Source organism: Bombus vancouverensis, chromosome 3 (assembly GCF_051014615.1).
Source record: "Bombus vancouverensis nearcticus chromosome 3, iyBomVanc1_principal, whole genome shotgun sequence".
In the NCBI taxonomy this organism is placed as follows: Eukaryota; Metazoa; Arthropoda; class Insecta; order Hymenoptera; family Apidae; genus Bombus; species Bombus vancouverensis.
The window spans coordinates 467,555-539,643 of record NC_134913.1 but is presented as its reverse complement, the minus strand read 5'-3'; the positions used below and the strand labels follow the sequence as shown (position 1 = coordinate 539,643).

General features: G+C 37.6%; 1 protein-coding gene, 2 long non-coding RNA genes and 1 pseudogene across 4 annotated transcripts in view; 3 read left to right on the top strand and 1 right to left on the bottom strand.

The window, feature by feature from the left end:
* The first annotated feature begins 3,573 nt into the window (after positions 1-3,573).
* LOC143302491 (uncharacterized) lies at positions 3,574-4,241 on the top strand. The gene is made up of 3 exons (XR_013058058.1): positions 3,574-3,632; positions 3,708-3,828; positions 3,959-4,241. It is a non-coding gene; the product is annotated as an uncharacterized LOC143302491 (long non-coding RNA).
* Positions 4,242-21,070: 16,829 nt separating this feature from the next.
* On the top strand, positions 21,071-65,864 carry LOC143305176 (glutathione S-transferase-like; annotated as a pseudogene).
* On the top strand, positions 21,558-36,051 carry LOC143305175 (uncharacterized). The gene is made up of 2 exons (XM_076628034.1): positions 21,558-21,680; positions 34,174-36,051. Exon 2 carries the CDS (start codon positions 34,759-34,761, stop codon positions 35,707-35,709), a length of 951 nt encoding a protein of 316 aa, XP_076484149.1. The 5' UTR covers positions 21,558-21,680; positions 34,174-34,758; the 3' UTR covers positions 35,710-36,051.
* Positions 65,865-70,704: 4,840 nt separating the features above from the next.
* The window catches only part of LOC143305177 (uncharacterized), a 3,583-nt gene continuing 2,198 nt past the window's right edge, over positions 70,705-72,089 (bottom strand). Inside the window, exons 1-2 of one of the 2 annotated variants that reach the window (XR_013061918.1) lie at positions 71,814-72,089; positions 70,705-71,519 (exon numbers count right to left, since the gene is read on the bottom strand). The exon at positions 71,814-72,089 is cut by the window's right edge and continues 2,198 nt beyond it. This is a non-coding gene — a long non-coding RNA (uncharacterized LOC143305177). The remainder of the gene's footprint in view (positions 71,520-71,813) is intronic. The other variant, XR_013061919.1, reaches the window with a different exon arrangement.

The following is a 72,089-nucleotide window of genomic DNA, read 5'->3' as shown; positions in this document are numbered from 1 at the left end:
GCGGTCGGCGGGATGATAGATGAACGTACTCACAAAATCTAAGTCGGATGCGTGATATTCACTGGTCGTAAAGGGTTACTCCTTTCATCAGTGAGATCGCGAACGAGAATGCCTTTCCCGTCCCGATGATGCCACGGAGGAAAACTATAATGGGGTGTATCTAAGGACACGAGATCATCGGATTCGTCGAGAAAAGCCTTCGTTCAGAAAGTAAGGGAAATTGGCGTTGCTGCTAATTGGTCAATCTCCATATCGGTGGTTAGAACAGGATGCTAGCCGCCCTCAAGGGAAAGTTGCTAGTGGGAGACGCCGCTCGTTGAAAAATATGTCTCCCCTATCTTCCCGTAGTTGGGACAAAGACTGTTTGTCTGTTTGAAAGACTTTAGTTAACTAAACCTTAAGATTTATAACGGGCCCTCGGGCTAGCCAAACATGTACTGCGGAGACGCATCGACATCTGGCAATCATCTTACTCGAAGAATAGGGTCTGCACGTGGCGAGCCACGGGACAGAAACCGTTGGAATGTTTACTGTCGCGTGTCGCCGCGAATATTTCTTTTAAGGAGAGCTATAGAATTACTCCATACCTTTGTTAGGCAAAGCGTTCATCCCGTGACCGCGGCTACGTTCGGCGACTGACTGTCGCCTCGAGCCCAAGCTCATTATCACAATTCTCGAACAATTACAATCGGGTTGAATAACTACAATTGTTCAATTACAGCTATAGTAGACTCTAGGTTACAATGTTGCGGGATTATCCAAAATTCCAAAGGCTCCGGTGTTCTTTCATCTCCGACATATATATATATTTTTACATTTGTAGTTGCGCACATATTTTATTAAAGAAAAGTGTTAACAATATGTTTTCATGATTTATTTCTCGCGCCTGACTTCCATTAATCCTTAATATTCTTGTTGCCGTGACGCGTGTAAATCTAACATGGCTGCTCATAAATGTCATCAGCAAAGTTATAGTAACGGGTCTTTAAATTTTGTTTAATATCGAAGTAATTGTCTGCCGCTCGTTTTCCTTATTCTACCGCAATTAAACATTTACTTATTAATATTGCTTTAAAGTATTGTTCGTGTGAATATACGCATATATATATTTTATGTTGTGTGTTTGTAATTCTTCGATTGCGTTATTTATTGTTTTGAGTAGTTTATTTTATAGAGTATTCGATAATATAAAACATACGCGCACACATGCATATATATATATATACGTATTCATATGCATATTTTCTTGGCGGTGTAGTATTCATACGAAATGAAATGTCGATTATTTATTTATCCTTTACCGGAATGTAGGCTAGTTTTAAGTATGTATCTTAGATTATCGGTTTGATAGAATTCGCACACATATATGTAGTATCGTGGACGAAAGGCCTGGGCAATATCGGACGAACTATGAACAGTGTCGCGAGAGCCGAGGCGCCGTCGGGCCCATCAATGTGTCATCGGTCTTTTCAAGTGCATAGTTTCGTGGAAAAGACCTACGTGACCCTGGCCACGAGCGTCTGCAGAACACGTGTGCGGTGGGCCTAGGAAAAGGGCAATAGAATGCGACAACAGTTAGTCGAGAAACAGAGTGTGCGAGTCGAGAAGCCGAGTGCGAGTTGAGCGGAGACAGAGTTTGCGAGTGGCGTTGCCGAGAGAGTGTGGATTGCGCTGTGTTCTGTACGTTTGGTATGAATAGCTCAAGTTAAGCCACAATCGTCTTATCTGTCTGATTAACATCTCTATTGTCCACGTTTTGTAAACATATTACATCACGATATTACATATATATATTTCTGACAACGTAACCTTCATTTCTCTAATAATACGATATTGTATGTTTTATGTATTCGTTAAACTATTAGTTTTCGACATCATGTATACTTATATTTTATAATTTGATAATTTTGTTGTTGGAATACAACGATATCAGTCGCATGCGGATAGAGTGTTTGATCGTACAGATTCTTCCATTCGTTGCCCAGCGCCATCCCCACTAGCGTACGTTCGTTAGATGTACCGCGGCGGCTGGCGCGTGCATGCTCTTCCGAGAACTCGGCGGAAGAAACGTAAGGATATGGATGGAACATTGGGCACGTCGGTGTAGCGCCTTGACAGCGTAGTGCTTTGTATCGAGAAGCTGCTAGAAGGTTCCGTGGCACGTGACGTTACACAGACATCTACTCAGGTCACACTCATTACAGAGAGTGGGGGTTCAAAATCTTTACAAGCGCCACAGGTCACTAAGGCAGTTAGTCTGTGAATAACTAGCCAACTGTCTGCATTCCAGAACGCACATTTATAACTCTCGAAATAATTGTTTAATAAATATCACATTATATTATTTCAACATAAACATTGTGTCTTTCACAGAATATTAATCCTAATTCCAAGATTAAATTCTAACACTTTTACAAACAAACCATCCATTTTAAAATCGTATTTAGCGTTGATGAAATTTTAATTACTCGCCGTGAAAACGTCGCGATTGTTCTCGACACCCCTCTTTGCCGGGACAAGAAACGATACAATCAAGAATTCCTTCGTATACGGAAAAGAGGGTCATACGCGCACGCCATAGCTGTACATTTCTACGTCTTCCCTTTTTTACCGACGACTCACGTAATTGTTGCGTTCTAACGTTCTAAAATTGGACCAATCAACGATCCTTTAATTACTCGTCACGGAGACTTGGCAATTGTCTTCGACACGTGCCTTTGCCAGGACAAAAATTATTCCATCAGAAATTCCAGATTCTAAGGATAAGAAGGACACGCGTAAGAACGTCGTTTCCGTCATCCTGGTAACTAATTACTGATTCTACCTTGTTCGTTAATTGCACGATTTCTCGAGATTCTCGAGAAAAAAAGAAGAAGAAAAAAAGGAACAAGAAGTAAAGGAAAACGATTCATACGCATACTACATAAAACTGATCGAATCATTTGAAAAATCCAAGCTGGCTCGAGGGGATTTTTTATCGAGAACGCCGGTGTAGTATCAACGTAGCGTCGCAGTAACGCAACGTTCAGCCATGCGACAGAAAAATGTATCACCATGAACACGAGCTTCTTTGCGTTTATCGACGAGATTCGTCTGACTGGCATTGAAGATGATCGATGCAACTCAATTACGGACCGAAGATACCTTCGCTTATTATTACTACTCTTGCTTGTTATTACTTCTTACTTCGTAGCAAACGTTTCCTGATTTTGTTTCGCAATTATCAAGTTACCATCGCAGTACGGTGTGCGATGGATAAAAATAGAAATAGTCGCTGTTCGATTTTGATCTCATTACGCCGATATGATATCGTCAGCGCGTAAGTAAGTAATATTATAATTGTAAACAATAATCGTCCGCGGAAGCAATAGAGGATTGGTAAAATGGGAGGATTAGTAAAATCGTTAGCACATCAAAGTCTAATCACTTGAAAATTAGCTCGTTCACTGTACGTTCTTGTTTGTTAGCTCTTGTTAAATAGCGTTTGTTACGACTTAAATATGAAGAATTTGAGCAAAGATACGTGCAATTTTAATTTCTAATTAGAAAATTTCTTCCCCCCTTCAAAGAGCAATTTGAAAAATATCGTTCAAACCACCTTACATTAATTTTGATCGTTCTGTGTCAAGAAGGTATCGTATCACAAAGTTACATGCTATGTAACTTTCGTTACAAACTGCTACATTCGATGTTCATTATTTTTTTAGTTGGATCTTTAGTTAAAATTAAAGTTACACGAAAAGTCTGTTCTTCGCCGAATGTCAGCGCAATATCTGAAGACACGGAAGGGGAGATAAATGATTTCTGCATGACGCTCACGATAAAGTGGTAGGATTTATTTACTTAAGCAACACTTCTCACACTGATGTGTGGTGATAAACAAAAAAGCAAATATTCAAAATGTTTCGAGTCAGGGAGATACCAACAAAAATTTTATAAACAGGCTTTTACTCGACAGATCTCCTGATGTCAAGCTGCAGAGAGACTGCACGTTATATGCGTCTTTTATCTTCGTCGCGAGTGCTCGCCCAAATGCCGTACTGCGATGACATGGCGAATTTTTTTCTCGTTTAACATGTTCAAGTCGGGAGGATTTCTACGATTCCTGCTTTCCGCTCAGGAGAAAAAAGAAAAAGGTGGAAACAATTTTCTCGCTTGATTTTTATTTCACAAATATTAATTCGTTATTGTTGAGAAGTATTGAAAAAAAAGTAAATAAATGATGTTGATACGTGCATCGATTTCGCACTGAAACGTGTTAATTTGTCAGTACATATATATTTACTGCTGACGTTTATTTGTTTGTATATCTTCATAAATATAATTGAAATACAATATCACAAATTATTTACAAATGTCAATGATCGCGTGGGAAAAACAGAACGTTCGTGATAAAATTGTCACCTGGTAGACCAAATGTATATTCTAGAATTATGGACATTTTTATGAATATGGAATATTTAGCAAAGCGCGAAGATAAATGTTTATCAATGGCAGATAACGCGAGAATAATCCGGTAATAATATGTTAAGAGAGAACACAATACAATTATTGTTCGAGTGGAGTATTTCATTTTATAGTTTCCAGAAGATTGATTTTCTCGGACAGGTGTTCGCGTTCGAATAAAAAATCCAGCAAATGGAGGTCGAAAATAGTATTTCTTACGCCATGGTGGTTGCTAACGATGTTCTGGTGTTCTATCGTTCATATCTTTAATTCATGTTTATAACGCTATAAACACTGATCGTTTATATGATAATATCCTAGAAACTGAAACGGAATTATCTTTCTAAGAGACGTAGTTCCTTCCGTCGATTTTATTTATAAATTAGTAATACTGACTAATCAATATTATGGGAAATATTGCGATTGATTTAAGAACAATATAAGAGAATTGTAGTTTGTATAACATAGGCCATGAAAAACAACAGGATATTATGAAACTTGTCTTTAAGGGAGGAAAGTTTCACTTTGTTAAAATGCCATTCTTCAAAGTATGATTTTACTCGACGAATGAAAGAATAATGGTAAATTAGATAATATAGATTTAGAATAATTGAATAAAAGCTGTGTGGCATTTTATATTCTCCAAATAAACGAGAACAGAATTATAAAATAGAAAGGAATAAAAAGAATAGAGAGTCGGATCCAGGAAAAGTACTACAAATAAAATTAGGGTAGAGAAGTATCAAAATTAATGCAAGAGTGTATTAAAATTTTATCAAAGTAGGATATATTTTCCCCAAAGGGAAGCAACATACCTCCGAGCGATTTGATTAAGAAGCTACTAACCAAAGTTCCCTCAACGAAAAGGTGGTGAACATCAAAGGAAAAGTTGGCAAAAACATGATGGCAGTTTCCGGTAAAGCACAATCTCGCAAGATCATTTTTTCGTCACGCACTAGCCCTTTCGTCGAACCCATTAGACTCCCTGTGGCCATGGAGCTAAATGGAAGGTCGAATTATAGAAAAAAAGGTCTCGGTTCCTTGTCGGAAATCGAAGAAAAATATACTGTAACTCGATCGAAAAAAAAAGGAATGTACTTGCTAGAAAATACAAGAGACATGTTTAAAAGAAAATTGCAATTTTCAAATATTTTCCTTTATAAACTGTTGGTACTTTTTTACAGGATTGAAACGATCGATAGGGAAACTGTGTCAATTTGGTGCATAATTTATAAACGATAAAACGGAAGTATCAAGGATATATCGATTCAAGAACTCTGTCTCTCCCTATTATTTCTCTGACGTAGAGAGATGTCCTTAATTAAAATATTCCAAGTCGAACGATTCTGCGCATATTTATCATTTTTAACGTGCACGCTGCAATGACTTGAAAGGGGAGTTCTGAGCTCTGTTTGCTCTTAACGGTGTATTAATATTCGATTGAAATGAGAATCTAGAAACAAAGGGAGAGAATATTTTTATCGCAATAAATGTAACGATAAACGAAAGGACACGCGTGCATATGAGAGGAAAGAAAATGGATGAAAGCGTGCTTCAAAGAAACGATAAATCCCCTTGAAAACAAAGCCGATACGGATAAACTAAAAAGTTTTTTGAAAAATTCTATTAATGAAAAGGTCATAATGAATATATAAATATACATAAGTGGCAAGTGTATCCTCCAGTCAAATGATTATTAAAATTGTTAAAATTGTTAGAAATTGAAACAAAGTTCTTTAAAGCCATTATAATTACCAACTTACACGTAATTTATATTTAAAAAATTAAAACTTCCAATATAATTAACTTGTTTCGACCTTTTGCCTTACATGATATTTTTCTTTTTTCTAAAAACATTCCACGGTCGGCGCATCAAACATAAAAAGAAGATTAAAAAGGAAACACCAAACAGATTTCAGAAAGGACGTAACCTAACATACAAACACTCACCACACTAAAGAAATAAATCAATCAAATTCGAAGATGGTATCCCACTGGTGGTAACCATCCACATGCTATATTGCTATATCACTAAACTATAATATTTTACCAAATGTCCTACTGGACAAATTGTAAGATATAAATAAATAAATAATAGAAAAAAAACATTCCGATTGTTCCATATTTAGATGATTGAACTATTTAACCATAAGCTATACACGCAATACTATATAGTTACTAAACAGTATAACTAAAGTGTAATTAAAGGAAGCATAGCTAGCAAAATGGCGTTAAATGAAAGTGGCCGTTAAAAAGCAAAAGATACAGAGCGCGAGATAAGTAAAACAACCTAAGGTTTATTACACATCTCGAAATGGAAAAAGTCTGTTGAAAAAATTGTTTAATCAGCTAGTTAAGTAAGAGTTAAGTAAGGAAGTTACTTAAGAAAATGATATACCTGCCAAGTAGGACCGAAGCGAAATTGAAGGACGATTAGATAACATTTAACCGTGTCTTTTCGTCGAACTCGTTCAAGATCGTTTACGCCGGTGAACTTGAACTTAAATGTGTATTCGTAAAAAGCGAATGGAACCAGGCAGCCAGGATGGCCTTGCTTGCGGTCGTTTCATCCATTCATGGGAGTCACTTCTCTCGTCTTTATATAAAGAAACGATCGTACAAATTGCTTTTCGGCTCTTACCTTGATATACAGTTAACCATCTCGCATCTAAACCTTCGAAATTGCACGTTTCTTCGCTCCATCCTGGAGAACACGACGTTGAAATAATTCTATGAAAATTTGTCAATATTTTTCGAGTCAAGGAAATCGCTAATATCTTGAAATTTAACAATTCAGAAAGACGAACAAAAAGAAGAAAATTATAAAGTTACTTCGAAAGAGGGAAAGTTACCATTTTTCTATTAATTTACAATTTCTCTCAAGTCACAGTATTTAGCGTGAGCTCGCGAACCAAAGAGAAATTGTAAATTATCGATTTACGAAAGTCAAGATATTTTATATTTCCCAAATAAGCAAACTCGATATCGTAAAATACTACGAACAAGGAAGATTGAAAAGAATGGAAAGATGTCGTAGAACCGATCGAATAATACTACGTGTAAATGAAGAACGAATGACCAAAAAACAGGAGAAAATATAGAAGCGGCGGGAGAAATCAGATGGATACGAAACTCGAAGGAAGAAGGACACGCTGAGAGGCAAATATTACGCACAGCTGTAAAAGCTGACACATATTATGCAAGCCAATCGGAATATCTGTTTCGTAGTGACGGTCATGTCTGTTTCAAAAGCGGACAATTCGATAACGACCAGCATAAACATTATCTCTAACATTAACGACAGATTACGAAACCGCAACATAGGAACTGAACGGTGTCCCTCGTATATTTCCTTCTTTTTGGCCATTCTAAAGGCTGCTACAGCTTCCAGTTTACTAATATGGTATTCTTCTGCATACGTCTATGCGTTTCTTTAAATATAGAAATCGAGCCTATCATCGTGTAGAGAAGGACATCAGGAAGTAGAACGAATGATTTATCGCGCTGATAATCACCGTCATCGTTACATTTTTGCTTGCTGTCTTTCTTTCTGATTTTTATTTTATTAGCAATCATGCGTAATACCACGATTTGCGTCACAAGAGAAGGGCGAATGACGAGATACAGAAATTTCTCAACCGATAAGCAAAGTAATTGCATTGTGCTTGATTTCCTGCAGATAATCCGAGATCTTGTTTGAAATTGGAACTCCAGACAATTTTAATACCGTTCTTTTATTCGTGCTTCAGGATAATGTTAACGCTGTATCGTTTGATCTTCTCCGATGCATTCTACTTCTCATTGTTCTTTTAATTCTTCTGATTTTACACGTCGTTCGTTTTTAATTTCTCCAACATTGTTCTCTCGTTAATCTTCAAGCATGAAATTACCCTTTTTTTAATAGATGTCTTTATAGTCTCATCCTCTTCGTTGATGCTGCATCTATTAATTCTTCGTTAGTTGGTCATATTATTCGTATAACTATATAGTTAGTTATTCGCGTTTAACTTTCTCAACATTGTTCTTTCAGCCATGTTCATAGCCACTAATTTTTCTATTTTTAGGCGTTAACCGGTTGAAATTTTGTTTTTTTCAAATTACAGTCAATTCTATTTACGCGCTGTTTCAAATTACTCCAGAAATAACATTTCAGTTCTTATAGCTGACTTATCTAAAATTCCTTAATTGCCGAGAAATGTAACGGAAAAGGTCTTACGTATTTTCGTTGCGTTATTCCAAGGCGTAACAAAAAATTGGAATTTTAAGTAGAAAACATTATCCATACCATTTATCCGTTTATACAAGAGTGTAAATGGCAGGTAATAACATTATTTTCCTCTAAAGTCAACTGGGAAAGAATGGTTGCTACTTAGGCTATAATTTATTAATAACATACTTTACGCTTACATACGTAAAGCAAATATCTTATTTTTCCTAGAAAGTTCAATTTTCCTTGTCATTAGCCAGAACTCTCTTGTAGTTTACACATGTGTGTTTATTTCTTTGCATGATGTCTGCATTAAGATTCTGATCTATGGAAACATCTATCCACGGAAGATTACCGAATGATGTCCATGTTTCGAAAATTTGTCGCAGATTTTTACACGTGAGTAATGTTTTATGAAATTAAATAATTTTAAATAATTTTTTTTTTAGTAAGCTTTATCTAGAATGTATTATTATCTACAAAAAAAAACAAATCAAGGAATTTGTCAGGATATCGTTTATATTAGGACTTTCTTGAATATTAAAAAAATTGTAAAATTTCTAATTGCATCGCGCTTTCTCGTAACAGAAAATAGCAGATACTTTACGATATGCTACTATTAATCTGTAACAAAAATTGGTCGGCGATATTATCGTGCGATATTATAGCGTGTCGCGTAACACGACGACGAAAAGAAGGATTTATGTTCAGAAATAACGGAAATGCGATAAAAAAAGAGATGAAGTATTTCGAAAATTTTTGTAGACATAAAAGATAGATAAATAACAGTGTTGCCTGAAAACATAAAGAAAATGGATAGATAATGGTGTTGCCAGAAAAATCGCTGAAAACTGAACATACCTAAAACTGACAATGAGTAAGTTCTGTGTGTTCAAGTTGAAACATCGAATTATTGAGAACACCTTTAATTTATACACGAACGAATGTTAATTTAATGTTGCTTTTTAAACCTAAAGTCAAGTCGATTCTGCTTTTCCAATAAAATTATGTCTCATATCACGCAATGAGAAAGCATAGCTTCATAGCTATCGGTAATTCGTGGTAATTGTAAAAAATTAATCTGAGAGTTCTAAATATTTAAATAATTTTATAATTGATATGTAAAATGATAGCTATTTCCTTTTAAAATTCTGATTCAACTAATAGTCAAAATTTCATTTTTCGTATTTACCGTGTTGATTATCGAACCCTCGACGCTATATGGTTGCTCTCATAAAACGTTAACACCTAAATTCGCTAACTCAGATGTCAAATAAAACGATTCGCTTTTATTAAACGCAAGTGCCTTAAAAATCTCAAGGTCCTCCGAATTGAACTCCACAATAGATCCAACCTTTCTACTCATTTCGACATTAATGGGCCTTGGTAAATAAAAATTCTGCCACAACTTGGGACGAAAGTTGGACTTTGAAACATTGGTTTGATAGTGGTGCAAGGTTTAGGAAGTTCCGCGTAACATCGATCATTGTAATTGACACTTATTGGACAAGAGAAAAATAGATATTTTCGTAAATAAACTAAACTCATAAAATGAGACACGCAAAGTAAAATCGAGTTCTCAAACACAAGGAATTCGTAAAAATATAAAACATTTTACAAAGTTATTATCTTTCTAATTGCTCATGAAAATGGACAATTAACAACTTCTAATCTATAGATAAAATATAACGATGCTAATAGAGCAACAATTTTCAAAATGCAACGATATCAATAAAATACAAATTTCCAAAATACGACTATGCAAGGATAAACGATGTTTACTAGAGTCTAGAAATAGTAAAGAATATAAATTTGAAGAATTTGATTTAAGAATTACAAATAAAATAAAATAAAATGAAATGACATAACAGGAAGAACGTAAAAATGACAAATAAATCGATAATTCGGCAAGGGAAAGTTCGTATCAAGGATAGTTGCGGTTTGCCAATGAAATTTTACCTGAATTTCTTTCATCGGTCGTACACACGGCTTATCTAGTCTCATGTTTTCGCCACTCTTCCATCTTCATTCGTTCTTCCATGAACCGGTTTCAAACTCGTCTTCGTGGCTTCTGGTAATCACTTGGCCGACCTTCTTCGGTCGCTGCTTGCCTGCGAGTTGCTCTTCGATTCGCTGGGAACCACGGACTTTCCCTGGGCGTCCATTGCTTTCAAGGTCATCAGCTTTCCGATGAATAAAACCGAATGTGACAGCACGCAAAAATCGTTTCGGCTCGTTGTGTCTAACCACGATCGATGGTTCGCCTGTAACGAAATTCCGGTTACAGGGATGGGAAAACCGAATCTTTCACGTCGTATCGAGTTTCAAGACAAAAGAATAGGAGTTTACTATGGGCGAGCTTCTATTACAAAATTCACAGCTTCTTGAATTTCGATCAAGCTCACTACTAGATCCAGAACTAGGACACCAGCTCTCGAATTTTGTTACGGAGCTTAGAACGTGAATTCATTGATTATTCGTCTCAGTTTGTTCGTAAATTCATGTTAGGTGTTTTCCATTGAAAATAGAAAAATTTAAAGGTACATGGAGAGAATGATTTATATTTAGCTTTAAAATTTCCTCGATTCCTTGGATTTCTTTGTTTACTTCTTCAATTCTTATTTACTTCTTCAATTCTTATTTTACTTCTTCAATTCTTATTTACTTCTTTAATTTCTTTCTTGTTTAAAACAGATCTACTAAACTGGATTTTTTGTTCTTGCTTAGCTAAATATTTAGAGCTAAACTTCTCAAAGAAAAAAAAAAAGAAGAAACGCGTATTTATCGTAAAAAGAAGAAGCTGCAAGTTCCAAGATAGATTACAGAAAATGTTACAATATCGTCACTCGCGTTTCTCTGCCTTTCGATGTACGGAGTTGATCAACGTATATCCAGAAATTCGTGTAATTTTTCGATCTTTTTCTTTTATATTCGTGACTTGTCGATCTTTTGAATTTTTGACTTTTATTTAATTCCTCGACTTTTCATTAACTTTTATGTAACGTCGACACATTTGCATACTTCCAACAGACATTTTTATTATCCAAAATGAAAGAACAATATGCAAAGGTACGTCACGACTTTACAATCGAAGAAATAAATTCGAATGAGCTTCGCTTATGGTATCGCCTTTTCCATTATACGATTGTTTGATTTTCTACTCTTTAAAAACGAACGCCGAATGGTATTTAAACATACGGAATACAAACACGTGTTACAAGCATGTTGCATTCATCCGTGGGAATGTAGTAACGCTTTACGCACTTCCAGATATCTTGCTTCCTTTATTCATAAATTAATTCACGCGGCCGAAGGCCGCCGCGTTTCAGAAGAAATCGATTCAAAATTGCAAAACTTATGTGCACGCGCTATCTTTCGCTCTTTTTCCACAGACGCATGCTGCTGTAGCTTCATCGTAGTCCTTTATTGTGTAGCGCTTAAGCTGTTACCACACATTATTCTCTCATTAATCTCAATGATATTGCTATCCCAAATTTGTCTTGCAATTCAATCTCGTCTTCGTATTCGTCTTTGCTTTGATCGATATTGACATTTGAGAAATGATCTCCAACACGTTAAAGACGAAACTACAATAAAATATATCACACATAGAGAATTATAATTAATTTGAAATTTTAATCTAAATTATAAACGAATAGGCCTACGCACAAAAACAGACTTACAAAAAAGTATTCGAATTTCTTTTACGAATACATTATCTGTACTATTGAAGATATTTTGAAATTTACAAGAACAATATTAAATACTGAATATTGAATTATGAAAATTATTCATATTAGATTATACTGTTGATAACGTTGATATAAGCTGTTTTTTTTTCTTAAAAATCATCGAGTTTCGCTCTTGCATTTATAAAAATCTTCGAAGAAAGAGATCCCGAAATAGAAATTAATACACATGATGAAATAATTTGCAGGAATGGCAAATTGTGCAATCGTCTACACGAAATAGTAATTTCGTGTTTTGCAGGCATAATTGCTTTCCAAACAGCTATTAGACAATAAAACTTTATCTTCCGCAATCAACATCAAACATACATTTTAACGTCGGAAAATTCGCCTGAACTATATTTTATTTACTCGAAGATCATTAAACATTAATTGAATTTAATCTAATTTTAAATATTATCGCTTTTCCTCGAGGTGCTCCTCCTAGCTGGCAAGCAACATGTTCTTTTAATAACTTCTCTATCTAAAATCAATCTTTCATATCATGGATCGTTATTATTCATATCATCGCGATGTCTAACGAGTTTCTGATTTCCACGAATATTACCTATGAAAATTATAGGGAAAAAGCAGGATAAATTACGTTTTATATTTTTTACGGAGCAGTTTTAAAATTGAATACTGTACAGCAAGACTGTAATAAGCCACAATTTTTGTTTTTTTTCTTTTTTTTTCATTATACACGATAGAAATTATTTGATTTTGGAATTGAATATGTGTTCTTGCCATACTTTTGGATATTTTGAAAATATTAATACGCTTATATTATATAAAATCCATAAAACTAATCTTATCTTTCTACCCGCGGTGTTCGATTTAATAACATCACACCAAAGTTGTTGTTTTATTTGATTTTAGGAATCTTTTCGTATATTATTGTAACTTCAAAAATATCAAAGTATTATTCATTTTAACAGATATGCACATTTTACTTCGACAAAATTTCCTCAGTTACACGTATCTTCGTATTTAACAGAATTCTTTCCACTTTTAACTGAAGCGTTTATTTTAAAAGTGATGTAAGTATATTTTTCGACAAAAATTGATAAAACGAGAGACTTACGTGTACTTTAACGTAAAACTTTTATTTATAAACGAATTATAATTTCACTCTTAGAATATTCGTTCGTTTGGATCAATCGAAACATCGTTAATAAATGGAATAGCATAATCGCGTAATCATAACTATTTTGGAAGCGGTATAAGTCTATTTCTTAATGATCTGTAGCTTGTCCAAATAGTCGAGGCAGCAATAATTAAAAAGAAATGATATCGAAATTAAACAGCAGTATTTTACGTGTTTCAATTCTTCAACGACAAGCTTCCGACTTAAACTTTATATTTATCGTGAATCATCAAATCTTCTCTTCGATTTTATTCAGAGGAGCTGATAAGGAAGTTTGCGATATGTGTGAAGCACCGTTTATAGCTGCGATTACGAATACAAATGTTGTCGTCCTATGTGTGGACGTACGACATGTAGACGAATCCCCGGGCATGTTGCGTTGTCATGTCGCAACGTTATCGGAGCTATCATGCACGCAAATTTTATAAGAACGATCAACGACGATGTATCTTGCCATGATCTTGGCGTGTGCACCTTTTGGATTTTGTTAAATAACAAAACGCACTAGAGTTGCTGAAATAATTTATTCATCGTGCAGCATCAGAACAGAATATTTTTCTTCCGAGTTGGATTAAAATATTTACAAAATAATTATTTATTTACAAAATAATAAATATTTACAAAATTAAATAAAGAATGACTGTACTTCGATAAAAATTTGAAATCAATATCAAGCAATTACAGACGATAATCTGTAGATATGCATAGTAATTATAAACAAACTGTACATAACGAGGAAATAATGAAACGAAAATTGGATACAAATCATAACGAGTATAACGAGTAATTGATATCAGAAATACCTATATATTCGCAACGTAGAATTGACGACCCTGAATAACAACATGCTAATAATCACCTTGTCGATCGAGTAATTAAAGGAACGTTATTGTCTTCTGTGAGAATCACAGTGCGTACTTTCATAACGTCTTTATAAAGTCAGGCAAAAGCTATTGTATGCATAAAAATGGATTTATTAAAAGTATTAATTACGCACTATCCTGCAACAGAAAAGAGAAATCACCTTCCTAAAAAAAAAAAAAAAAAGAAAAAGAAAAAAAAGGCGAAAGAAAAAAGATACTATATGCCTTCTAACGTTAATTTATGATACAGACGAACAAAAATGACAAGATCAATCAGCGTGATATACCGATTGTTCCAATCTTCTATGCTCTACAAGATGACGTAATTTTGAAAAAATTTCAGCGTAAAATCGTTATCTGTTTATGGTAATAATAACATCTCGCGACACACGTTGAACAGACCTATCAAACGGAATGATACAGGTATATTACTTATAAGTAATCCCGATGATTTAGCGCGTTTATCGACAAATCTTAGAAACAACATATACTGCAGCAACCGAGACAATCTTCGAATTTGCAGAAGATCGTTGTAACCAACGAAAAAGAACGTTTTATGAACGTTGTTCAAACCGCTCGCAGGAAGATACCTCTGTTTTAGATTTCCTCTTAGATCAACGCAAGACGATGACTTATAATTCTTATAAATGTAGTATCGTGGACGAAAGGCCTAAGAAATATCGGGCGAACTATGAACAATGTCGCGAGAGCCGAGGCGCCGTCGGGCCCATCAATGTGTCATCGGTATTTTCAAGTGCATAGTTTCGTGGAAAAGACCTACGTGACCCTCGCTACGAGCGTCTGCAGAACACGTGTGCGGTGGGCTTAGGAAAAAGGCAATAGAATGGGACAACGGCCAGAGAGTGTTAGTCGAGAAACAGAGTGCGAGTCGAGAAACAGAGTGCGAGTCGAGGAGCCGAGTGCGAGTCGAGCGGAGACGGAGGTTGCGAGTGGCGTTGCCTAGAGAGTGTGGATTGCGCTGTTTTCTGTACGTTTGGTGTGAATAGTACAAGTTAAGCAACAATCGTCTTTTTCTGTCTGATTAACATCTCTATTGTCCACTCTTTGTAAACATATTACATCACGATATTACATATTTTGGGGGCTCGTCCGGGATTGGACAAGACAGAAAACGAAACGGTTTAACAGAGCTATTCGAGCTAGTTGTGAATTTACCGGTACGCGGTGCGGTAAAAGACGATATCGTTGACTGTTGAAGTTTGTGTAGTGTGAAAAATGGCAAACGTCGGGGACGAACGATTGTCGGGTGAAGAGGGTTCGACGCTGGAGGAGCTGAGGAGTAAGCTCGCGCGAATGAACCTCCCTATATCGGGTGCGAGGTCAGTGCTGATTGCAAGGCTGAATCGGGCGTGTAGGGCTGGACAATCGTATCCTAAGGGATCGACGGGCGGTGAAGAGCTTACCGGTCAACGAGATTTAGAAAGTGTAGAGAGAGCTGAGCGTGATTGCAACGAAGATGAGGATGTTGAGAAAATGAATACGAAGGAGTTGAAGGAGCGCCTCGCTAGTTTGGGTTTAAAAACGACGGGAAGAAAAGTAGAATTACGCGCACGGCTACAAGCGGCTATGGATGGTAACGACATATCGTCGGAAGAAGAAAGCGACGACGAAAGTGAGGATGAAGATGACAGAAAAAACGCCAGAGGATACAAGAGAGGTACGCGAAGGGTGTATCAGGGCCGTGGCGAATGTTGTCGAAGGGCATGTGTTGGTTCGACACTGAGTTTTAGAGACGTCGAAGATGCATTAGAGTCGTTTAGTGGCAACAGAGGTGAAAATGTCGAACGATGGTTCGAGTCGTTCGAGGAAGTCGCTGATACGTGCATGTGGTCGGATGGGCAGAAGGCAGTCTACGCGAGGAAGCTGCTGAAGGGATCAGCGAAAATATTTGCGAGCTTCGAGTGTCACGCCAGGACTTGGCATGAGTTGAAGAGGGGGCTAGTGAAAGAATTTTCGAGGAAAGTCAACAGTAGGCAAGTTCATCAGAAACTTGAAGAAACAAAAAAGGAGAGTGATGAAGCATGTTTGGCTTACATGTACCGCATGCTCGAAATAGCCAGCCATGTGGACATGGAGGAGGAAGCAAAGGTGGAATACATAGTGGATGGAATAATAGACGACGAGAACAATAAGGCTCTATTGTACGGCGCTACGTCAATCAAAGAGTTGAGGAAGAGGTTAGTGATGTACGAAGAGCAGAAGAGTCGCAGAGCAAAGTCGATTGCGAAGTCGGCTAAAACCCAGAAGAACGGGAAGCCCAGTCAATCTGTAGATGCAATGAAGAAAAGAAGATGCTTCATCTGCGGTAGTGAGGATCACCTAAGTGTTAAGTGTCCGGAGAGGGGAGACGGTGTTAGGTGTTTCAAGTGCAGCGGATTTGGACATATTGCAGCGAGGTGTACGGCACAACCGAAAGAGACTTGCGTAGTGTCAAGATCCGAAAAGGGGAAGTATGTGAAGGAAATGGCGATAGATGATTGTAGGTTTGTGGCACTAGTGGATACGGGTAGTGATCTCACGTTCATTCGATCAGACGAGTATGCGAGGTTAGGGTCACCACCGCTAGGTAAATGCAAGTTTAAGTTCGACGGTTTTGGTTCCGCTGGCAATGAGACCTGGGGTGAATTCACTAAGGTAATGACGGTTGATGGGTGTAAACTGCCAATCACTTTGCACATTGTCTCAAACAAAATATTGACGAAGCACGGCCTGTTGTTAGTCACTGATTTTCTGGATCAGGTAGAGTTACGGGTTAAACGGGGCGAAGTGACTTTCTTGCGGCTTGACGAACAGACTAACAAAGACGTGTCGGATGTGTTTAGAATTAACGTAGTAGAACAGACTGACGAAACAGACCTAACACACGTACAGGAACCGCATTATCGTGAAGCGATTCGAGATATCGTTAGGGGGTATAGGCCGGAGAAGAAGCGAGACGTCGGTATAACCGCAAAAGTAGTTTTGGAAAGCGACAAGCCGGTAGCGCGAAGACCGCGAAGACTGGCGCCGTCGGAAAGAAAGGAAGCGTGGACAAACGAGGGTGTCATCAAATCGTCAGACTCGGAGTATGCGAGTCCGATAGGTGTAGTTAGAAAGAAAGATTTGTGTGTGCGTGTGGCTAGATGGGCCTTGTTACTAGGCGAGTTTAAGTATCAGGTGTGTCATCGGCCGGGGAAAAGTATGCAGCATGTAGATGCTCCGAGTAGGAACCCCCTGCCGAGCACTATGTATGTAACGGAGAGTGAAGACGGGCTGATTGCACGGTTGAGAAGGGCACAGAACAAGGACATTGAAGTCCGTAGGATTTTGGACGCCGCAACGTGCAGTCAAGCCGATGGGCAGGTAGTAAGAAACAATATTTTGTATAAGGAGTGTGAGGACGATGTGCTAATAGTAGTATCGAAGGCGATGCGGGCTCAGGTAGTTAGGCAAGCGCACGAGCGTGGGCATTTCGAGGTTACCAAAACAGAAGCTATGGTCAAGAAGGACTTCTGGTTCAAGGGGTTACGCGAAAAGGTCGAACACGTGGTATCCAACTGCCTTGACTGTAGCCTAACCGAGCGAAACATAGGTAAGCTAGAAGGGAACCTGCGAAATTACAAGAAAAGAAGAAAGCGTGTGAAGCAGTACCGAAGGAAGGACCCGCACACACCTCGATTTTATGAAGCCTTGGGTCCTAAACGCCGAAAGTGACGCATCTGATGACAGCGAGATAAAAGGCAACATCTGAGGGCAACATCTGAGGGCAGATGTTATTGCAGGATGGCCGAATGTAGTATCGTGGACGAAAGGCCTAAGAAATATCGGGCGAACTATGAACAATGTCGCGAGAGCCGAGGCGCCGTCGGGCCCATCAATGTGTCATCGGTCTTTTCAAGTGCATAGTTTCGTGGAAAAGACCTACGTGACCCTGGCTACGAGCGTCTGCAGAACACGTGTGCGGTGGGCCTAGGAAAAAGGCAATAGAATGGGACAACGGCCAGAGAGTGTTAGTCGAGAAACAGAGTGCGAGTCGAGGAGCAGTGTGCGAGTCGAGAAACAGAGTGCGAGTCGAGCGGAGACGGAGGTTGCGAGTGGCGTTGCCTAGAGAGTGTGGATTGCGCTGTTTTCTGTACGTTTGGTGTGAATAGTTCAAGTTAAGCAACAATCGTCTTTTTCTGTCTGATTAACATCACGCTATTACATGAATATTGATAAAACGTCTTTCTTCACGCGTCTATTACGAAATCTATCCTCCACTGCGATAAAATATAATTAATATTTATCAACGAATTTCAAGAATTAAATCGACGAATAATTCGAATAGCTTTTCGCGTTCACGAAATCTTTCACGTTCGATTTCTATTGGCGAATTTTCAAGGAGGAACCCTTTACTGGAATACGCGCGAAATTCAAACTTCGTTTTCAAACTGTTCCGTTGCGTAAGAAAGATCGTAAGAGCGATCTTGCATCTCGCGTATATAACATGTAATTCTCTTCTTTTTTTTCTTTTTCAAGGGTATCGGGTTTCTGAAACCAATATCTTTGACGGTTAAGTCCCTGCGTCTCCGTGTTTCGCGAGTAGATTTCATTACTCAGCGAATTTTCCTGAAGCTATCAATGGGGCTATTTTGTTTCGGGAATCAGAAAAACTACCGTGTTCTTTCGTGACAATTGATTTAATTAACTGCGGCTCGAGGAAGATAAAAACGGAAAATATCGCGCTCATTTATTTTCGGTGTCGAAGGTCGCACGAATAGAAAATTTGTAATCCTCGATTGGCATAATCGACACTATCCGATCATAATTTTTTTATCTCTCGGGTAAACATAGAAGGTCAAAAAATTAGAACTCCGGCGATATCGAAGTTTGGAAATTTGGAACTTGGACGATTTGAAAATATTTCAAAATTAGGATATTTGGAACTTCGAGCGCATCGAAACTGGAATATTTGGAAATTCGGAAATTTAGAAGTTCGACAATTTGAAAATTTGAAAGTTATTATTAGAAAGTTAAAATTGAGTGTTAAAAAATTTGAAAATGTCGATGCGATTAACCTCGATATTTTTCTATATATCTGTTGATTTTTTCGTTCACAATGTAACAAACCGAAGAACCGTAGAATTTTAATTTGAAAAAGATATCAAAAAACATTTACCATGTGAAGAAACATAGTGAAACAAAGTATGGTTCACTGAACGGTTGATTCGCTTTTACTCGAGTGCTATGCGAGAAAATGATGGATAAAAAACAGAATTGCGTAAAACACAGAGAATTGTACAAGTCGAAGATAAGTAAATGATGTGATGTTGGAACAATAAAATTGCCGATTGAATGATCATTGCGAGTACCGTGTGAATTACGATGAAACCAACTTTATCATGATTCACATACGGTATACGATATACTTTTCAATTAATCCTATTAAATTTAATCACGCAAGACAAGCTGTTAATCAATTCACGTGTCAAGTATCATCGAGAACTAAAGTTTGTCTCTGTTTCTTTGTTTCTAAAGTCCTTTAAATTTAAATTCGTTAAGTCGTTAGTATATTTCCATATAGCTTTTACCCCATCAAATTCATTTTTTCTTAAATAGTAACATTTATTTTGTAAAATCTGTAAAACTAAAGCTACATATTACTCATTTTCCAACGTTTCTTTTCTACCATCGATTAATTAATGGTAAATCAATTTATATCAAATTTGTTAAATGAATTTCTATAACAATTAGTAATTAATATTAAAAGTCGAATAAATTAACGAGCCCCATTAGATAAATTCGTTCATTTCGTCGATAATGGAACGATTATTTCAAATTGTTTCATCGTTAGACTTTGAAACCACTCAAGGAACTATCAGTTACACGATATCTGACTAACGCTTCGACGGATGGATAATCAACGTTTGATTCACATGATCATTGTTTTTCCAGTTCACATATCATTAGCCGAATTCAATACCACGGTAAACATGCGATACTAAAAATTACGTAATAATTTCTATTTTATAATCATTCTTTCCTACCTGAAAGAAATCGATCTTTCGTATATCATAAATCCCAATGTACGCAGCAAAGCAACTTAGAATTATACCTTTTTCTCTTTCTTGCTAAACAATTCATACTCAATTAATATTCCTGATCAATTAACCAGCCTAGCTGTCTGCTTATTATTGTATCTCTTCCAATCTATACTATACAAACAACACTGTAAATTACCATACGTAACATGGTGAAACACAGGAAATTCACAAATTCTCACTCCAAATACTCCGCAACTTCACCTCGTAATATCACTCAAATTTCCATGAGTCACCAACAGGCGAATTAAGTTAGTTAACCAAACACAGTTTGAGGAAACATATCAAACCATGCAACAACGTCGCAACGTTCTCGGAAGGTACACTCACCTGCGCGTTACCAGTTTATGTTTCTCGCTTTCCGGTCGCGTATACGTGTCGCGACAAAGCGACGAGAGAGAAAGAAGATTGCGATGGTAGTGAGAAGAGCGAGAAGGGCAAAAAGCGTGCAAACGAGTCACGAGAAAACCCAACGGTCGCGGTGCAACAGGAGAAGCGGCTCTTTGGAATCGTAAAATCCCCGCAGTTCTCCAGTGACGTCTTCGACTTCGGCGTTGCTGTCGACGGGACGATCCACGGGGACGAAAGTCATCGTCCAATAGCCGCACATACGACGCTGGTGGGGCTCCGCTTTCGTTTGCACACGCTATAAAGCCCCGCTAATTGTCCACGCGGCGAACAGTCGGTGCGTGCCCCCTTTTAAACGACGATGTAGCGCGGCGTCCGAAAAATCGAGGATCCGTGCACCCAAGATCATTGTGACGATCGAGATCGAGCACGTGTCCTGGACTTGGATCACAGGATCACGAGAGTCGTTGCGATCCGCGATTTTTTTTGTTATTTTTCCAATTTCCGTTTTATCCTGTTGAAACAGTGAAAAGACATCCGGAAGAAGAAGAAGAAGAAGAAGAAGAAAAGAGTAAAGTTTGTTCGAAATCGACTTATCGAGTCGGACAAAAGTGAAGAAGCTAGATTTCATTTTATTTCTGTGACTTCTGCAGAGAGTTTCTCGTTTTAGAAACAAAACCACGACGAGATTTGTGATACGCCTAGTGAAGTTTCGCGTTGCTCTCGGACGATCGTGGAAAAGGTAAACGTTTGTTTGCACCGATCATTCGTATCGATGTGTCGCGTGAGACTTGAATTTTGGTACAGTGGTTCGTCGTGAAAGTATTTGAACGCTGGTCGTAAAAGGCTTTGGTGTATAATGTATGTTATCTGTTACACGGAACATTATGAAGTATATCGGGAAAAACTTGTTCGATATAACCGTACCTGTGTTACCTTAGCCGTGTCTCATTACGGTGATAATTAAACTTCAAAATGTTTCGCCTAACACACATATTATAATATCTACTATATCCATAAAGGACTTCTATAAGTATTTCAGCATTTAGCATAGATAACTTACGTATCTTTATTGTATGCGTTACATAAAATATTTAAAAATTTCTTTAGTATCGGAATGAGACATGACTATTGTAGGTCAGTCAAATTTTTAGTCAATCTGAAAACTCATATAGGAGCTACTGCGATATTCATTGATCGCGAACATAATACACATGATATATTTACAAAATGTTTGCACAAATATTCAGATATTTTCATGTGAGCCACTGTATATTTGCTATTTTGCGAAGAAGGAAAAAGAATGAAGTTCTTTCATTGCTCCAATCGTGTTTTATCTCTCATTAACACTTGCGTCGATAACCTACTTAGATGACCAAATTTCCCTCGTTGAAGATAACAACTAAAAGTTTGGTATTTGCTTCGATCAAGTTACATACATACCTTTTCTTCGTGATTACTCGGTCTCTTTACTTCTTCTCACTTTCACGACCAATTTAATTAAAATCCGAGCCAATGACTGCTATAACACTGCTATAATATAATAATATATGGCTCTTAAGATTGGAAGTTTCGTTAAATATCACGATATAATGGTGGTCCGTTAATTGATCGAGATTTTGACTTGTTAAATAAACAATTTTGTCCTTATTAGTTCTTTAAAATGTCTTCGTGATGTGACAGCCAGTGTATTTGTGTTGACCCTTAATATACTTGTGTGCAGTGACTTTCACGTCTACATTTATTTAGTTCAGATATTTTACTAATTATTAGAAACATACTGCAGACAATGTAGTAGAGCCTCTCTTTTCTGAAATAATAGGAAGACGAAATTTCATTTATCCAAATACAGTTTAAGAGTAATCGACAGATTCTTTAAATATTTATGAATCCATAATCAGATAATTTTTTCAACGTAAATAACTACACAGAGTTACGTTCTTTATCGTACTTCGAATTATCGGAGTTCTTCTACGAGTGCCACGAGTGCTTCGGCATGAGAAGATATCTTTTTATTAGAGTTTTCGCCTGCTGTTTTCATTTATATAAAATCGCCATTATTATCGTCTACGTGAAACATTTCATTACATCAGAATACTTGCGGCTTTCTACCGTTGCCAACATTCGAGGAATCTACGTGCTTTGAAGAATTTTCAATTATGTTTTTCTTCCTTTAATGTCTGTGACTCTGGCTTCTCCAATATCGTGTATTTTTCTAATTTTGTTGCGCTTACATCACTTTCCAGTTTTCTCGTTTACATCGTATTTTCCTGCGATAGTTAGACCGCTTCCTAGTTTCATACCAAATTCGTATAATCACAATTCAATGAATCAAATCAAGGAAAGAGTACATTGTGTATGAACACTGACGACATACGTATGTACATATTTGAAACGGAAAAGGGCATTCGTTACGAAGAAATATTGTGTTTGGATAATAGAACGTTCGGATATTAGGCTATTTGGATAATACCGTGATATACATTTGCTACATCCATTTCGGTGTACCAATTAGGAATAAAAACATTAAAAAACAAGTTGAAATGATTTACACAAGAAATAGAAAAATTACCACGGTATCTTACAATGTTTTAGTATATTACGTACATCATTTTGCTTCTTTTGTTTATTTTTTCAGTAAGTGAAACACAGCGTCTGTGCCAGAATAACTAAGAGTAAGTTAGACGTTTCTGAGAAACTGTGACTAACTCCGAGTACAACATACGATAGAATGGTAATAATAGTGAAACTCATATACTAGGTAAACATTTCTAGTAGGCACTATTATGACAAAAATATAACAGTACAAAGTAACTTAGGAGTAACAGAATCATAAAGTTCTTTAAGGACCCTTTGTGAAGAAACGTCGATGATGGCATAAACATTGGTATGCTGAGAGTTGAAGGATAGACGTCTATAGAATTTTGATAGTATCTGTCAGATATCTGTATCTCGTTGAAGATCAACAGCATCAGAGATTTCCTAGAACTCTGGCTCATTTAACAGCTAATTATTTTAAAGAAGGTTAGACAGAAGAAATATGATAAATCCATTTATGTTGATTTTCTAATTATAGCGTTACTTTATGATTAAGTATAAGGTTGAAGAGGAATAAACTTACTAGATCAAAGTCCTTTAAAGCTTGCTTATTCTTTCGAAGATAACTAACAAATCCGCAAAATTTTGTAGAAAGCTGTTTAATCACAAAGTTAAATAGATCTTTGAAATAGAAAATTTGCCAGCTGTGTATTCAATCTTAACGCTAGAAACTAGCAAATCAGACAAAATCACTGACATCGGATTTGTTGTTTTTGGAATTTCTAAAAATATACAAGTGTTTTCGATAGCATCAGTGTTCACTTTTATTATAATAGAAACGCGACTATATATACTTATCCATTATCGTGATATTTATCGAGACTATGTATAACATATTTAGATGGGTATCAAAAGGTCGGACGTTTTCATGACAAAATTATGTTTTTCTAAAGAACGTAAACTTAGAAAACTGCCTTCTTCTCTGTGAACTTGGTATATTTAAATGCCACGATCGACTAACAAAGCACTGTACTACAAAATACCAATCGATGCCGATCAGTGAGAGGTAAACTCACTATTCTAGAACAGGTGGTCAAACACTGCAATTAAGCAACAAGAATAGGACAACCGTGACTCATATAGTCTTTCAGAAGCCAAAATGATCAACTCTTTGTACACTAGTTCTTGCACATTATCCTGGCACACGGCGTTAGCGTTCAATTTTTCTAGAAGAGAAATTACTTCCATGAGCTCAATTTGTCGCAAAAAAGAACGCCGTAAACAATCATAAATTCCAAGATGAATAAGAAAAAAATAATTCCAATGTTGTCGCTGGACCATGGACTTTTATCATATAAAGCGATAATTAATCTAACTTACTCATTGTGTATTACAACAAATTTTTATTTCGCTTAAAAGCTTATTCGCGTTAAATATGGTAGAACTCGATTAATTAATCGAACTTTTACCGATTTGAAGCACTTACTTGAACGTGAGCTCGTATCACGCGAACGAAAAATGATGAGTAGCGAAGAAAATTGGTGAACTCTTGTTATATGAATTCCAATCGATCCATATAAATTGTCCGTCAGGAAAATCAGATAATTGGGATTGCAATCTTAAATAAAATTTCTGTTTCTATCGACTACAATAAGTGTTTTAATGTATCATATTAAGAAACAATTAACTCGATAACGCCATTATAAATAAATAAATAGAACGATAATTCCTCGAAAACGATGGTATTCCAATATTAATAACAGATTTCTTTCCTTTCTTTTCTTCGTTTTCCCTTCCGACCAAGAAGAATACCAATCAATAGGAAGACTTACGGTTGGAAGTGAAACCAAACGATCGTTCCACTTTGTACTGTTACGAGTCTATAAGTTTGACTTTGTAGTTTGTGCGAGTTCCGCGAGATCAAAACGCTATGCTGTATCTCGTGTGCATCGAATGAATTTCAATGGCTCGATCGCGATCACGATCGCTTTCCCTGATCGATTCGAAGGCGAGAAAACTGGCCCCGCAGGGAAAAATCACGTATGCAAACTATATGTATCCATGCTAGCCATGATCGCTCTTATTAATTAGTTCTGGGATGTACTAGTTGTTCAAGGTGCGCACTTTTGTGTAACCGGTTACCGAGAACGTTTGACACACGCTTGTCATCGTTGTTAAACGTCCAGGCCGGAACGGAAGCGATCGGTCGATAACGATCATCCTGAGATCGTTAAGTCACTCGAGTTATGACGATCGTTACGAGCCTCCATTTTCATTGGTGCGTCGGTGGACGAGTTATTGCTACTCTGCTATGCGTTTTCAATCGGAAAAGGTCGGTTTTGAAGCTGTGTTCAATATTCACGCGTAGCTTTTGCTGGAGCATACGTTTCTCATTAATTTCACGGATCGATTACTTTGGGGAGGTTTCTTACATTTTTTAATCGTAAAATTATTGGTTGTAAGATTTTTTTGATATACCATATTCTAAGGGATCTCGCTTTTTTAATGTTGTAACAATTTTCTAGAAATTGCAATGTAATTCTTAATCGAATTTTTGAGCCAGAATTATTTAAAATCATTATATCTAGCAATGTACGAGAAATATCGCAATACTTTTTTCATATAAGTTATTATATATACACACAGACAAATTATTTACATGCACAAATATCGCTTGCATTTTTTTGTCAGAATAAGGACGGTACCTGATGGGAAAATTCGTATTAATTTAGGTGGTCCTGGCTTAACGTTAGTGATAAACACGTGTTCGTTTTATTGCACGCTTTACGCACAATCCGGAAATCAATGCTAACTTAGTCGATCGTTGTTCAAAGCGAACAATTTATCACAGCTGACTAGTTGCTACGTAGGAATGTGTTTATTCAGTATTTTTGTTAAGGAAAATGTATTTTCAGTGTTGTATACTTCATGTATATACAGATGCAGCTACGACTCGGATAATTACTGAATAATGATAGCAATCTGCTATAATTGACTAATACTTACTATAATACGTTTACCTATTTTGCATACAATTTCTTTTATCTTTTTTTTTTTTTTTTTACTATGAGCAAATGGTGTTGGATCGAACGCATTATGTATCTTTTTCAAATTTTCTTATTTTATATTTTATATTTTTATTTTATAGCTTCCTTGAAAATTCTATGAAAATTAGGATTTTTAATGATTCGAAGATTAGAAAATTCAAAGATCGTGAGACTAGAAGATTCGAAAATTCAGACTGAACAATTTGGAGATTTGCAACCTTGTGAATTAAAAGATCCAGAATTTGTTAGACTTATTAAAAAATGGTGTATTCAAAAATAGCATATTCTCTTTCGAAGACATTTTTCTCAATGTATCCTATTGGAAAGTACAAACTTCATATATCACTTGAATCTCGATTAGAATCTCAATTAAAGTAATCATCATTCCACACAATCATTATCGCCAAAAATGCCATTCAATTTGTGGCAGAAAAATTCTTTTCTCGTGTCCATCGGCATACCGTTGTAACGTAAAGTGCGTTACAGTATACGCGAAATAATTTATGCAAATGTTACCAAGCCCCTAGAAAATAACAGTTATGTCACGGACTGGTCACTTCCGGTTCTCTCGTCATTAATACTCTTTTTTTTATCTAAGTTCGTGGTAATCGCAACGAACATTAATTACACAGAACCGTAATAAATAACCATCTACACTTATGAAACATCTATGTATGGACTGTTTTAAATGTTTTACATATGCGCTATATCGGTGATTAATCGAACGCGATCATCTCGTAGATTTCGTGAAAGATCAAATCTAACCGCAATTATCTTACAAAAAATGTCATTAAATTAATAATATTTTAAACGAACTTAATTCTACGAGAAATTTCATTGAACGCCAGTAAATTAACGATATTTAAATAATAAATAATATTTCATCAAATAAAGAAATAATTAATCAATTAAAACTTGCAGGGACGATTTTATAATCGATTTAATCATCGATCTATTTTCGAAATGATTTGCAAGATTGAGATCTGAATCGTGTAAATTGCACGGTGTAAATATCATATCGTGTTGTACGATGGTTGAAAAAAAGCGAGTTTGTGCAAAAGGGGATTTCTCTTTGGGGTATGAAAGGTTTCTTAGAAGACGAAGGTGGTTGGGAAAGAGTTTAATTGGCGGCAAATTAAGGATTCAATTATCAAAGGGAGCAAAAGCTTTCGCGCGTATATTTTATATTGAAAATGATTGCTCTTGATTCAACGTTTATAACGTTGGCCTTCGTGAAGTAAAAGTAAAATGGCGTTCGCTAACGGTGTCGAATTTTTTCTTAACGATTCTAGTTGAATAATATCACGAATTTGTCGGGATTATTGTAACAATAATTTTACTTACTTGTTTTAATTATCCAGTAATTAACTGTAGTAATCGTTCACTGATAGAATCAAATTTTTATCGAAAATTTTATTTAAACAAGATTCAAAGATTCATACAAATTACTATGGAGCTACAATAATTTCGTTTACTTCTTTCATAAGCACACAATCTTTACGATAAATATCTTCCTTGATAATTTTATTTATGTAATACCTACTTGGATTTTTTAATAATTAACTATAATTGCTTTTTTATTGGTGCTTGTTTCTTAACTGAATAATCTTTAAAAAAAAAAGGCAACAATCGTGTGACATTCTGCACAGTGTCAAAATAAGCAGGAACCGGAAGTATGGTGCTCTATTATTTAAAATTTTCATTAATTGTCTTTGAAATTAATTATTATTTACACATTACGCACGATACATTTTGTGTATTTCATGATCATTTCTTCTAAACAAACTCTTCTATTCCAATGACAATTTACATCTGATTACATTACATTTTTATTTAACAATCCTCACGTCCCAAAAATATTATCTTCCTATTTGCAAAAAGGATCTAATAAGAAGCAAATTATTTAAAGGACACTCCAGTTAGAACGTACAAGTGACAGCAATAAGCCTTCGATAGTATCCTCCATTTTGCAATAACCTTGCAAAAATATTCAACGCCCTTTGATATATGCGGAAATACGAAGCGATCTTATGATCAAAGCAGTAGAAGGGGAAATAAAATATCTATACAACGGATACATGATAGGGCTTGGAAACTATTCTAGCAATGTAGCAAATAATCTACAAGCATTTGCATGTTATAAATATTCCAAAATATACATTTTCTTCCTTTCAAAAAGCACAATGTTATACGAATGAAAAATATTCGTCTGATTAAGTCAAAATTATCGACTTAGGTTATTTAGAAGATTGATCAGTAATATAGAAGGGTGAATATATAAAAACGAAATGTACGAACTATTGGAAACGGCAGAAGCCCAGATGCTGAAGATACCAGAAATGACGAGGGAACCACACGCCAGCCATCTTCTGCCCCATCGATCAAGAACGAGCGTGAGGAACGTGTCAGCAGGCAGCTCGGTTGCTGCAGCAATCGTGAACGTAACAAACACGTCCAGGCCTAAATTATCGACGTTTCGTACGTGACCATCGAACACCAAAGAAATCGCCATCCTATATTTCGTAAAACAATTTCATATGATAAAGAAAAGCACGCTATCATATTTCATGTGAGAAGCAAATTCCTTGCTTCAGAAATGAAGTATTTTTAGACAAAAGATATAAAACTGTTCGTGAGATTTTTACAAGATACAATTCCGATTTTACGTCAATCTATTTGATATCTGTTTAATAGCGATACGAACCAAATAACAATAAATAGAATCGTGATATTCCGTAGTCGTGGCGTTCTAAATAGATCCAACACGGAGTACGTTTTGTCTGCTTCCTCCTCTTTGCAGATTCTGGCACAGGTTTCCTGTTATTAGCAAATTTTTAACTAGTTAATGTCGTTTGTCTGTTTTTCTTACAAATTTATGTGAACCTGTTATGTGTACAAAGATTACGATAAAATCCGGAAGAAAGTTTATGTTATATTTGTATGAGACGATCCTTTCGAAATAGTTTACTTGGACGGTCGCAAATTTTTTCATTTTACTTTATAAAACATCAAACCTCTGAAAGTCGATTATCTCCTTATATCGTTAATATTGCCATGATCTATTCATAGACTGAGCAGTTTCTAAATGTTTAATCTATTTGTATAAAAATTTTCAAAGATAAAAACAATATACAAATTCAATAAATAACATTACAGAAATAGACAATAACAGACAATAACAGAAATTGACAGCAATTTATCGCTGGCAATTTAGGTGATGAATAAGATATAAAATTACTAGGTTGTAAACAAATTTTCATTACGTAAAAGACCCAATTAGACTTCTATTCAAAGAAAATGATTATATGATATGCTTAAAGGCATATAAATTGGTATTTATAGAACGCACATAAAGCAGGAAAGATCATAAAAGTAGAAAATACGGAAAAGATTGCGGTAATCGGTTTATTTACCCGGAATCGTCTATAGATGTCATCGGGCACCTTGGTGCCGTTGATTCGCTCGAATTTACCAAGGATTTTAATGGCCCTGTCTATCTGACCTTGGCTGACCAGCCATCGAGCGCTTTCCGGTATCAACCATGGCGTACCTACGGCTAGAACAAGAGGAACTGAGGTGACAATACAGGTCATCCTCCAGTCGGCCAAATAATAGGCGATCCAGGGTAGAATGCAAGTTGCAAATGTGAAGAATATTGCGATCGACATATTCGCCACGAATGTCCTCCACTTTGGTCCAACGTATTCTAATATTGGAATAAAAAACATAATATTTAGAAGAATCATCTGTGAAAGAAATATTCTGTGAATAAAGAATGGAACAATATATTAGGTTGTCGCAGAAATTTCTTTCGTCTCGTAAGGAGATAATAGACGCATACTATTTTTTGTTTTATATTATTTTATTGAATTATATTCATTGGGACAAAATAGATCATACGTAATTCAATAAAATAATATAAAACGAAAGAAACTTTTGGGGCAACTTAACGCAATATGAAGAAGAAAAATTTGAGTTACAAATATATAAAAAGTAGATATACAATATATAGATTAATTTAACAAACGTGTTTAGTTCTACGATTAAATCGTGTTTAGATTTAATAATAAGGACTTTAATAATTTCCCGATGATTGTTCAAGCCCATTTAAATTTCCGTAAGTGTTTCGATACTTATCGACAAGAATACGTTTCTATTTACGAATTATACAGGGTGGTTGGTAACTGGTGGTACACGCGGAAAGGGGATGATTCTACGTGAAAAAAGAAGTCGAAAATATAGAATAAAAATTTTTCGTTTGAGGCTTTGTTTTCGAGAAAATCGACTTTGAATTTTCGCTCGGTACGCGTGCACTTTATCACGTCTCGTTATAACGGATCTCACTGTAGATCGTTGTCTCAATTGACGTTATTTTTAAAATTTTTAAAATTTTTAAATTTTTAAATTTTTAAATTTTTAAATTTTTAAATTTTTAAATTTTTAAATTTTTAAATTTTTATTCTATATTTTCGACTTCTTTTTTCGCGTAGAATCACCCCCTTTCCGCTTGTACCACCAATTACCAATCACCCTGTATTTCTTAAAGATACAAAAGGTAGAATCACGCGTAACTAGCAATATCATAAATTAACTGTGAATAAACGGATCGTTAGAGTCAAAGGATCATTTACATAATTCAAGCACGAGCGTGTGTTACCTTGTTAAGCTATTTATGGTAGATATTGAAAGATCGATAAGCCTGAGATACATATTTATGTCGAAACGAACATTCTCTACGGAAAGTCGAGTCTAATTCGATGAAAACAATTGACTTCCTGAACGAACATATCGATATATATCCACAGTGCAATGACAAGTAAATATTACTCTATTTTCGTACAAGAAAACAGATTACAACGATGAGAAGTTATCTTGAACAATTGAACTGACCTTCGCGATGAATGAATCTCGCAATTTCACGAATACGTAGACGAAATTAATGTCTGGTGCGTATACGTCCAATAAATTAGAAACGCAAGGTTGTAACTCTTTAATCGCATAACAGGACAAGATGCGATAAACACGTGGAAATATATCATAGTGAACAACGTCTATTTGTAGTTGCCGTAAAATAGGGAGTAATTGCTCTTAATGAAGCAACCGTGTTAGCCACTTAATAGTGGCTTGCTTCTAATCCGAAATCACCTTCAATTAGTTGTAACTAGTGGCTTCCTGATAATTACCGCTCAGTGGTTGTTTCTTTTTTTTTTTTTTTTTTGCTTTATTATAATTGCGATGCTCGAACCATGTTTACCATGGAACTCGCTTCCTTATTTAAGATCACTTTGTACCATTGATTTTTACTTTTCATGCTTCATAATAACCAATTTATAATTCATAATAAACCAAAATGACGAACGTTCGTTTAAATCACGAGTTTCAGATATTTCTATTCTCTAAAATTACCTGAATTAATTTTTATTAAATAAAATAGCTATAGGATAATTCCACAAATCAGATATTTTGAGCAGATATCTCGGAATTTCCTGTTTAATTCGCCGTAAATTTTCCCAATACGCTCTGGACCTCCTACATATATATAACGTGTCTATACATAACTGTTAATTCATCATTTTCTCGTAATCCTAACAAACAATGCTTAAAAACTTTAACTACATTTTGGATTATTATCTCGCACGAATAAATTTTAAGCTATTAATCGCTTTCCTGAAAATCTGGGTTGGTTATCAGCTTCGGTACGAGACCATCGAGTAACTCGGTACGCATGAACGGAAATAATCTCCCAGTTATATCCAAATGTTTAATAATTTTCTACATAGAAATTTAATGAAAAATAAGAATAGAAGAACCTCGCATTACAAAAATCAACTTCCATGAAATCTAAATATTATTTATGCTGTCTGTAATTTTCAACATCTTCTTTCGCAAATCATCATCACCATTATCATCATCACCATTGCGACAGCCATTCTAAAATATATGTATCATTAATTTAATAGAAAATAAGAGTAGAAGAACCTCACGTTATAAAAATCAATATTCATAAAACCAACAAAATATCGTTTTTTAAATATATGTATCATTCAGTTTGTATTGCCTTTACAACGCGTAGATAGGGCGAGGAGATCTCTTCTGAAGACGAGATATTATTCTCATAGAAAGGATACAGAAAGGAGAAGAAGACGTAAAGGAGCTTCTCTGAGACCACTCGTTTCATCACTTCGCCTCTCAAGGTTTACTGCCTTTAACATTACATTATTCGCGCAGAAAAAGTATTCGCTTTTCTCCCAGCTGTTTCCGTCACCCTGTAATTTCATATCGTGTTACCGTTCGATCAAAAGCGACAACTCATTTATTGTAAACGAAGATTCCGTGCGGCACAGTTAGCAAAGATAAATTACAGACGATCGTATTAATAATAATAATCTGACCGATATCTCGCAATGCGATCAATCGATAAACGCGAGCACCGTCCAACGCAAGGACGTTGTTAACGTTTCGAAACTGATTAACGTTCGTTCTCTTCTTTCTTTTCTTTTGTTTCTTCCTTCTCGCCTGTTGGCTCGTAAAAGTATCTTAGCATTTATAGACACTTTTTATTTATTTATATTTATTATATATGATGGTATCATAATTAGTACAACAAAGTATTATTACGTTTCTGTTATATATTCATGAATATATTGGAATTTCATTAGGATCGTAATAAAGTCATATAATAATTATATCGAATATGACGTCAGAATTATAAATACGGTTATTATAATGCAGAGTTTCAATTAAGTAAATTTAAAAATCTATATACAAGATACAAAGTTATTTAGCGTAATTATATATTTCACAGTAATTACAAAAATATTTAATTATAAAAATAGTCAAACATTTATTATATTAATAAATCCCGATATTTGATAACCATTTATTACATGTTTAAGATAACTATTTATGCTGTATATTTGTACTAAATAAATGTTTGCATTAAATATCTCGTAACTTCTATGTGCATCTTCAGAAATGTTTCAAACTTTACCAATATAATCATTACAATGCTAATGAAATTTCAGAATGTTTTATATAACACATATTCTATATACATATAATTTTTCTGTGGTAAATATGTAAATGCTTTTATAAACTACTAGGTTTATACGCTTTGCAGTCTCATATTTTCCTCCCACTGTTAGCATTATCTGCAGTTTGTATGTGAGTTGTATGAAGTTGATCGAATTCTACGCTTTCAACGAGCTGGTCGAGTGAGGTTCTGCTTGAATAAGTTATAAATCCTGGCAGGAAGAAAGGCACGTGTTATTGATATCGACTGGTTAGCTGGAATGTTGAATAGGAATTTAAAGAACCAACTCAAACTTTATCGATAATAAAATATGGAAAATATGACTGCAAATAATACGTGAAAAATAATGGAAATATTCTATAGGATATTTGAATGTTTATTAGAGAATTTTAATAATAATATGGAACATAAAGAAGAAAGAAATTCGACGATACTAAATAATGATGATACTAACAATTTCAGTGATTTTTATTAATATAAAATTAACATTAATATAAATAAAAACAAAATCTATTATAAATGATATAGACGAACTTTTTAACTAAATATCGTTAGAAAGAAAAGTGACACAAGTATACATACGAAACAATACAAAAAATCCGCATCTATCTAGAGAAATTTGTTATGAATTTCAAAGTCTGTATAAATACGTATACTAATACATAAAGCTTCTAAAGCTCTAAAGTTTTAATGTTTAAAAAAAAGTACAAAAATATTTCCATTAAAATATATGTAGTATCGTGGACGAAAGGCCTGGGAAATATCGGACGAACTATGAACAGTGTCGCGAGAGCCGAGGCGCCGTCGGGCCCATCAATGTGTCATCGGTCTTTTCAAGTGCATAGTTTCGTGGAAAAGACCTACGTGACCCTGGCCACGAGCGTCTGCGGAATACGTGTGCTGTGGGCCTAGGAAAAGGACAACAGAGTGCGAGTCGAGAAACAGTGTGCGAGTCGAGAAACAGTGTGCGAGTCGAGAAACAGTGTGCGAGTCGAAAAGCAGAGTGTGCGAGTCGAGCGGAGAAGGAGGTTGCGAGTGGCGTTGCCGAGAGAGTGCGGATTGCGCTGTTTTCTGTACGTTTGGTGTGAATAGTTCAAGTTAATCAACAATCGTCTTTTCTGTCTGATTAACATCTCTATTGTCCACTCTTTGTAAACATATTATATCACGATATTACATATTTTTGGGGGCTCGTCCGGGATTGGACAAGACAGAAAACGAAACGGTTTAACAGAGCTTTTCGAGCTAGTTGTGAATTTACCGGTACGCGGTGCGGTAAAAGACGATATCGTTGACTGTTTAAGTTTGTGTAGTGTGAAAAATGGCAAACGTCGGGGACGAACGATTGTCGGGCGAAGAGGGTTCGACGCTGGAGGAGCTGAGGAGTAAGCTCGCGCGAATGAACCTCCCTATATCGGGTGCGAGGTCAGTGCTGATTGCAAGGCTGAATCGGGCGTGTAGGGCTGGACAATCGTATCGTAAGGGATCGACGGGCGGTGAAGAGCTAACCGGTCAACGAGGTTTAGAAAATGTACAGAGAGCTGAGCGTGATTGCAACGAAGGTGAGGATGTTGAGAAAATGAATACGAAGGAGTTGAAGGAGCGCCTCGCTAGTTTAGGTTTAAAAACGACGGGAAGAAAAGTAGAATTACGCGCACGGCTACAAGCGGCCATGGATGGTAACGACATATCGTCGGAAGAAGAAAGCGACGACGAAAGTGAGGACGAAGATGACAAGAAAAACGCAAGAGGATACAAGAGAGATACGCGAAGGGTGTATCAGGACCGTGACGAATGTTGTCGAAGGGCATGTGTTGGTTCGACACTGAGTTTTAGATACGTCGAAGATGCATTAGAGTCGTTTAGTGGCGACAAAGGTGAAAATGTCCAACGATGGTTCGAGTCGTTCGAGGAAGTCGCTGATACGTGCATGTGGTCGGATGGGCAGAAGGCAGTCTACGCAAGGAAGCTGCTGAAGGGATCAGCGAAAATATTTGCGAGCTTCGAGTGTCATGCCAGGACTTGGCATGAGTTGAAGAGGGGGCTAGTGAAAGAATTTTCGAGGAAAGTCAACAGTAGGCAAGTTCATCAGAAACTTGAAGAAACAAAAAAGGAGAGTGATGAAGCATGTTTGGCTTACATGTACCGCATGCTCGAAATAACCAGCCATGTGGACATAGAGGAGGAAGCAAAAGTGGAATACATAGTGGATGGAATAATAGGCGACGAGAACAATAAGGCTATATTGTACGGTGCTACGTCAAAGAGTTGAGGAAGAGGTTAGTGATGTACGAAGAGCAGAAGAGTCGCAGAGCAAAGTCGATTGTGAAGCCGGCTAAAACCCAGAAGAATGGGAAGCCCAGTCAATCTGTAGATGCAATGAAGAAAAGAAGATGCTTCATATGCGGTAGTGAGGATCATCTAAGGGTTAAGTGCCCGGAGAAAGGAAAAGGTATGAAGTGTTTCAAATGCAACGAGTTTGGACATGTGGCGGCGAATTGTACAGCGCGACAAATTGTACATAAAGCTTCTAAAGCTCTAAAGTTTTAATGTTTAAAAAAAAGTACAAAAATATTTCTATTAAAATATATATGATATTTTCCACGGTATTTTCTACGCAGTTTCTACAATTAAGGATTTCCTCGTTCCCATCGATTTTCCTCTACTTGTGAGACCGTCGGATAATCACGTCCCTTTCATTTCATCTTCGCTACGCTCGATTATAAATACGGAACTGAAAATAGAATTATTTGCAAATCAATGAATCCGATGATGTAATTTGTTACGCGCTCGAAACGAATTAGTATCACTTATCTTAGTTTCAATCAATACCTCACTTTCTCAAGTCATTGATTAAAATACGATTTACACTCGTACAGATCGAGCCTTCTTTCTCAATATTTCCGTCGAATATTCGTGATCAATCGTTTAATCGATCTTGATAATTAGAATAGAAATAAGAAAATTTGAACGCCAAATCATTAACGAACCAGCCACTTGCTCACGAATCTCGTCAACTTGGCCTTGTTTTGTCGAACAAATTGTAAATTTTTCCAACCTCGGCTTGAGTCATCGATTCAGGGTTAATGCACGTCACCTGAGTTTCTTTGGTCTCGATTTTCACAATTGGAATGCTGTCTGCAGGACAAACTTGCTATTCGATCAAGAAAACTCGTTTCAATGACTCGTCTGATGAACTTTCAATCAGCGTTCTTACGTTTCAACAGAGTCTCTTCAAAAGTTTCAATCAGGGTCTTAACGCTGTACTTTCAGGGTATAAAATATCTTTCAAGACAGAGACTAGTCTAGATTTTCTCTTCAGAATATTGATATTAGAACAATAACTGGAAAATATATTTCTACAGTATTATAATTGAAATTTTTTCATGTAGAGTTATAATAAAATTTTGTATTATAAATTGCCTGTATTATGGATATCAGACAATGAATTCAGCATGAATTATATCGATCTTATATTAAACAATTTATTAGAATTTTCAATGGAATATTTAAAATGTTACTTGATTGTTTTATATTATTATGTGATATTTTTACGAATTTTAAATAAGTTTGCTAGAAGAAGATGTTCATTTTAATTAAAACCATATACATGTATGTATGTATATATATACATAGATTTATAGTTGTGGAAGCGTTCGTTGAAGAACCATTCATTCGTTACCTTCGCTTTCCGTTGGGAAGTGAAAATTTATGAAAACCCTGGTATGCTATAGTTGTCCAGAAATGAAAAGCAATTTTGAACAACTAATCCTTTGTAATCAGAATATTGTCTCGTTAAAAGAGAAAACAAAATTATAATTGATCGCGAGTATAGAGGGAAAATATTAGTATAGAAAATGATTGCGAACTAACTATCTTTAAATATTATAAATATTCAATGGTATATATAAATCCAACTATCTTAAAGTTTCATATTTTTATCTTGCATGAAATTCTTATAAAACAGAAAAATTAATTTTTCTCTGTCTCTCTCCCTCTCTTTGATATAAACGCCGCAGTTAAAAAATAAATATGTATGACCTCATGTATATTCATATGTATTTAAGCATCTTTCTTCGTAACTTTAAATGGTTTTCAATTTCATTTAAATTGTTGCATGGCAACGTGAGTTCTGTTGCAAAATTCATATACTTGTAGAAACGTCAGTCGTAAATCAAGCATAACAACAGTTTTACAGTATGTTGTTGAGATTACTTTGTTATTTAAACTTAGAGATCTTCCTGCTTACAGTAATTACTAAAAGTAACTGTACAGCATCGTATTTAGAACAGCATTTATAATATATACCAATTAATTAAGACTAAGTCTTAAGATAAGACTGATTAAAATATTAGCTTTCGTATCATTTGTAATACTTTCATACATGCTTATAAATAATTAATGCTATCAAAATGAAACGTAAAAACTGATTTAAAAAAAAGGAAGAGAGACGCTTCATTGGGAAATAAGGATACATACGTACAAGTACTTTTTGTAGCCACTGTGTGGCTTTCAAACTCAATTCCAGGGCAAAAAAGAAATTATTGAAAAACGGTTACCTAATATGTACATCATAGTGAAGCAATTATCAAAGGCGAATCCAACGAAAAAACGACACAAAGTGAACTGCCAGAAGCTACCCGTGAACGCAGTAGCCACCCCAGCGAGAAATTCCATTAAATTAGCTCCGAGCAAAGCTGGTATTCTTCCATATTGATCAGCAACCCATCCAAAAATTAATCCTCCGAAGATAGCGCCGATGAAGAAGATACTTTGAGCTATGGTTGGCAGTGCATCATACTGACAAACCCATCCCAGCTGCAACAGAAAACTACAGTCGAATGATTTACTTCTGATCACTATCAGCATCACGGGAATCTTATAGCAATTTCAACGCCTCGATTAAACGAATTTTCGATCAAAGTTTCGAAATTCCTAATGAAGCGCGCCTCTGTCCTTTTTCCTTTCCCTTTGAGGAAAAAAGAAGGAGAAGCTTAAGACCCTGCGCGTTCTCGCGTCCTTCTTCTGGATGCTTCCTACCCCTCGATGAATAATTCTCCTCCTGACGAGCGACGCAAAGTTCATGGAAATCCACTGGAGCAAAAAGTCTTGCAATTTATGTCGAACAAATCTGTGTGTTCGCGCTGTTGCTCGTTATAACGTTTTATTAAAGTTTCTTTTCAATCCGGTATTTTCATTTTCAGTTTCATTTTCAGATTGTATTTTATTTGGCAATGTAACGCTTGAATTTAGAATGTACTCTGTAATTTCACTACATGCACTCATTATTACTGCAATATGTACTAGTAATTCTGTTACGTACTATAATTTTCCTCTGTGGAAATCGACATTGTTAATTTTCCCACTTCTGAACTATCGATCTTTCCACAAACGTTTATTCGACCCTTTCCATCGTTCTTCTTTCTTTCCAAAAATTGTACACTACGCTTATTTTTTATCGAAATAGATCATGCAAATAATCGAATACGACATACACAGTATAAAGGGATTGATTGATAGGAGCAGATAAAATATTCAAAAAGCAGGAAATTACAAGTCGAACATTTTCTGTCACCTCGGATGCCACAGACGCATAAGGGACGGTGGTATAATTAAATTCCCATCCTTGTTGGCAATCTTTCGTTGGCCACGATGGGTCCGGTACGTGGCTTCCATTTAGCAAAATTTCCGTGTAATTTACATCGTACATGCTGCATCTCGAGTAACCTTCGCGGTTGACTGGTATCGCCAGCGACAGCCTGAAACGAAGGAGAAGATAACGTAGATTGGTTCACGGTCTTCGATGCCGATGGACGTTCCGACAAGCGAGTAATTAACGTTCTATTTGAAACTCGACAAAAAACATTGGGAATCTCGAGTATTTGTTGAGCTAATAATATTGATTGTTAGTCGAGTCTGATAAAACGTATTTGATTGGAATTTCATTTAAAGCGAAGAAAGTTATTTTCAATTGTAGCTGGATGTACGTTAATTGCTGTTTTCCTGTCTTTACAAATTACTTATTCCTTTGTTTCATCAGCCTTTTCGATTATTATTGTCTCGTATTATTATTGTCGAGTATTGTCTCGTGGTTATTATCTCAACGCTTTTATCGTGTCAATTTATTGCGTTGTGTTCATACGGGTTTGTAGAATATATAATAAACAATGCAATGAGAAATGAAAATGAGAAAATTTTGAAGAATTATTAAATTAGGTAAATTGAAGGGAAAGAAGTTCTGTGAAGGAACTGGATTGGATCTAAACAGATAATAAAGAAAGATGATCCAAGATTTGCGACCACCGACGTATGTCGAAAACACTTACTCATTAATAACGAATGTCATTAAGATAATTCAGTGACGGTAATTGCGTCTGTTATTCTGATGAATGTTACATAACGAGATAGGAAGTCGATGTCATGGTGACTGGCGCTGTCTGAATCAAATCAACCCTATTCACAACCAGATAATACCGTCAAACGATGTTTACATTATTATAATATGAAATCCAATTTGAAGGCTTCGTGAATTTCTATTATCCTTCAATGAAATTATGAAATAATGGCGCAATTTAATGATAAAGATTATTATTATTTCATTAGGCTTGCTGTATAATTTGCTAGATTGTCTTCAACCAGATAAATATATCAATAATTTTGGCAATGGCTATCATCACATACTTTATCGAAAGAGAGAACATTGGTTCTCTTTGATTTTCGATCGTTGAATCGTCGAAAGAAAACTTCGCGGCTCAAAAAAGTTCTCCTACAAACACGTACATAGCATAAAAATCGGTAACACGCGGAAGTTCTACAGGAAAAAAATCAAAAAGACTTGCTGAGCAAGGCAAGAACTTTCCAATAGAAGGTGAGCATAATAATAAATGACACTTGCACGGATGTTTGCGGAGGAGTCGTTGACTATATTAAACTAATACTAATTATGAAACAATGTAACAGTAACGGTACCAGTCGTAATTAACATACTATCGTTAACATTATCGTGATATCGAAATTTCTTCCCACAAGATCACCGATTAATTGCATCGATTTGCGAAATTCTTAGTGTTCGACGATTATCATAGTCGAGGAAAGGTATTTACAAGATATTAACATCCGCATCTAATCACATCTCGTAGCATCGCGACTTATCACGCGTATCACCTAACCTTTACATGAATATTGAACGAACGAACACTTCGAACGCATTATGCAAGTGTACGTTACGTTTTTCATTCGCCGGTAAAAGCTTTCAAAAACGAGTTAATGAGCGAATGATACGTGGCATGCGCGAAAGAAACGAATGCTTGCCCATAGAACAGCTGAAAATGATTCGAAAAGTATACTAGCAAAATAACAATAGATTCAGATAACTGACCAGTCGACCAGGATTAGTCACAGCCTTTTAACAATTCTATCGATTTTTTGCTACTATTATACTTATTTACTCCAAAGCTAAGATCCTACCTAGGCTAAACTAAACGTTAACTATGACTCACAGTTGGAAAATGCACTTATCTTATACGTAATCATTTATCAATTACTGAGTTCGTTAAGTTCTATTTTTGTTTACTGAAAGGAAAAAATCTTCCATTAATTAATCATCGCTATATCGTTGTTTGCTATTGTCTTTCGTCTGATCGACAATCATTTACCCATTCCATCGTTGTAGAACTCTTCATTTCTGGTTCCTATAATCTGGTATTTAATATCATCGAATTTATTTTGAAGCACGTGCACGTGCCAAAAAATTAGGTCACGGAAGTTTTATGCATTTCTGTGAAATCTGAAAGGGCAAAATTGCAAAGTACACGTGTGACACGTAGAAATATATAAAACATCGGAAAGTAGCACGCTTTGTAACGTTTAATCGAGGTAAAACAATTTTTTATCCAGCTTCTAGTTTTTTCTTTCGCTTCCTTTATATTCTGAAAAATATGCGTAAAAATCCGCAGGCTACGTATTATGACGTAAACGGAATGGAACGAATCAATAATAGAATAAATTAAATAATATTAATATTAAAATATTAAATAATATTAATATTAAAATATTAAATAATATTAATATTAATATAAAAATTATAATAATAATAATCGATAAAAGAAATTAAGGACAATGGAACACATATTCGATTTATACTAAATATCCGCGGCTGTCCTGATATTTATTGCCAGTCGCGTACATACGTTCAAGTTATAATTTCTAATACCATTAGAAAGTTAGGAGAATTTTAATCGAGAACGAGCTCTATACCCTTTGAACGTAATTTGTTCGTCACTTAATCGCTGCACGCGGTAAACACTAACGAGCAGCTCTTATACAAAAGTATTTGTACGTTATGGTCAACAACGGGGTGACTAGTTATTAGCGCGTTCTCCTGTTTCATTGAAATTTTAATTGCATCAACGTAGTACGTTCTATGGTCGACGTCTTAACATAATTGTACGGATCGAATGTCTTTACGTAAAACTGTCCCGTGCATGTTGACGATTCGCGGCCAATCAACGATATCAGGCCGAATGTTACGTGCTCAACGCTATTTTTTCGCGTTCACGCTCTCATTGTTTGCGCGAAGGTTCAACGCGTTCGCGCGGCGTACGCGATAATACGCGCTCCGGGAATTTTATCCAAGGATAAACGTGTGCGAGCGCAACACGTTGCGACACCACATCCTTTGCCTCTCTCGAAACGTCTTAATAACGAATTATGGTGCAATCGAACCATGCGCGTGTGACATCAATCACATCTCAACCTACATCAGTGATAATACATCGACGGTCGACTTTCGAACACTTTTGGACACATCACCACCTTATCATCATAGCATACACCAAGACTGTGACGCACCTTAGTCCACATCAGAGATAGGATATGGACCCCCGACTTTTGGACACTTCTGGATACATCACCACCTTATCATCATAACATACACCAAGGCTGTGATGCACCTCAGTCCACATCAGAGATAGGATATGGCCCCCTGACCTTCGGACACTTTCTACATCATAACCTACACCTAGCCCCTCAACATCCTAAAACCAAAACGTATATAAACCGAGACTTCACCCAGCTCGGGCAGTTCTTGTTCTTCTTCTAGTTGCTGTACTCATACAACCCCTTTTCTCCAGGTCGGTATTATTTTGTAAGTGTGAACATTTATAATAAAGTTTTATAAAGGAAAATAAGTAGTTGGGTTACGACTCAGCTTTCTTACTACCACACAAATACCGACTTTACGTGACATTTTGGCGATCCTGCCAGGATCTATTCACTTCAGTGCAAACGAAATTACGATTTCGGCGTACGCGCATCATTGAAGATCGAAGGATCAACGGACCCAGTGCGAATTTTTGCTACTACGAAGCCCTGCAGCAACTTTCAACGTTCCATTACGGTGAAACTAGACGAGAGGACTACGGTCAGCGCAGAGCAAGCCTACAAATAAGATTCGGAATCTAGAACCAACCAGAGAGGAAACATCCCTGAGACTCCTCAACGGTCATAGCTACTACGGTAAGCTGAAAAATCTGGATTCATTTTCACGATACCGTGTGAGAAAACCCAGTTTCTCAAGCGCTTCGAGTCCAAATAGCAACAGTAGCTCAGACTCAATAAGCATCATGCCCACATCACGAAAAGACAAAGTCGAAACTATTGAAACCGTTTCTACAAACGGAGGTACGGACAATTCGATTCGTGCCATAGTCGACGTAATTCAAAAACAAATTGAAATTCTTGCGCAACGTATAGAAGAAGACCAAATGATGACAGCGAAAAATGCGTGTGACACTACAGAATCAAAAACTTCAGCAGATCTTATGTCGAGAAATTTAGATGCTAATACACAAGAGAAGTCTTTAGAGAATAAAGATGACAAGAATCCATCTCCATCTATGTTAGATAGTAGTAAACGGAGCAGTCGTTATAATGTTGCTGCAAAGCCTGCTACTTCGCCAAAATTTGAAGAAATTGTTTATAATCAAACCAGACAATCAAACACAAATAAAATTTTGCGAAGCGCTTTAAAGACGAAATTAATCGAAGACAAGTCTGAAATAATTAATAAACAAAAGGCATCGGAAAATGTAGAAAATAAATTTGCCAAAGAAGAAAAAAGAGGTGTTAAACAAAAATCAATTTCAGATAGTGAAAACGAAACAACTGATACTCGTCAACGAAGGGAAGTTCTTTTAACGAACACAGCTAGTGATAGCGATAGGTATAAATCTGTAGAAAATGATAATGCAGTAACGGGTGTAATAGCAACTGATGAAGCGAAACATGGAGGCAGACCTAGGAGATCGGATAAAGTCGAAGTTAAAAAAGATGAAGATACAAGGAAGATCCTACAAAATGAGAAGGGTGGATTAGAAGAACAAAGAAAACTCGAAGAAGATACAAAAGAAGAAACTACAGAGACAGAAGTCAATTCAAAAGGTATATTCAATAATAAGTGCGATTTACTTGATATCGAAAGAGCTTTTGAAATTAATGATACGGTTCAAGATATTAAATTTACTGAAGGTAAAAGCCGCTCTCAAAATGATATGGAAGATGTAGTAGAAGATTCACAAGAATTATCTAATAAAAGTAAGTTATCAGAAATAAGGATTGCACTTAACAAAATTGAATATACAAAAACTATTTGACGGAATAAAAAGAATTCATTAGAAAGAGAAAGAGGAGTAAGAGAAAAGAAGAAAATGTACAGACAGAAATTATTTCAAAAAATATATCAGATGATAAATGTGATTTGCTTTAGAAAAAAAAAAAAAAAAAAGAATATTATCCACAAACTACATTAGGAATTTATCTATCTTAGTGAGGAGAAAGAGAAAGGATAGAGGAGTTGATCAATAGACTGTGGATTTTGAAGCGTTTAGGAAAAACTTACAATTTTAATAAAATATTCAATGTAAAGTCTTTGTTATAATATTCAAATAAATAGATGAAAAAAAAACTGAATTTGCATAATTACTCATGGCTTATTGATCAATCATGCGACTCGTTCAGAGGTAACTCGAGTTGTAAAGGCGACAATTTATTAAAAATGGTATATCTGACGTACGATGCATTTGCTCATGTTAAACTATTTAAATAAGTATAAAAATCACGCGAAAAAAAAAATCTACTGAAAATAATGTTGAACTAGTTAATAATAATAAATCATATAGTGAAACACAAACCTTAAATCAAGATTTTAAGTTCAAAAAAAAAAAAAAGAAAAGAAAAAAAGGAGAAAGAAATTGATAGAATGACAGCAACATGTAGCAGCAGGCGAGAGAAAATAAGCCAAATTTCTAAAAGAAGAAACGATGCTCAAGAACTCGAAATTTCTCGAGTGGATATGCTAAACAACGAATTTAATGAACAGTTGAAAGAACGTAAAACAGCAATAGAAGACTTACATCAAATGTTAAAGCATCAATCGGAAATTCATAAAGTTACCTTAAATGAAGCAAGTTTGAAAATAGGAGAACTCTCTGATAAAATTAAATGTTTTAAAGGAAAAGATAGCCAGATACCGAAACGTAATGAATTACTCGAAGAAGAACAGAATAAATGGAGAAGTTTAGAAAAAATGATTACAGAAAAATTTGAAGAAGAAAAATCCCGTTAGGAAACAGCCGAAGACGAAGTGAGAAAGCTTTCCAAATATAACGAGCAACTTCTAAAAGATTATCAAGAAATCCATAAAAAAAAAAAAAAAAAAGAAAGGTAAAGAATTAAACATGTACCTCAACTGAAAGATAAAATCAATCGACAGGATTTATATGCGAAGAACCTAAGAACACAATATATAGAACAGCACAAGATGATCGAAAAATTGAGAGCAAAAGGAAAACATGTGTATAATAAAGGTAAAGAGAACACATAATGTATCTTCACCAGGGGCGCATGATCCAAAATTAAATAATAAAATAAAAGATTTTGTTACTGAAAAGTTAGAGAGATTTCATGACAACAAAAGCATTGCCTGTGCAGAGTGCAGTGTATCAATGTGCACTAAAAATGCAAGCAACGTGACGATTACTTTTAGAACACCACAAGCACCACGAAAATGTTTCAAAATAAATTTGAAATATTGCGTAGGGTAGAAATTGAAAGTGAAGTAAAAGATATGAACGAACAAAATAATTTTCTTAGAAAAGAACTGGAAAACGTCCAAAAACTTTCCAAAGATGTTAATAATCGCTTACTCGAGGCGAACCAAGAATTAAAAGATTCACATAGAAAACACACTCCTATTTGAAAATTGAAAAAAAAAAGAAAAAAAAACATCAGGAAGAATTAGGTGATATAATAAAACTTCATGATGAAGAAAAATATAAACTGATACAGCATTGGTGTTCTGTAGAATGTCAAACTGCCATAAAGGGTTACATTGATGGAAAAGTGCAGTAAATATTTAAATAACAATCCATGACTTCTTAAGTAATTGTAACAATCTTGATGTTTTACTATGGAACAACTAGATGAAGTGCACAGTGACATTAATAAAGTAGAATCATCGATAAAAGTAGATGTATCTTCTTCATTAATATCAGAATCAACGACTGATATTATAAAGAATGTGCATGATATTCCAGAAAATCAAAAAAAAAAAAAAAAATAAGTCACAGGAATGTACAGATAATACAATTCAAGATGGTTTAGTAGTAAATAAATGTGATGTAACAGATTTAAATAAAAACAAAAAAAAAATTTTTAAAGTAAGTAAAGTAGTGAGACAGAGAGCATAAAGAACGCTGCGATTAATGAAGTAGAACAAGAAATAATAAATTTCAAACCACACATTGAACATTGTCAAATAACTGTACTTAAGATTGAAGACATTAGCTTTATACCGCTCAAAACTAGCAACTGTTACATTGCGATACCAGCAAATCCGATAGTAATAGACACAATTTGCCAAACGAAACATACCTTACAAAAACTTGACAAGCCTTCCATCATAAGAGCTAACACTTCTTGCGATATATTGTACAAAGACGAACACATGCGTATAGGCGAAACAAAAAACGAAGTCATATACGAAATCAAAACAAAAACTATAGCGCTCAAAACAAACGATAGTTTCACTCATCTATTAGATAAACTCGAGCGAGCACCGAAAATAATAGATAATCTACAAGGCTATAAAACAACGATCGATAAAATAGGCGACGAGATAGAAACACTTAATTTCGAACACAGAATTAAAAATATACAGTATTGGGGACTAACCACGCTCCAGATATTAGGGTACATAGCATTAGGCATACTAGGTATATATGGATTAAACAAAATAGGGGTATTCAAATGCATCAGGAAATGTATACCGAACAAACTATGTATCAATTTATTTTGCTGCCGAAATGAAACTGTAATCAACAGCCACAATGCGACAGTCCCACCAGTACCACTCACCCTGGGCTCAACAGCCAACATCTATATTCCAACCAACACAGACCACTCAGATGAAGAGGAGGAATCAGCTGTAATTTTCAAGCCACGTCAAGTCCGATTCCACAAAAGTCTTCTGAAGAAAACTTGAGGTATCAAGTTCAATCTAAAGAGGGGGGTATGTGACATCAATCACATCTCAACCTACATCAGTGATAATACATCGACGGTCGACTTTCGAACACTTTTGGACACATCACCACCTTATCATCATAGCATACACCAAGACTGTGACGCACCTTAGTCCACATCAGAGATAGGATATGGACCCCCGACCTTTGGACACTTCTGGATACATCACCACCTTATCATCATAACATACACCAAGGCTGTAATGCACCTCAGTCCACATCAGAGATAGGATATGGCCCCCTGACCTTCGGACACTTTCTACATCATAACCTACACCTAGCCCCTCAACATCCTAAAACCAAAACGTATATAAACCGAGACTTCACCCAGCTCGGGCAGTTCTTGTTCTTCTTCTAGTTGCTGTACTCATACAACCCCTTTTCTCCAGGTCGGTATTATTTTGTAAGCGTGAACATTATAATAAATTATTATTATTATAATAAAGTTTTATAAAGGAAAATAAGTAGTTGGGTTACGACTCAGCTTTCTTACTACCACACAAATACCGACTTTACGTGACACGCGTATAGCGAAAATCAATCGTTTCTAGCCGTTCACTTTGAACACCGCGAAGGTTAATTTGGCAACTACATATATATCCATGTATTGTGTTTCTAACGATTGCCAAATGCTATTTTCATGCATATAGTGATGCCATCCTTTTGTTACGAAGGATTAGCATCAGAGAAATTTTCGGCTTATTACGCATATTAAAAATGTAACGTAAGATTCATCTTTTTTTTCAGCAAATATGCAGAGATACGCACAGGTGCGTTTGAGTATTAGAGCACCTACTGGTTACATTTATTGGAACGCTCTAGCGGATTTTACGCTGTAAAACATACGACGTGAATGAAAGTTCGGATTTATAATAAAATAAGGGGAAGATACAATCGGGAAAAGGATCTCAGCAAGACGATAGTATTAGGACAGCGTTAGGAAACGGTAGGCCAAGAAAAGCCGGTCGAAAGATGATTCGTAGAACTAAAGGAAAGTGTTGAGATATTGATCCGTTTCATAGCGCCGATGCGAGCGAAAAGCGAACTAAAAATTGCGCGTTTAAGCACTAAAATGTCTATATACTATCACGAAACTACGAAATATTACTAATCTTCTATTTACAACGAAGCTCGTAAGTCTCGTGACCAATTTACACGAAAAAAGATCGAGTTAGGGACACGATAACGCGTTAATGAAACTTCTAATCTCTAAATCTCTAGAGAGAAATCCTTAAAAGCTGTAGATCCTTAATAAACAATTTACCGATTACGACGATAAGTCCCCTGATGCTCGTAACCAATTTTACACAGAAAACGGATCACCAAAGTTGCAAGACTTTCGAGTTGGAGGGAATGACGCGTTAACGAGAGCGTCGCGACGTATAATGTTTACAAAGTTTGCGTGGAAATTAACACGATCAGGAATAAGCTGGATCGTTGTCACCGTTTACGATCGTGTTTCCGAGATGAAAGAAACAGTTACTATTATGCAATCGATCGTTTCGAACTAGTAAACGGCGTAGCGAAATAAAACTCGGTGTAAGTCTTAACATACGTGTAGTATCGTGGACGAAAGGCCTGGGAAATATCGGGCGAACTATGAACAATGTCGCGAGAGCCGAGGCGCCGTCGGGCCCATCAATGTGTCATCGGTCTTTTCAAGTGCATAGTTTCGTGGAAAAGACCTACGTGACCCTGGCCACGAGCGTCTGCGGAACACGTGTGCGGTGGTCCTAGGAAAAGGACAACAGAATGCGACAACGGCCAGAAAGGGTCAGTCGAGAAACAGTGTGCGAGTCGAGAAGCCGAGTGCGAGTCGAGCGGAGACGGAGGTTGCGAGTGGCGTTGCCGAGAGAGTGTGGATTGCGCTGTTTTCTATACGTTTGGTATGAATAGTTCAAGTTAAGCCACAATCGTCTTTTCTGTCTGATTAACATCTCTATTGTCCACTCTTTGTGAACATATTACATCACGATATTACATATTTTGGGGGCTCAGCCGGGATTCGACAAGACAGAAAACGAAACGGTTTAACAGAGCTATTCGAGCTAGTTGTGAATTTACCGATACGCGGTGCGGTAAAAGACGATATCGTTGACTGTTTAAGTTTGCGTTGTGTGAAAAATGGCCAACGTCGGGGACGAACGATTGTCGGGTGAAGAGGGTTCGACGCTGGAGGAGCTGAGGAATAAGCTCGCGCGAATGAACCTCCCTATATCGGGTGCGAGGTCAGTGCTGATTGCAAGGCTGAATCGGGCGTGTAGGGCTGGACAATCGTATCGTAAGGGATCGACGGGCGGTGAAGAGCTAACCGGTCAACGAGATTTAGAAAATGTACAGAGAGCTGAGCGTGATTGCAACGAAGATGAGGATGTTGAGAAAATGAATACGAAGGAGTTGAAGGAGCGCCTCGCTAGTTTGGGTTTAAAAACGACGGGAAGAAAAGTAGAGTTACGCGCACGGCTACGAGCGGCCATGGATGGTAACGACATATCGTCGGAAGAAGAAAGCGACGACGAAAGTGAGGATGAAGATGACAAGAAAAACGCAAGAGGATACAAGAGAGATACGCGAAGGGTGCATCAGGACCGTGACGAATGTTGTCGAAGGGCATGTGTTGGTTCGACACTGAGTTTTAGAGACGTCGAAGATGCATTAGAGTCGTTTAGTGGCAACAGAGGTGAAAATGTCGAACGATGGTTCGAGTCGTTCGAGGAAGTCGCTGATACGTGCATGTGGTCGGATGGGCAGAAGGCAGTCTACGCGAGGAAGCTGCTGAAGGGATCAGCGAAAATATTTGCGAGCTTCGAGTGTCACGCAAGGACTTGGCATGAGTTGAAGAGGGGGCTAGTGAAAGAATTTTCGAGGAAAGTCAACAGTAGGCAAGTACATCAGAAACTTGAAGAAACAAAAAAGGAGAGTGATGAAGCATGTTTGGCTTACATGTACCGTATGCTCGAAATAGCTAGCCATGTGGACATGGAGGAGGAAGCAAAGGTGGAATACATAGTGGATGGAATAATAGACGACGAGAACAATAAGGCTGTATTGTACGGCGCTACGTCAATCAAAGAGTTGAGGAAGAGGTTAGTAATGTACGAAGAGCAGAAGAGTCGCAGAGTAAAGTCGATTGTGAAGTCGGCTAAAACCCAGAAGAACGGGAAGCCCAGTCAATCTGTAGATGCAATGAAGAAAAGAAGATGCTTCATTTGCGGTAGTGAGGATCATCTAAGTGTTACGTGTCCGGAGAGGGGAGAAGGTGTTAAGTGTTTCAAGTGCAGCGGATTTGGACATATTGCAGCGAGGTGTACGGCACAACCGAAAGAGACTTGCGTAGTGTCAAGATCCGAAAAGGGGAAGTATGTGAAGGAAGTGGCGATAGATGATTGTAGGTTTGTGGCATTAGTGGATACAGGTAGTAACCTTACGTTCATACGAGCGGATGAGTATGTGAGGTTAGGATCACCACCTCTGGGAAACTGCAAACCTAAGTTTGATGGTTTTGGTTCCGCTGGCAATAGTACCTGGGGTGAGTTCACAAGGGTAATGACGGTCGACGGGTGCGACTTTACTGTCACTCTGCATGTTGTCTCGAATAAGGTAATGACAAGACACAGTCTACTCTTAGGTACCGACTTTTTAGACCAGGTAGAGTTGCGAGTCAAACGGGGCGAGGTGACATTTTTACGACTCGACGATCAGACCGACGGTCACGAGGACGCGCCGGATGTACTGGGGGTAAACGCGGTAGAACAATCCGACGAGATCGACTTGTCACATGTACGAGAATCTCATTACCGTGAAGCCATTCGGGATATTATTAAAGGGTATAGGCCGGAGAAGAAGAGAGACGTCGGGATAACCGCAAAAGTAGTTTTGGAAAGCGACAAGCCGGTAGCGCGAAGACCGCGAAGACTGGCGCCGTCGGAAAGAAAGGAAGAAGATGATTTGATGGAAGCGTGGACAAACGAGGGTGTCATCAAATCGTCAGACTTGGAGTATGCGAGTCCGATAGGTGTAGTTAGAAAGAAAGATTTGTGTGTGCGTGTGGCTAGATGGGCCTTGTTACTAGGCGAGATTAAGTATCAGGCGTGTCATCGGCCGGGGAAAAGTATGCAGCATGTAGATGCTCCGAGTAGGAACCCCCTGCCGAGCACTATGTATGTAACGGAGAGTGAAGACGGGCTGATTGCACGGTTGAGAGGGGCACAGAACAAGGACATTGAAGTCCGTAGGATTTTGGACGCCGCAACGTGCAGTCAGGCCGATGGGCAGGTAGTAAGAAACAATATTTTGTATAAGGAGTGTGAGGACGATGTGCTAATAGTAGTATCGAAGGCGATGCGGGCTCAGGTAGTCAGGCAAGCGCACGAGCGTGGGCATTTCGAGGTTACCAAAACAGAAGCTATGGTCAAGAAGGACTTCTGGTTCAAGGGGTTACGCGAAAGGGTCGAACACGTGGTATCCAACTGCCTTGACTGTAGCCTAACCGAACGAAACATAGGTAAGCTAGAAGGGAACCTGCGAAATTACAAGAAAAGAAGAAAGCGTGCGAAGCAGTACCTAAGGGAGGACCCGCGCACACCTCGATTTTATGAAACCTTGGGTCCTAAACGCCGAAAGTGACGCATCTGATGACAGCGAGATAAAAGGCAACATCTGAGGGCAGATGTTATTGCAGGATGGCCGAATGTAGTATCGTGGACGAAAGGCCTGGGAAATATCGGGCGAACTATGAACAATGTCGCGAGAGCCGAGGCGCCGTCGGGCCCATCAATGTGTCATCGGTCTTTTCAAGTGCATAGTTTCGTGGAAAAGACCTACGTGACCCTGGCCACGAGCGTCTGCGGAACACGTGTGCGGTGGTCCTAGGAAAAGGACAACAGAATGCGACAACGGCCAGAAAGGGTCAGTCGAGAAACAGTGTGCGAGTCGAGAAGCCGAGTGCGAGTCGAGCGGAGACGGAGGTTGCGAGTGGCGTTGCCGAGAGAGTGTGGATTGCGCTGTTTTCTGTACGTTTGGTATGAATAGTTCAAGTTAAGCCACAATCGTCTTTTCTGTCTGATTAACATCTCTATTGTCCACTCTTTGTGAACATATTACATCACGATATTACATACGTTCACTAGCAGGAACGTGTTTTATTGAAACTTTTACGACTCGCTACCGGCTGCCCCAGCCGTTACATTATTTGAATAACATCGAAGGTTGTTGACCTAGCAACCGAACGAAGGTGTGATCCAATTGGATGTGGATGTAATTACACCTTGAAATACCTTTCGTCATCGAGCATTTCCAATTCCCCGCCGAGTGTCCTCCATTTTTGCGCTTAGTCTTTACGCTCGATATCGTCGCGATTTGCAAGCACTCGCTAGCAACAGAATGTGCGATCGTCGTCGCGCGTCGCCGTTTCGACAGAATTAACGTCGTTGGAGTCTCACAACGATTGTGAAACCGCATATTTACTTCGCGCGAAAACCACGATGAACGAGTTATGTCTCGTTCGGGCTAATTTCTTTGAAGTAGTCAATGTGTCGATTTTTAACTTATGCTTCAAATATGTAATATCGGAAGATAAGGATAGAAATTTTTTTCCGATTACTTACAATATATTAATATTAAATTGAATATACAAATATAAATTGGACAGAGAACGATATTTATTTAACGGAAACTAAATGCAATACTCTTATCTATATCAAATAACTTTACAGTTATTTGATCACTCTCGTCACAACGAATCTAACACACACACTTTCTCTCTCTCTCTACCAACTCTATCAATTCTCACGACTCTACTCTTCGACTACTCGAAACCTCTAACGACTCTACTCTTCGACGACTCAATTAGCTCTGATCTTCGCCAATACACTCCTGCTCGGTCGTGCTCGCTCTTGCTCTCGTCCTCTCTCACACACACACACGCACACTTTTCGGCTCACATACTCTGGCCTCTCGATTGTCACTCCTTGAAATGTGGAACCGTACTTCTGTTTTGACGCTGCTTATCTTTTCTCGCGTTACTGTTACTAGGCGCTCTTGGATGTAAACAAACCACGAAAGACGACGTACACGGTGTTTTCTAATTTCAGCCGATCTCCAATCAAAGCTATTCTACGATATTACAAATATTAAGAATCGAAGATCCAGTGTGGAGAATTTGAAGGGTTGACTCTGAGATTTGAGAGTAATTTCAGAGAATAGAAGCTTAATTCCTGCAATTACTTCCTTCACATACTTCCACTTTTCGGATCTTGATACTACGCAAGTCTCTTTCGGTCGTGCCGTACACCTCGCTGCAATATGTCCAAATCCGCTGCACTCGGAACACCTAACACCTTCTCCCCTCTCCGGACACTTAACACTTAGATGACCTCACTACCGCAAATGAAGCATCTTCTTTTCTTCATTGCATCTACAGATTGACTGGGCTTCCCATTCTTCTGGGTTTTAGTCGGCTTCACAATCGACTTTGCTCTGCGACTCTTCTGCTCTTCGTACATCACTAACCTCTTCCTCAACTCTTTGATTGACGTAGCACGGTACAATATAGCCTTATTGTTCTCGTCGTCTATTATCGCATCCACTATGTATTCCACCTTTGCTTCCTCCTCTATGTCCACATGGCTGGCTATTTCGAGCATGCGGTACATGTAAGCCAAACATGCTTCATCACTCTCCTTTTTTGTTTCTTCAAGTTTCTGATGTACTTGCCTACTGTTGACTTTCCTCGAAAATTCTTTCACTAGCCCCCTCTTCAACTCATGCCAAGTCCTGGCATGACACTCAAAGCTCGCAAATATTTTCGCTGATCCCTTCAGCAGCTTCCTGGCGTAGACTGCCTTCTGCTCATCCGACCACATGCACGTATCAGCGACTTCCTCGAACGACTCGAACCATCGTTCGACATTTTCACCTTTGTCGCCACTAAACGACTCTAATGCATCTTCGACGTCTCTAAAACTCAGTGTCGAACCAACACATGCCCTTCGACAACATTCGTCACGGTCCTGATATACCCTTCGCGTATCTCTCTTGTATCCTCTTGCGTTTTTCTTGTCATCTTCATCCTCACTTTCGTCGTCGCTTTCTTCTTCTGACGATATGTCGTTACCATCCATGGCCGCTTGTAGCCGTGCGCGTAATTCTACTTTTCTGCCCGTCGTTTTTAAACCCAAACTAGCGAGGCGCTCCTTCAACTCCTTCGTATTCATTTTCTCAACATCTTCATCTTCGTTACAATCACGCTCAGCTCTCTGTACGTTTCCTAAATCTCGTTGACCGGTTAGCTCTTCACCGCCCGTCGATCCCTTAGGATACGATTGTCCAGCCCTACACGCCCGATTCAGCCTTGCAATCAGCACTGACCTCGCACCCGATATAGGGAGGTTCATTCGCGCGAGCTTACTCCTCAGCTCCTCCAGCGTCGAACCCTCTTCACCCGACAATCGTTCGTCCCCAACGTTTGCACACTACATTTTTCACACTACGCAAACTTAAACAGTCAACGATATCGTCTTTTACCGCACCGCGTACCGGTAAATTCACAACTAGCTCGAATAGCTCTGTTAAACCGTTTCGTTTTCTGTCTTGTCCAATCCCGGACGAGCCCCCAAAAATATATAATATTGTGATATAATGTATTTACAAGGAGTGGACAATAGAGATGTTAATCAGACAGAAAAAGACGATTGTTGTTCAACTTGAACTATTCACGCCAAACGTACAGAAAACAGCGCAACTAAATAACTAGATAGCGACTCGACTTTTACCAAAACGCAATCAACACTCTCTCGGCAACGCCACTCGCAAAACTCTGTCCTCGCTCAACTCGCACTCCGCTTTTTTAATCACACTCTGTTTTTCGAATGACTCATCGTTCCTTTGTCTTTTTCTTAGCCCCACCACGCACGTGCTCCGCAGCCGCTCGTAGTCAAAGTCACGTAGGCCTTTTTTTGCGTAACCTATTCGACCGAAAGACCGACGATACATCGTTGGGCCTGTCGGTGCTTCGACTTTCTCGCGACATTGTTTATAGTTCGCCCGATATCTCTTAGGCCTTTGTTCCATGATACTACATATATATATATAATGGTGTACTGGTCATCTTTTTTCCAAACGTTTTTAGCTTTTTAGCTGTTTGTGTATGGGCGCCTAATCAGCCAATCAGAAATAGCCGGTATTCTATGAATCCTTTTCTTCAATGCTCGAAGAGCTGGATATTTATCCAAAGCTGATGCCCCAAACATATACTCGAAATTTTCAAGGGCCGCTGCAAACACGAAGTCCGCCCATGTCGTCTGAAAAAAGGTTTGTATACATTTATTTTGTACCTCCTCTATTAAACAATTTTTTTAATTTACCTTGAAAAATGTGAAAAATCGAACTCTTAACTAAAGATCACTAGCTTTTTAGGAAGAATTTGGATTTTTATTTTATTGTCAGAATTTAATGGATAATTTTAGAAACTTCAACCTTTGGAGGTATTTGTTAATTAAAAATGACAAAACTGGTATTATGTAAAAAAGAGTAATGTGTATCCTGAATCAATGTCGAATGGAAATTAGACAGTTCTATAAAAATAATCCTTCTCACGATTCCACAACTTCATAGCTTAATTAAATACAATTCTTCGGCGATATAATTACGAATACATTTACAGGAATTGTGTAATATGATAAATATCTCGTTAAAGAAATTGAAATCGTAAATTCCGCGGATAACCAGCGTTTATCATATAGAGACAGGGATTTGCAAAGAATAAAAGTTGTAGAACGTTGAAAGGCGTTGAGAGAAACGTGATGTTATCCCGTTATTCGTTAACGCAACGCAGTTAAAAAAAATCCCGTAGGAAGATTACGATAATAGATAACCTGAGTCGAGTGTTTGTCGGGGGATCTAAAAGATTCTTTCGAGTTGAGCGTCTGAGATTGCAGAGAAGAAAATTTGGAAGCCATCGAATTCGTGATGTCGATAGAAATCTTCAGTTGGAATCGTTGTATCATAACGTAGTCTGCTTATTGTCGATAAGAATTTACTAAACTAAAAGTGACTACTAAAAGTTTCTATCCTCTAAATTCTATCTACGATTCTATAATCTAAAAACTGACTTTTGCAAACAAACTGTAACATTCGCTTAACGGAAAGACATACGTATCTTGTTTGTACTCGTCTTTTCACAATGAATTCTTGAACGTCTGTCTCTGTGGTGAGACAAATGCAAAGTCATCTCATCAGTTACTCACCTTGCTTCAAATCTCCAAGAGTATCGACGAGCACGTCGCATATCATCGCATCCCATTCGTTCTTTCCCATTAGATCGTACTTCCTCGCCAAGTATCGCGCCACAGCGTTACTCTGCGCTACCGGTTTCCCGTCTATCTCCAGCACAGGCAGCTTTTTATAAGGCATTGCTAAGAACAAACATGGCTCATATGAACACTGTGTAGAGGGAAACGATCGATAGGAAATCACAACACAGCTTCCGAGGCCGTTGCGTTCTTGTGAATAGATGAATCGAAATCATTTCGGTTTTAATCAACATGGCCTAGTAAAGAAATACAGAAATGTCTTCTTTCTCCTTTTCTTCTTTTCTTACGATTACGATGGACAGGGTATCGCGTGTTTTTGACTGTTGGGAAGAACCTAAAGTTTTTAAAATCAAGGATAAAAGATAATACCTGTTACGCCGCGCCACTCTCTGCCTGGCCCAGGTCACACACCGCGGGCCATACGGACACCAGATGTCCGCTCTTCCGTACGGCGTACCCTCAAGAGCCTTAAGCACCGTCCATAAATCATAGATTTCCTAGAAAAGGTCCTTTAAACAAAACAAACATCTAGTCCCGGGGAATTTCTAAACACTATTGTCTACCACGGAAGGACAAGGTAAAGTTGTTTTTTCTCACGCACGCTGCAACTTTCCTCCCACTAACCACTTTCTCTCAAGGGCAGTTAAGACCCTTCGTTTAACCAATTAAAAACGAAGCCTATTCCCTCACTCTCCTAAATAACATCGGCACCAACAAATCCGATGGTCCCGTGCGCTAGACACTCTCATCCTTAGCCTTCCTCCGAGACAGCATCGTCTCCCAAGGGACACTGATTTCACATCCTTCGAACGGTCAACATCCTTCGAGCGGGTATACACACCCGCAGATCAGTCACTCACTCATCTCATACACACGCACCAGTGTAACTATCCTCGTTAGAAGTTGTGGAATAAACGGTGAAATATAACTTACTACTGTGTCATATTCAATCAACCACCTCTGTTATCCTAACCGAAACAGGGGAACGACTACTTCGCGGCGTCGATTCACCGAATCGTAGCGAGAATTTACGCTCTCGCTGACGCGTTTTCCTCGCGACCGCGTCTCTCCGCGAACGGTCGTAACATTTGGTCCTTCGAGCCGGATTATCAGTGGCAGTGGATAGTTTTGTCACCCATCCGGTCGTAACATTTGGTCCTTCGAGCCGGATTCAGTGACAAGTGAAAAGTGTGGACACGTAACCGGTCGAATCATTCGATCCTCAAAGCCGCATCACGCGTCAAGTGAAAAGCGCATACCAGTGACACCCACTAGCATACAGTGCCACGTGAATCCAACATAACCAGCAGCGGAAGCGTTACCCCCCCAGCGAGGTCAGTAACGTCAAGGATCGTCACCCTTGAAGAGGTAAAATTCGGTGGTTAAAACGCAATCACGCAACCTCCTGCCGCAACTGGACAATCTTCAACAGAAGTAAGTTATAACCATTCCACTTATCTAACAAACAATGGCAACCGGAAACGCAGAGAAAATCACCTCCTTGCATCGGGAGCGAAGCAACCTAAGCGACCAATTCCAGGCCGTATCGAAATCACTCGACGAATACGAACAGTCTGGTCAGCACTACAAGGCCACCTTAAGAACTTATCGAAAACAAGTGGACGACATTTGGAAGCGGTTTAACATTGTCAACGACCAATTACTTGAGCTCGACGACATCGCACCTGTGGACTTACTCGATGTCTATGTGGATCTGGTAGTACGATTGAGCGCTCTCATCGAACTTAATTCTTCCTCAACGGATGCCTCCAAGAGAGTAGCGAATCCAAAACCTCCGGAATGCAGCAACAAAACTCCTAGCAGGTTCCAGAGACCACCGATCCCATCGCATGACACGCGAAGCTCATCGCATCACACTCGCAACGTGTCACCTAAACGCGGCCCGACGACAACCACATTAGCATCGAACGTTCATGATTCTTTAACCGCAGCCCACAACCTAGATAGTAACGGGTTGAATCCCATCCAGGATAGCAACAAGGTCAACGTCGAGTCGAAACCTACTGTAAAGGCTTCGAAATCCACTGTGCTCAAACCATCCAGGGGCAGTGTTTCTTCGGGCAATACTTCTATGATGGACGTCCAACACAACGTATCGACGTCCAATCATCTCTCTTACATCACGTCATCTGCACCACCCGAGATTAGAAACATTGCATCGGACAGTCACACTTCGAGACGTAACGCGAAGACTCCTCCTTCGCCACCTCAGAGATGTGCTACGCCTGCAATTGGCCCTACTCAGAATCATTGCCTCATTATTAATACCATGACTAATCACTCAAATGGTATCGGTAATTTACAGAACATTCTATCTGATCTCAACGATTCTCTGCTGAGTTCACAGAGCGCCACACCGAACAAGTCGCGTGTCACGGACTTCTCCCTGAAGTCACCCTTGGCTGCAACGACGCTACCACACTCTCCAATGGCAAAACAAGTCCAAATCACGACGCCCAACGCTTCTCCTCTACCAAGAATCATCACTAAGAGAATGCGATTCGAGCGGGTCATCGGGGGGAATCCAGCCTCCCAATCAACCTCAAACCGCCGCACCGCGCTTGATGAATCTTCACCAAGCATCACCGACGTTCCCTTCGACGATACCTCCTAGGCCGAGGTGTTTAACGACACTTCCAGAAGCAAGATTCACGACACTTCTTGGGTCGTGAATTTCACCTGGAAATCGCTCGGCATCGGCGAGGAAGACGGCGATCCAGACTACAAAGGGGACAACGTGCCATCCAGGCAACGGGCCTTCGACCGTATCTTCGAAAACCCTGGCGACAACGGCCTCATCCAGACTACCACAAGTCATACGGCAACGAGCATCTTGGAACGACGTGCCACGCAGCTCGTCCTACCATCGAGCCAAGCCGATCCAGCAGGATACGGGCCATCAACTATCAACATGGAGTTGGGCGGCAGCTCCAATCTACTTTACCTTTCCAGAAATTTTGATCGGTACCCTCTCAACGGGGGGAGGATGTTACGCCGCGCGACTCTCAGCCTGACCCAGGTCACACACCGCGGGCCATACGGACACCAGATGTCCGCTCTTCCGTACGGCGTACCCTCAAGAGCCTTAAGCACCGTCCATAAATCATAGATTTCCTAGAAAAGGTCCTTTAAACAAAACAAACATCTAGTCCCGAGGAATTTCTAAACACTATTGTCTACCACGGAAGGACAAGGGAAAGTTGTTTTTTCTCACGCACGCTGCAACTTTCCTCCCACTAACCACTTTCTCTCGAGGGCGGTTAAGACCCTTCGTTAACCAATTAACAACGAAGCCACTTCCTTCACTCTCCTAACTAAAATCGTCACCAACAAATCCGATGGTCCCGTGCGCTAGACACACCCATCCTTAGCTTTCCTCCGAGACAGCATCGTCTCCCAAGACAGTTCTGATTTCACATCCTTCGAATAGTCAATATCCTTCCACCGGGTAGGACACACCCACAGATCAGTCACTCATTCATCTCGTACATATTCTCAACGCGAGAATTGATTGTAATTTCAACAAATAAATACAAAAAAAAATCTCGTACATACGCACCAGCGTAACTGCCTTCGTTATAAGTTGTTGGAATAAACGGTGAAATATAACTTACTATACTGTGTCATATTCATTTAACCACCTCTTATCTTAACCGAAACAGGGGAACGACTACTTCGCGGCGTCGATTCACCGAATCGTAGCGAGAATTTACGCTCTCGCTGACGCGTTTTCCTCGCGACCGCGTCTCTCCGCGAACGGTCGTAACATTTGGTCCTTCGAGCCGGATTATCAGTGGCAGTGGATAGTTTTGTCACCCATCCGGTCGTAACATTTGGTCCTTCGAGCCGGATTCAGTGACAAGTGAAAAGTGTGGACACGTAACCGGTCGAATCATTCGATCCTCAAAGCCGCATCACGCGTCAAGTGAAAAGCGCATACCAGTGACACCCACTAGCATACAGTGCCACGTGAATCCAACATAACCAGCAGCGGAAGCGTTACCCCCCCAGCGAGGTCAGTAACGTCAAGGATCGTCACCCTTGAAGAGGTAAAATTCGGTGGTTAAAACGCAATCACGCAACCTCCTGCCGCAACTGGACAATCTTCAACAGAAGTAAGTTATAACCATTCCACTTATCTAACAAACAATGGCAACCGGAAACGCAGAGAAAATCACCTCCTTGCATCGGGAGCGAAGCAACCTAAGCGACCAATTCCAGGCCGTATCGAAATCACTCGACGAATACGAACAGTCTGGTCAGCACTACAAGGCCACCTTAAGAACTTATCGAAAACAAGTGGACGACATTTGGAAGCGGTTTAACATTGTCAACGACCAATTACTTGAGCTCGACGACATCGCACCTGTGGACTTACTCGATGTCTATGTGGATCTGGTAGTACGATTGAGCGCTCTCATCGAACTTAATTCTTCCTCAACGGATGCCTCCAAGAGAGTAGCGAATCCAAAACCTCCGGAATGCAGCAACAAAACTCCTAGCAGGTTCCAGAGACCACCGATCCCATCGCATGACACGCGAAGCTCATCGCATCACACTCGCAACGTGTCACCTAAACGCGGCCCGACAACAACCACATTAGCATCGAACGTTCATGATTCTTTAACCGCAGCCCACAACCTAGATAGTAACGGGTTGAATCCCATCCAGGATAGCAACAAGGTCAACGTCGAGTCGAAACCTACTGTAAAGGCTTCGAAATCCACTGTGCTCAAACCATCCAGGGGCAGTGTTTCTTCGGGCAATACTTCTATGATGGACGTCCAACACAACGTATCGACGTCCAATCATCTCTCTTACATCACGTCATCTGCACCACCCGAGATTAGAAACATTGCATCGGACAGTCACACTTCGAGACGTAACGCGAAGACTCCTCCTTCGCCACCTCAGAGATGTGCTACGCCTGCAATTGGCCCTACTCAGAATCATTGCCTCATTATTAATACCATGACTAATCACTCAAATGGTATCGGTAATTTGCAGAACATTCTATCTGATCTCAACGATTCTCTGCTGAGTTCACAGAGCGCCACACCGAACAAGTCACGTGTCACGGACTTCTCCCTGAAGTCACCCTTGGCTGCAACGACGCTACCACACTCTCCAATGGCAAAACAAGTCCAAATCACGACGCCCAACGCTTCTCCTCTACCAAGAATCATCACTAAGAGAATGCGATTCGAGCGGGTCATCGGGGGGAATCCAGCCTCCCAATCAACCTCAAACCGCCGCACCGCGCTTGATGAATCTTCACCAAGCATCACCGACGTTCCCTTCGACGATACCTCCTAGGCCGAGGTGTTTAACGACACTTCCAGAAGCAAGATTCACGACACTTCTTGGGTCGTGAATTTCACCTGGAAATCGCTCGGCATCGGCGAGGAAGACGGCGATCCAGACTACAAAGGGGACAACGTGCCATCCAGGCAACGGGCCTTCGACCGTATCTTCGAAAACCCTGGCGACAACGGCCTCATCCAGACTACCACAAGTCATACGGCAACGAGCATCTTGGAACGACGTGCCACGCAGCTCGTCCTACCATCGAGCCAAGCCGATCCAGCAGGATACGGGCCATCAACTATCAACATGGAGTTGGGCGGCAGCTCCAATCTACTTTACCTTTCCAGAAATTTTGATCGGTACCCTCTCAACGGGGGGAGGATGTTACGCCGCGCGACTCTCAGCCTGACCCAGGTCACACACCGCGGGCCATACGGACACCAGATGTCCGCTCTTCCGTACGGCGTACCCTCAAGAGCCTTAAGCACCGTCCATAAATCATAGATTTCCTAGAAAAGGTCCTTTAAACAAAACAAACATCTAGTCCCGAGGAATTTCTAAACACTATTGTCTACCACGGAAGGACAAGGGAAAGTTGTTTTTTCTCACGCACGCTGCAACTTTCCTCCCACTAACCACTTTCTCTCGAGGGCGGTTAAGACCCTTCGTTAACCAATTAACAACGAAGCCACTTCCTTCACTCTCCTAACTAAAATCGTCACCAACAAATCCGATGGTCCCGTGCGCTAGACACACCCATCCTTAGCTTTCCTCCGAGACAGCATCGTCTCCCAAGACAGTTCTGATTTCACATCCTTCGAATAGTCAATATCCTTCCACCGGGTAGGACACACCCACAGATCAGTCACTCATTCATCTCGTACATATTCTCAACGCGAGAATTGATTGTAATTTCAACAAATAAATACAAAAAAAAATCTCGTACATACGCACCAGCGTAACTGCCTTCGTTATAAGTTGTTGGAATAAACGGTGAAATATAACTTACTATACTGTGTCATATTCATTTAACCACCTCTTATCTTAACCGAAACAGGGGAACGACTACTTCGGGGCCTTCGATTCACCGAATCGTAGCGAGAATTTACGCCTCTCGCTACTGCGACTGCGTCTCTCCGCGAACGGTCGTAACACATTGATCGACAGAAGTACTAAACTCTAATAACATAAATTTATATATTTTCTATTTCCCAGCCACCAGTTTTATAGATTTTTCTATCTTCTGTACTACTTTTATCCCTTTTATTTTTTCTTACATGAGATTATTGTAAATTTAATATCATTTGTTCGCAATATTTGTTATTTATCTTTCATTGAGTTTGAAATTTCGCGCTTCAATGTTGTGTGTTGTTCGACGTTTTATCGAACGATGTTTATCGAACTAGTTTATGAATACATACATAATCATTAAAGAATCTATAAACCTTACTAGTTTGTTTTTACTAAGTTTTGTTACAGAAAACGTGTTCTCATAAATTTTCAACTTTAATTTATGGAAATTTATTAACCTTAAACTATAAAATCATTCAATGAGTCTTTCCGGATGTTTTTATGTAGTCATAATTTCACATATCAGCACAGCTCCACCAATAGGATAAGAGTTACGTGGAAGCAACAGGGGGGAAGAAGAACATATAGAGATCTAAAGGTTATTTTTGTCTCATTCAAGTTTCTGTTAACCGGCTTGGAAATTTCCTGTGCTTGTTTCGACTTTGAAGTCTTAAAAAAAAAATTGTAAGTAAATAGTATATATATAGTATATATATCCTGAGTCAAAGTGTCTCATTATAAATAATAAACCGTTTAAAAACTATATTTTGTATGTTTTTTCCTTATTCATAATTAAATAATAAATATGAAATACTTCTACAGAAAGCCGACATCCTTCAATTAACCGAACAGCAGATGATTTAAAAATTAGTAGTTGAAAGAAATAAATGTTATTACATGTTCATAATTGATCGATAAATTTAAATATACAATTAGAAAATGTTTCTTCTTTATTGATAGCTAAATAATACAGATAAGATACAAGATACTTGTACGAAAAGTCGGCGCGTCGTTCAATTAACGGAACAGCAGAGGATTTGAAAATTAGTAGTTGAAAGAAATAAATGTTGTCATATGTTCATAATTGATCGATAAATTTAAGTATGCAATTAGAAAATGTTTCTTATGTTTGGAGGAATATGTAATCACTGCTGAATGTTTTGTAGTTACGAAAGTTGTATACAAACATACATTGTACATACGACTAGTAATGGTACTAAATTACTGTCAGAGGGTCTTGGGTGTATAGAACCATATGGTTAAATTAATACTAGAGATAACGAATCGCGCGAATGTAATTAATATTTTGATATGCGTTGTTTGCATTAATTGATAGTTTTCTTATAAACTTTTTTATAAACAATTTCATTGCTATAGAAAAAAGATAAATGCCGGTAATATGTCTATCCTACTTAAATAGAAAGTGCAATATTTTGTTATAATATTTGGCGCAAGTTTATACATTATTACATCCAAAAATAATATTCTTTTTATATCTAAGCTATATTAAAATATAAAGATACAAATAGCTATGCGAGTAGTTAGTAGTTGATGCTTTTTACTTAAATTGTCTTATACTTCATAATTTGTAATAATATAATTCTTGTCATCAATGATTCTTTGTTTTTACTTTGTATATATTATACTTCCAGGAAGATGCCGCTCTATAAATTGACTTACTTCCCAGTTACGGCATTGGCAGAACCAATCCGTTCTTCTTCAGCTATGCTAGTATTCCATTTGAAGTTGAACGTATCAAAAAGGACGTCTGGCCAGAAATAAAGCCCTGTAAGCTTAAAATTTAAAGAAGTTCTGTTTCTTAAATCTCATCTTTCCTAATTTAACTAAAGTAGCTAAATAAAGTAGAACACAATTATGCAGAGTATAACAGAGATTATTGTTTACTCTCCATTGCTCTTTAAGATATGTGGGAGAACAATAGGTATTGTTAAGGAGACAATGCCCTTTGTTTGCTGATAAATTATCAATAAATTAAATTATATCTTTCCAAAAGAGATAACAGGAAGCTAGATATTTAAGAAGCATCATAATCTGTTTGTTCGATAGAATCTTTGATTCTATTAGTTGTATGTTTTTAGTGACTCCTTATGGCCTGCTTCCTATGCTCGTAGCTGATAGAAGGAAGGTTGCTCAGTCTACAGCTATTTGCCGTTACTTAGCCAAACAATATGACTTAGCTGGAAAGACTGACTGGGCAAATCTTCATATTGATGCCACTGTTGATACTATTCATGATATTCGTCATAGTGAGTATCCAGTGCTGTTTTGCATAAATCTTATGAGAATCTTGATAACAGATAGTACATATCTGCTCAGGTATTTATTAGTTGAAATCCGATTTAATATTTGATTTAATCGAACGATACACGTATGTCAACAATACAAGACAAAGGATTAAAAAGGATTGTAATTCTATCTTCAGTATCATTTAAATTTCGCACAACACTGTATTCAAATTAGTATAACATTAGCGAATAGTATTTAACTGAAAACAAATTTTCAGAAATTGCCGCCTTCCACTATGAGGAGGACGAGAAGGTCAAAGCTGCAAAACGCAAGGCTGCTGAAGAGACGCTGCCGTTCATTTTAGAACGTTTGGACCAGCAAGTGAAGGAAAATGACGGCTACTTCTACGATGGTACTCTCTCTTGGGCTGATTTAACATTCGTTGCTCTGCTCGATTATTTGAACTTTATGTACAAGTCTGATCTGATCGAGAATTACGAGAATCTGAAGCTGCTGGAGAAAAAGGTCCTCCTTCTGCCCAAGATCAAAAACTGGATTGAGAGACGCCCAGTTAGCGAATTCTAAACTTCACGATTGCTTATGGTTTTATAAGCGTTTAAAGATTGCGGTCTTAGTGTGTTGAGAGAATGAAGAACGAATCGTATTGATGGAAGTTTGTATGGAATATACTGATTGCTTTTAACATTCATTAGTTCCAGTTATTACCGATATTTTTGTCATTTAGTTAGGGTTTTCCCTTTAGATTACGTTGTGATAGAGAACTATTATTTGTGTATTCCTACAGAAACATACGAACTATATAAACTGTTGACACGATGTTGTGCTTTTGTATTATAGAGATAATAATAAAACCATCAAACAATCATTAATTATGTTTTTTATTATATTCATTAAGAATTGAAGATTACCTCCTTGGTGATCTTGATAATATCGTATTTTACAAATGTTGAACAAAAAAAAATGTATGATTATTTTATTCAATACGTTATGAGGGTTGCTTTAAAAAAAATACGAGTTACATATTTCTTTGAAAAAAGCATGATTTTTATCGATACAGTAATGTTCTTCTGTTATCGCTTTAAAGTTGAGCACTTCGTTGATTACACGAGAGAACTCGCCTACAGCAAACAAGATACGACCGTGTGTAAAGTAATTAATCTGTTTGCTCGTTGCTAGCTACACATAAGGCTTGCGTAAAAAAAAATATGCATTTCAGTTCAGGCGGAGAATTATGTAGGAAGTCATTTTGTCGATCAATAACTTAGTTAATAAAAGATCAAATTTTCATGTACATAAATGTAAGTAACGTTCAAGTATTAATCATTACATACAATTTTTGTATAATTCGATATCTTGGTCACTTACATCTTACAAATGATATATAGATAATATTTATGAGATACATTGGAGCTATCTTTTAGTTAACGCCATTTTTTCTTGTTTTCTCTGTACTTTTACTATTCTTCCAAAAATATCAAAGGATCGATGACTTCGAATTAAACTAGAATTGCTTCGGTATATTGTCAATCAATGGCTATTTGTATTCACATCTATATCAAAGGAAAACCGATTGCAAAATTAATTACCCTTGCAACTCCGCAATCTGAAACTATGTGTGATCGACCTTGAAGATGACAAATCTCAATGTTTGAAGTAGTACAAAAGGATGATAATTTAATTTCGCTTTATCAAACTGTACAAAATTTGTATACACATACAGAAAAAAAAACGGAGTTCAAACATTAATCAACATGAATTATCGGTTATTATTGCTGAGTAATTATTAGGATTAGAGCTTTGGAGTATCGATCGTATCGAGTTTTAACTATCGGTTTCCGCAATTTATTGTTTTTCTAAATTATGTCTGAATGGTATCAGTTTTTGAATATTTTATAGTTTACACTCCAACATACTGACGTAAGCTATCGAAAATAATTGTAAATTATGCAATATCATTTTTTTTATATTTCATAATCTAAATTTCAATCTATTTTTTGTATTTAACATCCCTTTTTTTATTGTTCGTGTTCCGTCTTGTACGTTCTTCAAAAAATCTTAATTTTTTTTTAGATAAAATCTTGTGTGAATTTACAAAAAATACGATTCTTCGTTTAATTTTTTTCCCTTATTGTCTTTACATATTTGGAGTTTAAACGCGTTATAAGTACGTTTCTTTTTTAACATGATTACGTAGAATTCTTATTCTGAATAAATTATTTGTTTCCGCTTCATAACTGTTTCTAAATTACAGTGCATTTAATCTTGAAATGCACAGTAACATTTTATACTTTTTACGTTCTAAGGAATTTTCAGGATCGGTTAAAAATTAAATTACAGTAATGGTAATACTCAATATTAATGTCAGACGTGGATACTTCACTGTTTTGTATAATAATTTGTTATCTTGGCATCGATCAAGGTATTTAATATACAAAGCGTACAGATTAATAAGAATTTTAATTAATCCCTCTTCTATAGTATTCACCGTTCTTTTCGAGCTCGTACCATTTCAAATAGACTTTCGAATAGATTTCAAAGATTTGTCTGTTCAAATAAAACGCGATCTTTTTTATTTCCCTATCAGTCGTCCCGTTACTGTTCCGTTGTTTCCAACAGATTGCAGATTCGTTTAAAAAACATTTGTAACGAAAAACAAACCCACTCGCAGAAATGTTATTCAATATCGCATTTACAACTTTCATAGACATCCTCCTCTCATTGCTATCATTGTAAACAGATTGAAACTTCGTTTGCAAACACTCGCGATTAAAAAAAAAAAAAAGAAGAATTAATCTTAAACAATTTTATCTTGTGTTCCATTTATAATTTTCATAATTGTCTTCCCGACGTTGTATCATTTTAAATGGCTTTTTTCTATCCATCTATGTTGCAGCGAGATCAACGGTCCTAATTACTAAATTGCACGATGTGTTCATACAAATTCACTTTTTATGAACGCGATGAAACGAAATGAAACCTAAGTAGAGATTTGTTTTCTCATCAAGTATAACGAGTTTATACTTTGGATAGATTGCCTCGTTGTGAGAAGGTCTTAATCGTTTATAATTGCGATTAAGTAATTGCAATAAGTCATATTTTTAAGAAACGTTCTCACATGCTGTCACACACTCTAATTAGAAAAGGATCATGAAACATTCGGTTTATGATATTATTTGTTTGCAAATCTTCCTGCTTCCGGAAACTTTTTTAAATATGAAAATATTTATATACAAAATTAAATATTTTTTTCAATATCAACACTTCTTGCGTTTATGTTGTCCTAGTCAGAATTATATTATTTCGTGTATCCTGTTGCTTTTTATATGATAGTCCTCCCGTTGGCCGCGGATTCGTTATCAAGCCTGAGGCCCTCGTCACTAGTGTAACTATCGACAATAAAGGTACCCCACGCGCGACCGGACGATGGAGAACTTCAACGCAGAACCGCTACCTCCCGCGAGCCCTCCCCGGGAGGGCGCCTCGAGCTCGGACTCGGAGATTCAGACTCGACATATATATTATTATATATATTATATATACTATTATATCTATATAATATATGTATTTATATCTATAAATATACGTATAAATATATCTATTTAAAAAAATAAAGTTGACCTTCATATATCGCCAATAATATCGCGTGCGTATAAAGAAACTAATTACATTTAATTCTTTTTTTGCATTTATTTATTTTTTATTATTATTTTCTTCACAACTAATTACATTTAATTATTACATTTACATACATTTAATTATTATTTTTTTCATAATTATATCTCGTTTGAAATATTTTTCGACATAATTAATTGTTTCAAAAACACATATTCCAGCCTTCTAAATGATTTATTTTGCGTATTATACGAATTATTCCATGTATAAATAAATTGTTCTCTCTACACACAAACACGTACACAGTCTGTTAATTACACGAGTTAATTGTAACATTTTTCTCGATAAGTTGACAGAGCAAGGAAAATGAGCGACGAACCTACCTACAAACTAATCTACTTCAATGCCCGTGGTCGTGCCGAACATATACGGTACATATTTGCATATACTGGCATCGAGTATACCGACGAGAGGATCCCCGAAGAACTCTGGCCCGAATACAAGGATTGTAAGCGTGAAGAATCGATTTTTACTTTCATCGTTCAACTCTCAGGTATCTACCATTTACTCAAACTTTTCTGTATATAAAACTTTCGTTTCACGTGCAGGCTAAACTTACTTAAAGTAAAATTTCATACGGAATAAAGTCGAACTTTTCATTAAGTTTTGCTTCCGTAATATCGTGTTTATCGAATACCAACTTAATTCACTTACGATTCTCGAATTTTTGTGTTGCAATCTTTATTGTTTTCAATGAATCGAAGCATTTCGAATATTTTGAGAAAACCGTAAATAGGTGACTTAAAATAGGAATACAAAAATACTTCTACGCTTCTCGTTAATTTAAAAACTTTTTAGGACTTGTCGGAAAAAAAGGATAAAAAATTGAAATCAGTTCGGAAATGAACAAGAACATAGCTAAAAAGTCGAAAGAACAAAGCAGACATAAAATTCGATCTTCTGTTGCGACATTTCTATCGTAAATGGTATAATAAAAGTTTTACGCAGCATAGTCTTCAGCATATAATCTTATATGTCGCTTGCAAATAGAGAAACAAAAAATCAACGTAAGTCTGTAAATCAATCCTGTCGGTGTAAAACACAAAATTACGTTCGCAATAGACATTCGATTTATATTCCTTGCATTTCAATTTTCATTACAAGAACCGTGTACATTTTCTAATATTTTTTCCGTGTCTGGTATTATCTTTTATCCTTGATTTTAAAAACTTTAGGTTCTTCCCAACAGTCAAAAACACGCGATACCTTGTCCATCGTAATCGTAAGAAAAGAAAAAAAGGAGAAAGAAGACATTTCTGTACTTCTTTACTAGGCCATGTTGATTAAAACCGAAATGATTTCGATTCATCTATTCACAAGAACGCAACGGCCTCGGAAGCTGTGTTGTGATTTCCTATCGATCGTTTCCCTCTACACAGTGTTCATATGAGCCATGTTTGTTCTTAGCAATGCCTTATAAAAAGCTGCCTGTGCTGGAGATAGACGGGAAACCGGTAGCGCAGAGTAACGCTGTGGCGCGATACTTGGCGAGGAAGTACGATCTAATGGGAAAGAACGAATGGGATGCGATGATATGCGACGTGCTCGTCGATACTCTTGGAGATTTGAAGCAAGGTGAGTAACTGATGAGATGACTTTGCATTTGTCTCACCACAGAGACAGATGTTCAAGAATTCATTGTGAAAAGACGAGTACAAACAAGATACGTATGTCTTTCCGTTAAGCGAATGTTACAGTTTGTTTGCAAAAGTCAGTTTTTAGATTATAGAATCGTAGATAGAATTTAGAGGATAGAAACTTTTAGTAGTCACTTTTAGTTTAGTAAATTCTTATCGACAATAAGCAGACTACGTTATGATACAACGATTCCAACTGAAGATTTCTATCGACATCACGAATTCGATGGCTTCCAAATTTTCTTCTCTGCAATCTGAGACGCTCAACTCGAAAGAATCTTTTAGATCCCCCGACAAACACTCGACTCAGGTTATCTATTATCGTAATCTTCCTACGGGATTTTTTTTAACTGCGTTGCGTTAACGAATAACGGGATAACATCACGTTTCTCTCAACGCCTTTCAACGTTCTACAACTTTTATTCTTTGCAAATCCCTGTCTCTATATGATAAACGCTGGTTATCCGCGGAAGGAGCGAGGACAACGAAGTGTTACTCAATGATCAAAGACAGGAAGATCCTGCTACGCGATAACGTTACTAATTTCCAATTACGATATGTGTGATTACGTAACATCTGCTGTCTGCATAATGCGTTAACGATCCGCGCGTTGATCGCATAAATATAAATCGAAGGGAATGGAATCGCTCGGAACTCATGCAACTATCCGCAGGTGTTTAAAATCGTGTTTTTACACCGCCAACGTAACGTCACGCCAGTCGAATCGAAAAATTATTACTAGACAGAGAAGGTGAACAAAAAACGAGGTAAATAGGCTACCGATTGAATAATATCATAACGATCGTATCTCTGGTTTTTGCTTGTCTTTTATATTTGTTTCAAATGTATAAAATATAATCGTATCGATATCGTCCACGATTAAAGCCATCCATCCGCCATCGACGAGGAACGAACGATTATATTTTATCATTTATGCGAATCCTTCTCTTCTCTTCTTTCTCTATTTACGCCCCTCGCCTTGCTTCGTACCGCCGATGATTCACAATTCGATGCACCTGAACAGCTGGAACGTCGCAGATTTTTCCGTACGATGACAAACGTGTTTTTGATGGCCTGCTTTAAACCGTGACGATCGCCATGACGTGCATCAATTGTCGAATGATGTAGTGCGACGATACTCCTACGCAACTTCTTTTTACGCTGTTTTTTCCTCTATTTTTTCTTCCTGTGTGTTATCACATGATCATGAGATACCTGTGGCGGATCGGTATCAACAGGACGCCGACAGGTCGAGGCATCAACGCGGCGCAACACCTCCCGGGCGATCCGCGGGTACCAACCGCCAACACTAGAGGGCTACGACGACAACGAGTCTGTCTGTCTAACTCGCTAGCGGGTTGAATATACGAGCGATTGATAGAAATACCGCACCTAGCGAGACTCCTCTACGTCTAAGGCAGGGACTACCGGGCATAGCCTTACTGACGAGTCCACCGGTAGTCCCGTTACGAAACGCACTCTCTCACTCTCCTTCCATCAGCCTCATACCTGTATAGAAGATGCAAAGAGTCTGTGAAGAATTTACAGATATTTAAGATTATCATAATGTTTAAGCAAAAGCTAAGACGCAAAATATTGCTCAAGATGTAATTATGTAATATTTACTCAATTTCTAGAAGACTGTTTATATCTTGTTGTTATTCTTGATATGGAGATAAATATAGTATACTTTATTAAGACCTAGATAAAAGACTTTTTTCTCGTTTCTCTTCTCTTACTTAATCACTAAGAGTTATATAACGTTTATTCGATAATTCTGCTTCT

What these genes read in the sequence shown, in the direction of transcription:
- LOC143305175 (XM_076628034.1), top strand. Translation starts at nt 34,759, where the DNA reads ATGGCAAACGTCGGGGACGAACGATTGTCGGGCGAAGAGGGTTCGACG.